This window comes from Lepeophtheirus salmonis, chromosome 11 (assembly GCF_016086655.4).
Source record: "Lepeophtheirus salmonis chromosome 11, UVic_Lsal_1.4, whole genome shotgun sequence".
Lineage (NCBI taxonomy): Eukaryota > Metazoa > Arthropoda > Copepoda > Siphonostomatoida > Caligidae > Lepeophtheirus > Lepeophtheirus salmonis.
Window position 1 is genome coordinate 7270849 of NC_052141.2, and position 72089 is coordinate 7342937.

Here is a 72089-nt window from a genome sequence, read left to right on the forward strand (position 1 = left end):
GGCTACAACCCCTCTAACCCCTCCCTGCGGACACTCCTGGTTATTAATACGCTATTTATAAAATACATTCGCCAGAAAATACCTGATAAAAGAGAGCAAAGTAACGAGGAAGAGAAAAAAGTTACACTCCAGGATCATACTGAGTTGAGTAGTATTAACTAGGACGAGGCAAAAAAAAAAATTCAGAGCAAAAACTTAAGTCTTACATCGGTAAAAAGTGTAAAGGAAGTCAAAATGAAAAAATATGGTATATTGTACTAAGTTGTTGAACTTCTAGCAGATCAACGAAATAAATTAATCTACTCATATAATATAAATAAATTAAAAAATCTACAAAAGATCAAAGAACGACATCTCAATGGAGTCCAATATCTTAAATATTGATACCGATATAGCGACACCTAATACCCCGCTAATGGAAGAGTGAGGTGAATTCAAATAAATATGAGGTAAAGGACTACTTGCGCTCCTGAATTAAATCAAAGACAACTGTGTAGGGATAGCTGTTTGATAATTGCAACTGAACAACCGTTAATCAGGGGTATCAATTATAATCAATTTTGTTAATTTTACAAGACTATCTGCTATTATAAATCATAAGCCTAAGCCAAGGGAGGTAATTTCGATCTCACCAGACTTGGAATATTCTGCATCTGATCATAGGTATTGCACCTTTGAAATAAATGCTGTTTGAATTAAATGCAGCGATATGAATATAAAAAATACACATTGGAACAACTTTTAGAATCAACTCGAATCTTTTCAACCGACCACGAAATATAATCTTCTAGATATCGCTGGTATTGATTTAGAAGCCCAAAGTATTCCTACTATTCTTCTGGAATCCTTAAAAAAATCCAGCAGTATAAGATCTGGGATCCTGGGAAAAGCGAATCCATGGTGGAGAGTGGGTTAGCACATTTGAAGGTCCTAAAGACATATCCAGACTAATGAAGGCACGAGGAATCCATAGAAACGTTCGTGTTGGCATTTTGGTCAATCTTGAGAGCAAAAACGAGAGACTGAAACTGCTTCTCAGGACGTATTTCCCCGATTCGATAGATTGTGATGCAGGCAGCTGTCAAGAACAAGTTTGTGAACAAGGGCCAGAACGTTCTGATGATTAGTTCAATGTTGGACTTATGAAAAGGGGTATAAATAGTTTAAAACCAAATAAAAAGCCTGGACTTGATCAAATTCCTGAACAAGCTTACAAAAATATTCCTGATTGTATTGTGGAGCACTTGACAGGTCTTTAAAATGTAGGCTACACTCCAAAATTTGGAAAGAAGCCAAAATTCATCACCAACAGGGGAAAAAGGACTACTACGACCCAAAAGACTTCCAACCAATCACGTTAACAAATGTCGGTCTGAAAATTCTTGAACATATGGTACAATGGAGAATCTATGAGAAATGTAACATGGCTTGGAAAAACAATATGCCTTTACAAAAGGAAAATCTAATGAAACTGCAATTATCAGTTTGATAGACTGCTGTGAAAGCAGTTTCTATCGTAAGGAAGAAGCCTTAGTGCCCTTTCTTTAATATAGACGGCGTTTTTGACATATTCCAATTTAATCATATTACTGGTGCCATGCAAAAGCATGAAGTTGACGAAACAACAACTTGCTGGTATAGTAATCTTCTAAAAAATAGAACTATTTTAGCTCTCGATAACCTCCCATAATTGGGCTGAAGGCAGAGAAACTATTTTCCACGGTAACAAAACCAAGTGTATGTAATTTACCATAAGAAGAAAAAGCTATAATTTTACCTTTGACATGAACGGGACTGAGATACAAAGGGTTAAAACCTTCAAGTATTTTAGACTCGTCATAGATGATGGGTTAAAGTAGAATGAACATCTAAAATATGTCATGTAAAAAGGGGACGAGAAGCCTCTTTGCCTTGAAGGAATTCATGACCCTAGACTGGGGACTCCGCCCACTCAATTCTAGACTTATTTTATATGGGTAGTTAGTGATGGAACGATCCCTTTCTCAGCAAAACTACAATCTAGCTCGTTAATGAAAACTGAGCTTCGCAAAAATCAAAGATTAGGTCTTTTAGGAATCACTGGGCTATGCATTCAACGCCAACACCAACCATAGAAGTTGTATGTGGAATAATTACTTTACATCGTTATGTAATGGAATATGCCAGCCTAACATAACTACGAACAAAAATAGACAACCCATTTCAATGGCTCGATCATTCACGTAAAGGACATATACAACACCTTTATGGATACCTAGCGAAGTATAAAGTCCCAACCCCAACTAATGTACACGTCTCGGGTCGTATAGATGACGTTACAAAATGATTAAGAATAAATGTTCACACAGGTGCTGGATGGGCCTTAACACAACATGATATCGTTATTCGTGAATGTTCATTAAGAGTTGATGATACAAACACAGTATTCCAAGCTGAAGTTGAAGCTATAAGAAATCTAGCTAGCAAAAAGAGGATATTAATATTATCTGATAACCTGTCTGCTATAGATAGTTTATATAAGCCCGGGGCATATTAAGAGAAGAAATTTCTTGCTGTAAAAATGCTCTTGAGAATTCCAAGAGTAATATCACATTTGGATAGATCAACGGTCATAATTATAGCACAGGGAACGAGTTTGCAGATGCTTTAGCTAAGGAGGGTCCAGAAAGGGGTACACCAGTCTCTGTCTCCAATTATGTGTGTCGGGCCACACTTTGAATGAGTGGCAATCAATCTGGCAACAGTTAGATATGATGCCCCCATTCTAAGCAGTTTATTGTCGAGCCATGCATCGGAACAAATGTTTACAAATACAAGAGACATGAAGTATTAAGTATAGTCGCTATGATTAATAGGCACATACAACTGAATAGACATCTTTTCAAAATGGGTAAAACCCTGTTCCCGATCTCTGGACTCTGTGGAGAAGATGAGGAAACAGCCTTTCATCTTATCTATGACTGTGGCTGTATAATGCAGAAAATGACTGAACTTGCTATGGAGTCTGTGGAAAAGAAAATATCAATGGAGGAGCCACTTTTGAGGATTTTTAATATGTTTTACAGTTATGATTTATTTTATAATAATAACTTTAGAAACTCATAGATGAACCTATACCGGCTGATAACAAATTGAGTTCCGGTGGGGTGGGGTATATCTAGGAGCTAAACAAACAAACATGTTTATGATATACATCATAGAACCCTATAGACAGTAAATTTTCCAGAGAAACGATCATTCAAGGCTTCTTCGTATGATCAAGTTTTCTAAAAGAACCGTATAGTGTCCTACAATACCGAAAAATCAGATGCAAAAAAGCCCTAGTCTGGGATGGTAAAGTTGGAGAAATTTTTACACTTTTCCCCAAGGAAGGTGCACCTCTTGTCTTGCACATTGGTAAATCTATGGAAAAGCTTGTTAAAATGCAAAAACCTTTAACTAATGGAAGAATAGTCATCAGTCCTAAAAAAGGTAACGAAACTTATTTTAAGAACTGAAGACCAATAACGATTCTTAATGAAACGTATAGAATTTTATCTGGCATTTTGGCAGAACAAATACAGCCTATCTTGAATTTAAAAATCGGAATGTTACAGAAAGGGTTTTTAAAGCACAGGAGAATTTAAGTTATTTCCTACAATATCCAAGCTATAATTAATTATGTTAAAGCAAGGAACAAGTTTGGTGCTATCCTTGGGATCGACTTCAAAAAAGCTTTTGATTCTATTTCTCATACTTGTATTTTCGATGCAGTGAAGAGGTTACACCATCAAAAGTTTTTTTTATCCGGTACGTGTACTTTTGTTCATCATCAATGTCGTTTGATGAGGTGATTGAGAAAGATCTGTAGACAAGGCTGCCTATCTGCTCCTCTCTTGTTTATAGGCGATATTAAAAGACTAATGCGGCTTATAATAAGAAATATAGTTGATTTCTAATCAAATTCCTATAATCCGGTAATATCTTGGATCTATATGCAGACGATGTGACATTAACTATAGAAGTTAACTTGGGATCAATCAAGAGGATAGAAGTGCTGTCAAAATTATTTACCAAGCTTAAGATAGATTTGCCCTGGAGCTGAACAAAGAGAAGACATTGATCCTCCCAATACGATCATCCATCCCCAATCGAGAGCTCGGTATTAATATCTGCGTGTTAAAAACTAGTATCAATATTCTAGGGCAAGAGTGTAATAGGGATGGATTTCATATACGTAAATTGGATCGGGTTTATTTCTTTATTAATCAAAGGTGGATTAAGTGGAGTGGGCGTAATCTTCAGAAGAGAATTAACCTTTATAATATCGAAGTTATACCTTCGATACTTTATACCGCTACTGCATCTTAAAGGATGGCTGAAAAACACCATAATAGAAGAAAAAAATGATTAGCAAGAATGTTTTATAAAAAAGTTATTTGGAAGCTATTGAAATCCTCAGAACACAACTAGGTGGAGGGATTTCTCTTCTGTCAAAAATAATCCTTAAAATTTACATGAAGAACATTATAAATATGGCAAAATACCCGATCTTGGGTATATACAAATATATATTCCAGAATAATAATATGAAAAGATCTTACGAATTCAACCCTCATTTAGGGAGAAATTCGCCATATTTTACATTTTTACTATCATGAAGGGAAAAACGCGTAGAAAGCAACCAAGAAAAATTTATGTATCGAGAACTATTATTCTTTCGGTTCATATTGCACAAACGTGATTCGAGCAAAAAAAAATTATTCTCTCTTGTTCAATCCTGCCCTCTCCTATGAACAATTCATCCTTTGGAAGGGAAGATCTGTAGGGCCATTACCAAGGCCCTGAAAGGCCTCAATGTGTCCAAGTCATCGGTCTACTACATGATCAAGTGTCACAAGGAGATCGGGAGTGTCGATAAATGGCCCAGGAGTGTTCGCCTGGTGTCAATGGCGACACCTTGGTTGATTGAAACAACGAAGTCGAAGATCAACCGCTAAAAGATGCACTCTATGAGAAATATGTTTCCTGAGGCTGGTATGTCTTGAGAAGCCATACGTTGGGGGTAAGGCAGAACCTGAGGATGAAGCCAGGCTTCATCCTCAGGTTCTGCCTTAAAAAGCGACAGCTTCTCACCCAAGAGGCTCATCCGGGTGAAGCTGTTTCTGAAATTCCTCAATTATTGTACGCACGTTTCAATCATTTGACCTGACGAGAATATTGTGACCGTGGAGCCGACTTATAACAGCCACAACGATCAGGTGCTGCATCGAAGTATCGAGTGCATTCCCCGGAACGAGGGAAGCGTGTTCATGGGCCAAAATCTGGCCTCAATGATAATGTGGGTTGGTGTCATCTCCTGTGGGATGAAGACCCCCTTGATCTTCATTACTAAAAAGGATGAAGGTCAATCAACGTATCTATTTGGACATGTTACAACCCCAAGTACTTCCCTGGATCCATGAACAGCAGTGGGAAGGGTCTTAGTGCTTCCTGGAGGATGGAGCGCTTTTAAATAGAGCAAAGTATTTGTAAGAGTGGTGCCAAACCACTTTCGAGCACTTTTGGAGCAAGGACTTTTTGCCCCCCGCCAGACCTCACCGTCATTGACTTCTCCATGTAGTACGCTGTGGAATGGGAAGTTAGAGTTACTTCCTACGCCAGTGTCGACGATTTGAAGCACGCCATATTGTATGCATAGGACAGCTTGTCGAAGTACAGATTGGAAAGCAGTTCCAGAGCATCTGAGAGCTATACATGGTGCCCACGATAAATTGGAACTATCTTAAAATTCAACCTGCTTGATAAAAATGGAATCTGGAGTGTATTTGTTAATATTAAAAAGTTAGACATGATATTAAACAATAAATTTATTCAACATGTCGTCCCTCGACAGCATTCCTCTCCCTCGTAATGGAGCCCTTCAGGGCCGCGATGCTCTTGTGGTTGACCTTGCACCTCCCTCTCCAACTTCCCCTACTAGTAGTAATCACACGGATTAAGGTGGGGTGAGTTGGAGGGCCAGGTGTTGCGATCCCAGAAAGTGATGTCGTGGGAGTTGAAGAGGTTAGTGGTCCTCATGGTGATGTGTGCAGGCGCTGAGTCTCGTTGGAATATGAACTCCCTCCCAGCGGCCGTATCCTTCACTCAGGGGATGACGAACTCCTCCATGACTTCGCAGTACCTTATAGCGTTAACCCTTTCCTTGGGATTGAAGAAGAAAGGAGGCATCACCTCACCGGTGCTACAGATGACACCCATGGTCATCATGGAGGCCGGAAACTTTGTGGTGTAGACCGAAGGGACCTCTTCTCTCTCCTTGGCAAGCCACACGCCATTCTGGACGTTGTAGCTTCTGTCGACAGTCCAGTTCTTCTCGTCGGAGAAGAAGATGATTCTTCCTCCATGGCTATTCAGGTCATTGAGGAGACGCTTACTGTTGGTGAGCCTGGTGGCCTTCATGGATGCCGTGAGGATATGTTGTTTGGCCATTTGGTATGACCTGTACCCGAGGTCCTCATTCACAGCCTTAGAGACCAGTTGTTTGCTCACTCCACGGTTCTTGGCCAACCTGGACAAGGAAGTCCCCGGCGAAGCCTTGATGGACTTCCGGGGCCTTCAAGGAAGCAGGGAGTGCGGATTCGGTCACTTCTCATATTGCGGGCCTTGCGGCAGACCTTCCCCTCAACCTCCCAGGCATTGAAAACCCGGTACACTGTGGTCTTGGGGTAGTTAAGAAGTTTGTAGATAGCAGAGGGCTTGTGTCCCGCGCGAGCCAATTTTTGAGTTTGGTGTCTCTCCTTGCTTGTTCCATGATGACTATTGTTTGTTGTCAAAACAATTGTGGTGAAAGTTATAGTGTATTGTTCAAGCAACCTTTTATATTATTATGATTTAACCCCGAATATCCACATTATGGATCTGGATGAAGTTTAAAGTAGTTCCAATTTATCGTGGACACTCTGTAGTTGCCGCAAATGGTTGCCTTGTGGAATGAACTGGAACTTATTTTGAAGGAAATTTCACGCTGATTGTAATGGGGTAAAAGGTATTTCAAGAAATACATTTTGTGTACTTTCTTGCCTGTTGAAGTTGTCCAACGACTTATGGGTCACCCTGTATGTGGTTGAACGGGAGTAAAAAAAACTGTTTATCACGTTATTAAATACCTTTTATTTTTGGTGTTTCTTTTTCACCCAGTTCACTTAGTGAGTGGTAGGGCTTTCGCCGCCACCTGAAAGCATAACTCAGATACACATCTATTTATAGTATTTATTTTGTTGAAATTAAATTGTTAATTAATAAATTATAGCTTGTTGAAGTTAAAAATTCAAAGTATTCACATTTTAATGGACCACCCGGTATAAGAGAAAACTAAATTAAACAAATATCATGTGAAGACATTAACGTGCTATAAACTCGTTGCAATATGCATAACTTCATCAAGTTTGTGGGTGGAATATATTTTTAATTATTGATACAATTTTAAAAGTAGTAATGAATACAAAGACAAAAGTAGGTCAAGGAATAAATAAATAACTTTTTGAGTCACAAAATTTTGGGAATTGAATTTAAAAAAACATCGTGCATCAAATTTGTAGCAAACAACGTTAGCTCCAAAAGAAACGAGAACTTTTTTATTAAACCCATTTTTCCTTTGAAAAAAAAGAAGAACATTGTATTTTTGAACTAGTTTTTTGTATTTTTCACACTTTCAAATTAACTAATGAGTCTCTGATCGTTCTGTAATTATAAATTACTTGTGGTAGTACCCTGCATTTCGGAGTAGTTATAAGTCGGCTAAAACGACAAATTTTTATTTAATAATATAGAACAGTGCTTCTCAAATGGAAGTAAGCGTACCCCTTGGGGTACTTAGAGGGTATTTGGGATTTTAAAAGAATATTTTACAATTTTTACATAACTCAGGAGCGTCTGGAAGAGGTGGAGTGGAGGGTCTGTACCCCAAATAAAAAAATAAGGAGTTTTTGTTTCTCACTAAAAAGTTTAATGTTTCAATTTTTTTTTACTGTTTAATTTTCTGTGACCTGCTATGAATTTGTAAATTTTTATCCAAAAAATTCAATATTTAAAATATTTATCTAAAAAATTTAACATTTGAAATTTTTCTCGAAAAAATTTAATATTCCAATTTTTTTTTTCTAAAAAATTTTAAACTTGAAATTGTCTTTCAAAAAATTTTATTTTTTTGTGTCAACAATTATTGATTTTTAATTTTTTTTCAAACAAAATTTATTTATTGAGAATAAATCAGAATTTTGGAAATTTTTTCTAATTAATTCAAAATAGTTTTATATTTCCCAAAAAAAAAATTTTAATTTTAATTCTTGGATTTGGAAACCAATATCCCTCCTCAAGAATGTAATCTTGCGAACACCCCTGCCTTTTAAGATAAAAATGTTTTTTTCTGGTAAGAGGGTACTTTGGTAAAATAAATATTTTACAAGCAGTATATAACTAAAAAAAGGTTGATAATCCCTGATATACCAGTAGATGCATAAATACGCGGAATAATCTTTAAACGATTATATATCGAGGTTCTGTGACCAAAAATAAAAAATTCTAGCACAAGTAACTCGGTCAATCTTTTGGCTTTGTTTTTGTTTTTCTTACTCGCATCAAACAAAGTCGTTTACGATGATTAACGAGGCCAAACGTCATATGGTTGCCACTCTCCTCCGCGCCGGTACGTCTGTCAAGGAGATAATCAAGGACACTGGACTATCCAGGACTACTGTGTTCAAGGTCCAGAAGCTTGTCAAGGAGGGAAAAGATCTGAAGGAGGGTGTTCGGACCGGCATACCACAGAAAATCAATGTGGATGAGGTGAAGGAGGCCTTCACATCACATTTGGCCAACTCCATCACCTGATTTGAATCCCCTTGACTACAGTGTGTGGTGGAAAATTGAAAAGAAGGCCTGATATACCCGCCACCCGAACTTGGACTCATTGAAGGCCAGTGTCAATGATCAATGGGCAGCCATGGAAGACCATTACTTCATCAATGTGTGCAAGACCGTCTGTGGGCGCTTGGAGGGTGGCATAGCGGCTGATGGGGGTTATATTCAGTAATTATATTAAATTTTATACCAGAATAAATTATCTATTATATAATTCTCAAAGAAAAAATACGTCATACGAATTTTTTTACACATTTAATTATTTGCCACAAATAGTTCGATCACATCCTTCTTGGATATAGTGCAGTACGGGGTGTCCGGAAAGTCCTGACTGATTTCTAACTTCCAACTTCATTAAGATCTACAAGGACTAAAAGTAGAGATACAGAAAAAAAAACTTCGCTTGGTTATAATCTATAATATGTTTTTAACAATTTGGCTTTTAGCTTCCATAACAGCCACAAAACGGGGACGGAAGGAGGAACAGCTGTTCTTGATGTAGGTGGGGTCCATCTTGGCCCAGGCCTTGGTGATACTGGCCTTGAGAGCTTTGGTACTGCTGTGGCGTTTTTTGCAAGCCTGCCTCTCAATGTGCGCCCAGATGCTGAAATCCAAGGGGTTCAGGTTGGGGGAGGAGGGGCCAGAAGTCCTTAGGCCAGAATTCCACATTCTCCTTCAACCACTTCTGGGTGTTCTTGGCTGTGTATGTGGGTGTCCCATCCTGCTGGAAACATACCCTCTTGCCAGGATACTCCTTCCTGATCCATGGGACGACCTTGGTCTTGAGCACCTTGATGTAGTACTCCGAGGTGAGCCTGTAGCCCTCTCGGAAGAAGACTGGAGGTATGACTTTACCATCTGAGCCAACAACTCCAAGCATCATGATGCTGTCTGTGTTCTTGGTCATGGACACATATTTCTCAGATCCCACATAACCATTAAGGCTACTGTAGCGATCATTTTTGCGGTTGAAGACTGGATCCACTGTAAAAGTTTTCTCATCGGAAAAAATGAGAATTCTGTCCCCATTGCTTTTCATGTTGTTCAAAATCTTCTTGCATCGGATGTATCTGGCCTCCATATTGACCATGAACAACATGGGACGGGTGGTGCGGACCAAGGACTTGCCCCAATGTCCTTGACAATGTTGGCAGCAGTAGTCTTACCCATGTTGTTCTTCTTGGCAATTGTTCTGATGCCCAGAAGAGGGTTTATCTTAATCTGGCCCTGATCTTCTTCTTAGTGGCCTTGGTTTTCTTTAAGACAGGTATCCTACTTCGAGGCTTGTCTTCAAGGCATTCCCCCCTTGTCCAACCTCCTCTGGATTGACATGCTGGTGGCCTCAAAGATCTCCTTGTGGCTGATTCCTGCACGAATCAGACCAGCTACTTCATTTCTTTTAGCCTCCATGTCAAAAACAATTATGAATTTGAAAATGTTATTGGAACAAAACTTGTTAATCGGTAAACGGTCTTTAACTTTTATTTGTGCAACATTTACGTAAAAAGTCTCTGAAACCTCGAGAAAAGCCATTGAAGGTACCGTTCAAGACTTTTGGGACACCCGGTATTTTCATAAAGTACCGATAAAATATTCTAATGTTCTTATAAATCACGTCAGTTCGGAAAACTCTTGTCATGTTTTCCTCGTTGTCATTTTTTCTTCTGTACCTTCCATTTTTTTCCTGACATCCAGAGAAAATTACCTCATATGGATGTTAAACATTAGAAAAGGAAAAACATTTGTTGCGTGTCCTCTTTTTTTTCTTTTTTCTTTATTATTTAGTATGTCCTCGTGGTGTTAACTTCTCCCTCTAAATTCAGCAACTTCCCCTATCTCTGTCGTAAATTGTTAATTTAAAAATAATAAATTAAATATATATAGATTTGAGAGTTAAATTGTACGGTGTTGAAAAAATTCCCCTGGTTTTAGATACGGCACATTCTTTGCCTCTTTTAGCTGAAAATAATAGTACAATGAAAGAAGATTTGCTACACAAATATATGTTTGTTTGTTTTTGCTCTCTTTAGTCAGATGTTTATCTCATATAATATTATAAAATACAAATTATTAAATAGATAAAATTAAGGAAATTTGTGTTACATAGAAACATTTAGTTTAAAATTAATTTCCCTTTGTAGAAAGATTTCCCAACAGTATCTCAAGGAAAGGTGGTTGTTCAGTAGGTGAATATCCAGATGTTTAGAAATTCATGCTTTATCCATCTTACGCACACTTATACAAGCTTGTTTTTAACAAAACCTTTGTACTTATTAATGTATTTTTTTTTTTTAAACTTCATGTACAACAAAAAACACAGCAAAACAACTCCAGAAAAAGACAACTTTATTTTACTTCTTATATCTTTGAATAATTATCCTCAGAATATTTTCATACCGAAGTGATATCGATGATAAATATTTAATTAATTTGGGTGGATAATACCACTGAGTCTTGCAGTTTGGGAATCCTCAGGTGTACCGAGTGGTCCATTAAAATCCGAGCGCTTTGAATTTTAAACTTGAACAAGATATAATTTATTAATTAAAAAAATACTGGAAATAGATGTGTGACTAAGCTTATGATTACGAGAGCTTAGACACACATCTATTTATAGTATTAATTTTGTTGAAAATCTATTTTTAATTAACAAATTATATCTTGTTGAAATTTAAAATTCAAATTGTTCAAATTTTTATGGACCCCTCTGTAGAGATATAGAGTGTTTTTACTTTGTATTTTTTTACGTAAAAAACAATGGCTTGGTACTGTAAGGAATATTAAGTCTATTCTTTCTTCTTCTTTTTTTTTTTCGCAATATTAGTAAACCATTTTTTTTAAAAACATGACTACAGAGAGCCTATCACATATTGCGTGTGTGAGCAAAATCCTATTCCATCTTTGGTGGAAAGAAAAAAAATTTGAATCTGTTTAAAATGAAATTTCCATCACGAAGAGGATATACAAAGTTTTTGCTGTCGTATCTTTTGATTGCTTTATTCGTTGACTCAGGTCAGGTATGTGCAGTTTTAACCTATATTTAAATAAAACTTTTTGACAAATAAGTATATATGCTATTTTAAGAGGTTATCATTTTTCATAACTTGTAAATAATATCCTTACTTATTGAGAAGCTGACATATTGATTTTCATGACTTTTCCTCATTGCTTGAACAAGGAAACTGTTCTTCCTGAATGATCTACATACATCAGTAAACAGTTTTTGGATTTTTATTGTTTTTTAGAATCCTTAGATTATTCACAGAAAAGGATCTTACATCTATTTAACATTATAAAATTGTATTCCTGAAAAAATAAATCTCTAGAATGTAAAGCCAGTTTTAAACTTTCTGATTAATTTGTGAAACGTAACTGAATTTTTACTAACCATTAGAGTAAAAATAGGAAATATCTATATTTTCTTAGATCCTGGTCGGCTCGCATCTTGAGACATAAATATTCGAGTAAACTTTGCGTACCTGAACTTTCGGATACAAATCCAAAACCAAAATTAAACGGAGACTCGTCTCAAATTTTATGAGCATTTTACCCAAAGTTGGGATCTTAATAAAATAAGGTCGAAAATACGGTTACATTTTTAATGATCATTGATTCCGAAACAATGAATACCCCAATGTTATTAATATTAGAAGATAATTATTCGTTATTATTAGATTTATTGTTGTAATAACGTGGTCCTATACTGGATCTTGCAACCTAGAAAGAGAAAAAGGCCCAAAATCAGTTGGTAGTGGCCTTTTATTCAATAATAGATGCTAATTGTTCACATCTTAATAATAGCTAATTCGAATCCAACCAATTAATATTCAGAACACTGATTAGAGCAAATGAATAATAATCATCGACAGCTGACTAACAAAAATACAGTCTAAATTTTGGTATTAGTGAGGTAACGTCGTATGGAATACTCACGGGCATCGCATTACCTTGTTAACACAAGAATAGAAAGGTATATGTCTAATTGTCAGATGTTCTAATGTTATTTTAAATGTAGAGGGTTATCCTCTTTATATTAGTAATTCATTTTGTCCCCATCCCCCCAAATATACAACAGGACGCCTGATATTAACAAGGGTCTTAATTTAGTAGTATTATACGAGGGTCATTTGAAAAGTCCTTTCAAAGTTCGAGAGATAGACTACTGGCGCGTATTGAGCTTTTGTTTAGTTAGTAGTATCTCTTGGAAGAACACACAGCAACTTTCAGCCAGATTGGTCTATTTCTTTCTATTAATTTTTTTCTAATGTGAATTACAAAATCTAACACTCACTCTACGAATAAATACAGGGTATTCTCTTATCTAGTGGTACAATTAATTTAAATTTAAATAAATCAGAAATTTATAGGTCGATTGTCTTCAAACTCGGTGAAAGATAGGTTTGGTGACTCAAGATTCCTTATGTAAAGTTTCGACTCAACTAAAAACAAAACAAACGAGAACGAGTAAAATGTAGCAACAAAGGAGTGAAATTTTGAAGCTTCTCTCACTCGACATGTCCCAATAGACATATCCAAGGAGATTGGGTGCAGTCGTACACCTATTTATCATGTCAGAGACATATTTACCACCCCCATGGTCTTGGGAATTGTGGCCAGAACTGGCAAACATTTTCAGCGTTGATGCCACTGTGAATAAGCAGAACAGCTGCTACATCACAACTCAAAAATCCAGACAATGTCTCAGATTAAGTGAAACATGCCTTCAGAAAAAAAAATCCAGCCCGCCAGCACAGGGGAAGTCTACTCCCAACCTATTTTGTGGAAAGGATGGAGCAGCTCAATGCAGATGCTTAGATTGAACTTTTGGATAAAGAAGTGCTACCTCGGGCCCGAAAAAAGTTTGGGAGAACTTTATTTTCAACCAAGACGGAGCTTTGTGTCATCGTGCCGCTAAGATTCATGCCTTCCTGAGAGACAACTTTACAGACATGTAGTCGCTCTCCTCTCCAGACACAAACATCTTGGACTAATCTATCTAGGTGAGTCTGGAGAAGAGGGTGTATCCTTATAGGAGTGTCTAGTCACTAGAGGCTTCCATCAAGAAGAAGTGGACCCATCTCGAGTCTTACTAAACAGTCAAGCTCTGCAGCAGATTTAGGCTTGGTATTGAGGGAATTATTAGAGGTGAGAGCTCACATGTTGAATAAAAGTTTGCCGAGCACTATTTCTACATAATTATGTGAAATAAATGTCCTCACAAAACCTTTTGTTTAAATTTTATTCTTGAAAAATGGAAATTATAAAATGTGTACGACTAGATATGATCAACCTTGTATAAACAAATTAAATTTGAGATATTTTTTAAAACTTTTATTTTTAATAGGATATAAATATCGACGACTTAGAATTCATGGACACCCCTGCCAAGACATCATTTTGTACATTATTACGATTATTCTCCTCCTAATCATTACCACTATTCCAATTCGCATCCAAAATTATTTTTGGATTCCTTTGATTCTTATAGAAAAATCTTGAATCAGTCCATGCTCAAAAATCCACAATTTCGCTATATAGTATCGACGCCAAACACAACAATGAGACCTATTTCTACAAATTTTATCATTTTACGTGAGAATGATCCAGAGCTAAAAAGTAGACCATTGCGAGCAAATAGAAAAATTCCATGGAGTTCAATACAATCCCTAAAAAGTTTAAAATATTTCCTACCGTTCCAAAAGTTAATATATAGGTATGAAAAGTGACACGATTTTCACAGGGGAGGCCATATTTAATTAACTTTTTTTTTTACCCCACCGCTACAAATTTGCAAAAGCCTATTTCAAACAATATTTAGTTCTTTTTTGTAGGGCAATTTCGGACCTTCTTTCGATTTGTGATACTCATAATATTTTTTGACATAAATTTCTTTCTTTTTTTAATTAGATTTTTTTGGAAGTAAATAAATAAAAAACAAGTCATTAAAATCACTATAATATAAATTTGTAATATTAAGAGCAAAGTTGTATTTAGGCTAACAACTTTCTAAAAAGTTTTAGTATGTTCTGCAATGTCTAAATTAGTTTAATGGATAGTTATTAGTTATTTAAATCCTGCGTACAATGGATATGTTTTAAAAAAACTGAAAATCAACCTAGACAATTTGAAGAAGAGAAAGAATAACACACATGATGGTTCATTAGATCAGCAACAATCAACTTTGACAAGGGAGGAAGGCGAAAAGAATATAAACAAGGGAATTTGCTAGAATTACTCTGATGCCTATGCCCAATTCTACTCAGAGTCAATCAAGGACTTACAATTATAACTCCGCAACATATCTTCAGGATTTTATGAGCTCACACGAATGTTCATTCAGGTTTTGAATATAAATAAATTTATTAAAGGAAAGGATGTTTTACTACTCAGAAATTCAATAATAATGACAACTGCTATGGAAAAGAAAATTTCTTCTTTATATTACCAATTACAAAATACCGGGCCAGCTAAAAAACACACCTGATTTACATCCTTCATTTTATACTTATGATCCATTTCCCAAAGCACAGGATCAAAATTTCTTGTTGATCCCACGTCGTATATATATTAATCATCAAATTTTTTATATGAATAAATTTTAATTATCATATACAAATGTATAGAGACGTATTTCTAATAATATTATAATATTGTATCGAATAAAATGCTATGTAAAATTATAATAATATTAAAATTTATATATGCTTTTAATTTTAAAAATTGTGAATAAATAAAAGGGCAATGATATTCTGCGAGAACTTAAGAGATTAATAGCAGATGGTATGCTTGACTTATTTGGCTAACTACCAGTTGATTTCAAGCCTTATTTCTGTTAATTTTTGGGTGAAAGGTTGCGTGATACAACAAAGGTAACAACACGCAGTGTAATCTATCTATGTATTTTATCTTAGAGGGAGTGACAAATTGTATTAGGACCAGATACAGTTTGACTCCAGTCTATTTATATTTTTTAGGCTGATCCAACACTAAACATTGGTAGTTAGTTACTACGTTGCTTCAGCTGCTGTAGTTACCATAAAATATACCAATAATGACCGGTTCTAGAACTGACAAATTGTATTACAACTGGACTGATGGAACTGCAGTCTTTTTAATTAAATTAGACCGATCCAGTACTACATTTTGATCATTTTAGAAAACATACAAACTGTATTTTTCAAACGGACTCTTTGAAATAAATTGGTATTCATTAGTGTTGGAACGGTTTGAAAAAACTGTACAGAATGCAGCTCTATCAGTTCGGTCCTAATACAATTTGTCAGTCCTAGGAACGGTCTTTTATGGAAACTAAAGCACACTTTAAATAACGTAGTAACTAGTAACTACATCATTTGAGACCCTAAAATTTCATTGTAATGCATAAATAGCTAAGATTGAAGAAAATAAAAAGATACTTAGGACTGAAGGACCAAATAATCGATCGTTAGAACCGTTGAAGTTTTTAAAATATCCAACTGATAAATAAAAAAAGTTAAAAAGGAGGGGAAGACTGATTATGAAATCAGTCCCAGGACCGATCCAAACTATCACTAAGTTTTTTTAAAGCCAATGATACGTTCTGGCTATCATTAATTATCTTCTCTGTTTTTATATTTTTCAATCCTAGCTAGGAGGGAAGAAAATAAAAAAATAGATAGGACTGTAGGACCGAATAAACCGATACATGATAAAAAAGATCAAACTGCTAAAAAGAAAGACTGAAATTGAGGGAGGGAGACTGATTAGGAAATCAGTCCAAGGACCGATCCAACACCAGTATGCATATTTCATTGAATGAATTGTTTTTTATAGAAAAAAATATGTATTTCCTTATTGGAAATGACCTTTTTTAGAATTGAAGAATTTCCATTCTTCTAAACTTACCTTTCTGAATCAAAATTTTTGCACTTACTTTAATTTTGTAGCTTATTTTACACCCCACGAACTTGTATAAAATATTCCTTGCTCGGAGAGAATGAGGTCCGTGCCCTCCCCCCCCCTGCCACTCCACCACTGTACTTATAGGACCAATGATGTAAATCCTCTGTATTTTTAGCTTGCCCGTTAATTTGTAATATAAACAAAGAATTTTCTTTTCCTTAGCAGTTGTTATTTAATTATGAGTAGTGAAGATCCTTCCCTAAATAGATTGAATTATATTCAAAGCCTGTTAGAACGTTCGTGTGTGCTCAAAAAGACGGAGCGGAACTGTGAGGGTTTGTTGCAGAGTTATAATTTTAAGTCCTTGTTGGGCTCAGAACAGAATTGGGGATCGACATCCAGGTAATTCGAACTAATGTCCTTGTTTATATCCTTTTCTTCTTCCTCTCCTGTCACAACGGATTGAAGCTGGCCGAATGAAACGTCATGAGCCTAATTATTTCTCTCCTCCAAAACATTCTTCAAAATGTCAGGGTTACCATGTTGATTTTCGGTTTCTTTTTCTTTTACCATTTCCATTCGAAACTGGATTTTTATCATTGTATAGGACCTTAATATAATTTGAAAGAAAGCAAAAGGAGATACGGTACGGGGTATTCATAATACCATAAGATATGCATAAGAATACCATATTCTTATGTTTTTACTTTATTGATAGGTATATTATTGTTGCAGTAAACTTAAGGATTCATTTAATATTAATAATAATATTGTACAATAAAATTAGACAAGCAAAATTTTTATAGAGATTGAAGAGCGTTATCAATATTCCTAATGAAATAAATCCTCATTATTACATCCACCATTCAATTTTGAATGTTTTTTTTAGATTTTACCTTTCATTTTAATAAAGGTATTATTATATATATTTTCTTTTAAATATCATCATTTACTTCAAAAACTAATTGTTCTGCGTACACTTGAAAATTTGACCAAATGTTAAACGATCAAAATGATGTTCTTCATCCCATTCAACGTCAAAAAATTCTAGGAAGTATAGATAATCTGGTGTGTCCATAGGGTTATTTTTTAGGGGAGGGTTGGTTTTTTGGAATTTTTTGGAAAAAAAGAATCCAAAAACAAAATTTTTAATTTAAAAAGAAATTCAAACAATTAATTTTTTAGAAAAAAAATTTCAAAATACAATTGGATATTTCAAATTTCATCAAAAATACACAACAATTCAAAACACAAAAAATTATTTTATTTTTTTAATTTTAAAAATCCTCAGCTGTTCTCAGAAAAATATTTTTTTTTGAAAAAAATCAAAAATATAATGTCTAATATGAAATTTTTTAAATAAAATTTCAAAAATACATATTTATTCACAGAAAATTAAATTTTTTTGAAAAAAATTGGAAAGTTAAATTTCAAATATAAAATTGTGAAAAAGAAAAATTAAATGTTAATTTTTTTAGAGATAATTTTTATAAGACTTAGTTATTGACAAGTGATATAGGAATTCAGAAAATGACTTCCGACTCACTAACTTTCGAAATATGTTAAACGAAATTTATATTTTCCATTAGACTACTAAAAGTTATTAGATAAATGATAATTGATTTATTAACATATTTATCACATAAGAGTTTCTATGAACTATTTATGGATATATGTAATTATTAGTAGAGTTGAACACATATGTTTTGTGGTTTCACTGATGAAAATGTCTAGAAAAGAGGGCCAAATTAATTCATAATCCAAAATATAGTGAGATATCTTATTCTCTCTTCCTGCATAAATCAATAATATCTAAGCAAGAGGAAATAAAACGCCACGAAACTTCCTACATACAAACTACTTCATCGCGAGAAGGAGGAATAAATAAATGATTAATACTTTATTTAAAAATAGTTCTTGTGATACATTTTAGTTCGAATAGATATATAAATATATATTATGAATGTACAGAGAGAAACAAAGAGGTTCATCATCCTTCATCTGCATCTCTTCCATTGAAACTCTTTCCAAAGTCTACTCTCTTATAATATTTTTAGAAAACTCTTTCATTGATTTGAGTATTACCGTGTCATTGATGTACATAACCGCAATTCATATCTATGACACAGAATCCTTTTATAAGGCTTTATTATTTTCGTAATTCTAGACACTTCATCCTCTCTTCCAATTCCATTATTACTTGTGAGTCTCTTCTGCCATTGGAAAAAAGTAGAAGACAATCTTGGACCATGAAGTTAATGTGGTCCTCTTTTCTAGATATCTTTATCAGTAAAACAGCAAAATATATTCATCTTTCCTATTACCTACATATATGCATAAATAGTTTTTTTGCATGATAGATATATTATTTTATTATTGGGGATCTTATAACTTCAGCAGAGTTATATTGGAAAATATGAATTTTGTTTAACATATTTCAAAAGTTAGTGAGTCGGAAGTCATTTTCTGAATTACTAAATATCTTTTCATTATATTTAAATATAATTCGATTGTGAGGATTTAGGATCTCCACATCAATTTTCAATAAATAAATTACCAATATAAATAAATTCACCAATTATAATATTTAAAAACTAATAGGGGAAGACTTATATTAGCTATAAATTCTATATCTTGACTTTGATGAAAAGCCTCAATTTGATCGTTTTATATTTCATCAAACTTTCAAGTGCATGACAAAACAATTAGTTTTGGAATTAAATGATAATATTCAAAAAGATATAAAGATAACTTATATGAAAATTAAAAAGGATTTAAAAATGGAATATTGGGAATTATAAGGATGATTTATTTCATTAATAATATTGATAATGTTCTTCAACCTTTATAAAAATTTGCTTTTATTGGACAATATTCAAATTGAATCACTTGGTTGAATACTACAATCAACTCCTATTTACAATAATAAACGATAATATAAATATCCATGAAGTAAACATAAGAATGCCTCATACGGTATTTCCTATCGCATGATTACTCTTACTTTAAGTTAAGTATTCATTGATTTATGGAAACCATACTTTAGAAATAATATAAACGGAAGTCTCAATGTAAATATTTTCACTAAACCTTTTCATTATATCTTATCTTAAATATTAATAAATATATATTATATTTTACACCTATATAACTTATTATTATTTTAATTTACTTCAGGTATCAACAAATAAAATAAAAAATTTTATTATTCAGGCTTATAACTTGTTATAACGAGTGCGTAACTGAAAAGTATACACCTTGAATAGGAAATTTTATCAAGTTCTATTTTGGAAACAAGGGAAGCTATATAAACCAAATTAATTACCAATGATGGCATATGTGTTACCGTTTCTAATGTTCAATTTGTCCTCCATCAGCTTTGAGTATGGAGACAATGAGGTACTGGAAGCTCTGACAGGTGGTTATAATGGGTTTGGGGCAGATAGATTTCTAATGCAGAGGAGTCTGCATGATTATATTTGAGGAGTGGGGGAAGGCGGCTTAGTTTTTAGAATCTTTTTTTTAAAAAAAAATGAAAATTTACAATTATTTTTAAAAAAATGAAAAATTTCAAAAATTTAGAACTGTTGGCAGAAAAAAAGAAATCTTTTGGAAAAATATTTCTAAAATTAAATTTCATATATAAATTTTTTTGGAAAAAAGAATCAATTATTAAATTTTTCATATCCATAGCTATTCTCATTTAATTAGTTTTTTTGATAAAAAATTTCAAAAATCCAGGATGTTCAGAAAAAAAAAAAAAATTTGGAAAACAATTTCTAAAATCAAATTTTAAATATGCAATTTTTCGGAAATAATTTCCAAAAATCCACAAAATTTATTTTTTGAAAAAAGTTCAAAATTTTATAAAAGAAATTTAAAAAAAAATGTTTGGAAAAAATAAAATAAAATTTGAAAAAAAAAAATTTTTGGAAAAAAATTTTAAAATCAAATTTAAAAATAAAAAAATTTGGGGAAAAAATTCTAATATAAAAATTTCAAATATGAAATTTTTTGGGAAAAAAAATTTTTAAATTTTAGGAGAAAATTTCATTAATTCATAGCTATTGACAAAAAATTATTTTTTTTGTAAAAAAAATAAATTCAAAATACATAACTATTACAGACAGTTAAATTTTTTGGAAAAAAATTAGACAAGTTTAATTAAATATCAAATATTAAATTTTTTGAAAAAAAAAATCTAATATTACATTTTCTTTAAGGATAAAAAATTTATTAATCTTTGGGGTGGCTACAGTCCCTCCAGCCCTCCCCCTGTGGATTAATGCTTAATAAAAGAAGCCTTGAGACCTTCGATATTCGGTGCCATTGTTCGGCAGGCACTGTCCTTCACAAGCAACAAGAAGGAAAAGTCAAGCGGGGTGGCATCTTGCAAGTATGAAGGCCTCATAGTTTCCAGCCAGAACAGAATGTTGCTCTATAAAAGGACATTGTAGCATAGGCTGTGTTTGCCGGTATACCATCTCGTTGAAGTACTACATTTCCGCTATCCACTAGTCCCTGATCCTTTGAATCAACTTAGTACTCAACATGTCGACATAGTCAGTAGCGTTGAGCGTGTCCCCTGTATTGAACCAGAAGATTGGCATCCCCAATCCATTAGATGCAATCAATCCCAGACTCATTACCAATGCTGGGTACTTCATAGTCATCAGGGTGCAAGGTTCCTTTGGATGCCAATAGGGGCTATAATGGCATTCTGGACGTTGTAAATATTCTGCCTCCTCCTTGCGTTTGGTAACTTTCGGATCTCTATGGTTGTGTGTTCCGTGCAATGTAGAGAGGCAATTAGCAATTCATCTCATGTGTTATTCTCGTTCTCACTTTTAGAAGTGTCCAAATTTCAACGACGCGCCCAGTATGTACTCTCTAATAGCAAAACAGGAAAAAAAAATACCGCAACAAGTAATTTAATATGTAGTTATTTTAGAAATCGATAAGCCAATTGCGTGTACTATCAATTTCCATTGTGAAACTTAGTCCTTCTGATAATAAACTGAAGGAAAGATAAATCCTCATAGACATGTGATGAAAATAAAGATATTTTGAGAATTAAACAGGTGTTTCAATCTCAAGAATATTACATTTTAAGCCCCAATTAATACTTAGTAACAGATTATGTGAGGAATTTGCAAACATAACAACGTTAAAGTTATAACAAACAACTGTGTTTTCTTTTTAAGAATGAGTGAATGTTAAATATGAAATATTAAATATAAAAACAATCTTGAACAAAAATCAAGAAAAAGAAAAAACCCCTATGTACCTTTTTACTTCGTATACATAAAACTGTGAGCGGTAATGTCATTCACAGTAGATCAGTTACTGTATTTTCATTCCTAGCAAGGTTACCAACTACACAGATTTTGAGGAAACACGCAACCACTGATATAGTATGACGTCAATATTAAAAAGAGTGGTAGAAGTCAAACATCAGTCGTACACGCGTTATGGTACCACCTTGTATTTCTATTAACCTTGATTCTTAGTAAGTTTATTCCCTGTAAAGTTAATCCCCAAACATTTTATTGCCACAATGAAGAGGTATATTTAGTGACGTCATACGGTCAACACTAGTTAGTGGCAGGGTTGTACAGGGAAGCCTGCATATTTTTAATTTTTTTTGACAATAAAATTTTTTGGAAAAAAATTGGAAAAGTTAAATTAAATTGAAAATATTTGTATCTTCTAGTAAAAGCAAAGATTCCTTAATGAGAGGATCCAATCCTGATTCTGATTCCAAAAAAATACCCGATTCTTCGATTTCGTTTAATCGTCCCACCACTAGTTGTAACTCAAAAAGGACAAATATAAGTGTTATTGTCGATATGTCATCCTAGAAATCTAATGTTTAATGCTAAAATTTAAAAACAAAGGAATTCAGACTGTTGAAATAAATTCCTCAGATCCATTTTATTATAAGAGTTTGTAACATTTGTGTAAAAACACAAGGAGAATGCGGGGGTTAGGCATACGGTATTACTGAATTAAGGCATAGTTAACTTCAGCTGCATGTAATATTAGCTATCATATGTATGTATATATATTAAACCTATTTATATAAGTAACTATATAACGCTCTTGTTAATTTTCGGGGATAAGCCCTCACCCCCAAAGATGAAAGCTAGCAAACCCCCTCGGCATATATTCAAATAATATGAAATGCCATAATGTTAAAAAAGAAACATGGTAACCCTGACAAGTTGAAGAATGTTTCGGAGGAGAGAAGTTTAGCTGTCATGACGTTTAATTAAATTAGATGTGAGTAGCTATGAAACGAAGGAAATATATACATAAAACTTACTCCGTATCTAGGAAGGGACGCCCGCAGGGCGTACCCCTCCCCTACTCAAGACGCTCCTGCTAGCAATGATATAGACAGGAATTACAACGATGTGGATCCTCAATTATACTACGATTCCAACAATGAATTAAACTTATACTCCAGAACAAATCCTCAGAATGACTCTTTCAAGCACTAGTGATTACTTCATACTAATTGTTCTCTCTTTAAGAATAAAAGAATAATTATAACAGCCTTTCAAAATAAAAAGTCATCTTCAGTTGGTAATTACAGAAAGAGTGCGATCTCCAAATTTCATATTTTTTAACCTATAACCTGTTTGATGTACAAGAATTACCACTAGGGCGTCCTCTATACGATCTAACTCTGACAAGATCTCAAATTATAAACAATCAAATGAAGCGTTTATTTTTGTGAAAATATTCAAACTACTCCGTGGCATCAAAAAATGAGGTTTTAACGTTCCGTTCCAATATCGTAGCAACACCTCATAGGATTTGAAAAAATAAATATGACTGAATGCATAATTAATGTGGGAGGAGCTATTCAAGATTGATAATTTTCAAAGTATTGAATGATCTAGACTCCTCCATGATCAAAAAAGGAGATCAAATTATTGTAAATGTAAATTATATTCCTCGCCTTATAAAAGGAAAAAGTGAAAGTGACTACGAAATTAATTAAACAAACTTTGCATATACTTATATATATTTAATTATTTTTCTGTATTTCTGTAGTCTGTAATGAAAGATTTGTAATTAGTCCTGGAATAATTAGAGTGAAGTAAATCGATTCCAATTTCTTCTATACAGTCTTAACATACTGCTCATCAAATTGAAAAATAAATTGTTGTGAAATCACAAGCAGTAGACATAAAAATGTGCAGTTTTTGTACTACAAACAAGCATAGTTAATACTTTATTAGATTTGTGTGAAATAAGGATTTCTCTTTTAAAGGAGATTATTTTCAATGTAAAACAAATCAATCTCAAAGGAAAATTATTACACATTGAGAAAATCGTTAACTGCAATGAGTCTTTCATTTTTGTTGAAGATCTCGGGCAAGTTATGGCAGATAATCTACCAAAAATCACTGTCATTTTTATACAGGGTCGTTCAGGTAAATCCGGACCATCGTTTACTACATCCTAAACAATAAGGAAATCTCGATTATTTCAATTTCAAAGTGAGAGGTTGAAATAGTGTGAAGTTAGTTGCCCAACTTTTAATTCAAAACAAGTGTTTACGATGGAGGAGACCCGAAAAAAACCCATCCTCGAAATGGCTTGTGCAGGACACAGTCCACCGTATATCAAGAAGATGCTCGGGTATCCAAAGACCACAGTCTACGACGTCTACAATTATTGGAAGGAGGAGGGGGCATATAAGAGAAAAGCTCACAAGTCCTATGGCGATAAAAACGCACTCCGAGATTCCTCGTAGCCCTGAAATCGGTCCGTGAAGGCATCTCCTGTGATGTAGGCTGCACAACAGTGTCCACGGCCATAAACACTGAGCTCAGATTGAAATCATACCCCCTCTACAAGAGACATATCCTTACAGAGAAAATGAAGGCCACCCGAGCTATCCAAGGAAGCAAATAGCTAAACGATTTGAAGTCTCATGGTAACCGAGTCATCTTTTATTCGGATGAGAAACAACGGACTGTCAACAGATCACACAACATTAAGAACAACAGAAGGTTGAAATGCTCCCAACGTCTTTAAAACCAAGCTTCCATCCAGCATCATGACCTTTGGGGTCATTGGGAGTAACGGCATTGTCATGCCCTCCATCTTCTTTGAGCCGAAAGAGAGGGTGGGTGTCGACAGGTACTGTGAACTCCGGTCTGACCAAGTGATACCTTGGATGAAAGATGAAGCCGATGGAGCTGTGTTCTTGTTTCAGCAAGACCTTTTCCCCTCACACGAAGCCTGCAAGACCAAAAACTTGTTGAAAGAAGAGAAGGGGCTATTTTGGGACACCTAGACCTGGGCCTCTAACTCTCCCAATAGGAATTCTATGGATTAGTTCTTTTAGGGGGAGTTAAAAAGGAAGGTTTCTCCCAATTCATACAACATCATCGACTCCATGAGGCCTTCATCATCGAGTACTGGGGCAAAGTCTCCCTGGTGGACGTGGTCAAGGCCTGAAAATTCTTTAGGTCCAGTATCGAGCAAATGATTGGGGATGATGGTGGGCACATTGAATGGTTTTTTTATATATATCATTAGAACTCGTGAATAAAAATTCAAACCTCTACTTGATTCCTTGATTGATCAAGATGCAGGAAAAGGCGGTCTGGATTTACCAATCCTTTAATTTGGCACTGTTTATTATTATGTTAACAATTCCAAAGAAACAAATAGATTTGAAGTCAAAAGTCAGAACTTTATTTGATGTAAATTTCTCTTCTGATTTCAGCTATGCCCATATCTCTTTTATTAACTCGACAGTGACGGGGTAAGTTTAATTTTTAGGTAGAATTGTTGATTTCCTCTTTATATTTCAAATTTGAGATCTTATTTTAAAAGTTTTCCACATCGATTGGATAGAGGGCGCTCAAGTGGCCATTTCTGTATATCGTACAGGCCTATTAGTGTTGGATCAGTCCTAAGACTGCTTTCCTAGTCCGTTCCCCCCCATTTACGTCTTCTTCTTTTTTTGCCGGTACGATCTTTTTTTACATTATCAGTAGCAAGGACCGTTACCTTGGACCTTCATTCCTATGGTCCTAGCTATCTTTATAGCTATTCTTCACTTATAGCTAATATTGAATAATATAAATATACAAAGAAAAGGTTACATATATCTAAGACCCCTGGGGGGGGTTACCGACTTAAAGATTTTTTAGGATGAGGAGGAGGGAGGGGGTAGGAGGGGAGAAAATTAGAGACAAATATATTATTCTTTCCATTATAACGTTCTAATTACATATTTTTAATATAGTTAAGGGTTTGATATACAGGGTAGGGCAGTGGACTCAAGCGATGGACTCAGAAATACATCAATAACTTCATATTTTCAATAATAAGCAAAAAAAAATAATGCTAAGAAAACATATGGACAAGGAAAACTTTTTTCACTCAATATGACTACATTCATTATTAATTACAGCCTTTACACGTCGCTTGAAGGCCATGCATGAGTTGATGACAAACTCATCTGACAAGTTTTCCCATGCAGCCAATATGGGGGGCTTTGGTGAGTCCACAATTGGGTGTGAGTTCCTGTTGGTTTCCTCTCCAATGTGCCCCATATAGAAAAGTCAGTGGGTTCAAATCTGGTGAGGAAGGGGGCCATATCTCTTTGGACCAGAAACGAGCCATGTTGTCTGTGCATAACTATTGGCAATTGGTGGACGTGCAAGAGGGGGGCGCCGTCAAGAGTCTACACGTAGTTACCCTCCGTGTAGTTGGTCTTCAGTCATGACAAGATGGTGTACCTAAACACCTTATACAAAGCATCCTGGCAAATTTTCTCTCCAGCCTTGAAAAAGAAAAGAGGCATTTTCTTTCCATAAGAGATTAAAACGCCTAGGACGATTTTTTTGGGGTCGGATATTTGGTGTGGTAAGCCCTTTGGACCTCTTCTTTTGTTTTCGCAAGTCAGCGATCATTCCGGCAGGTGTGGAATTGATCAACAATGAAAACCTTCTTGTCTGAGAAAATTTTCAAAATTGACCCATTTGCTTTGATTCATGTGATGTTGTTTTTTTCACCTCTGGAGCCTCTTGGCTTCCATGCCCTCAATCAGAAGTTGGAATGGGGTCCTTGGGAAAGGAACTAATCCCAAATTGTGCTTTATAGCCCTGCTGATGGTCTTATGAGCCACAGATAAGTCGTTGGCGTGGCGATTAATCGACTTTAAATTATTCTCCAAACTTAACAAGAACTTCGAATCCCTCTTTAAATTATATCCGCCACTTTCTGACATCCAGGTGAAGACTTCTCCATTTTTTATTTTTTTTTCATCTTGGCCAACTTAAAAACCAGGCTCCTAGAACACTTAACAATTTCCATAATCTTCATCAACTCAACTCCAGTATCTAAGATATATGAGATGAGCTGCCTTTTTGCACGTTGCTCGCTCATGATGATGAAATGACTAAATGAATAGAATAGTTTGTTAATGTAAAAAGGACGGCGGAAACAGAATATCAAAAAATAATCACTAAACTTTTTCATAGTAATGAGAAAATAAATATTAATTAAAATTACACGTTTTGCTGTTTAATAAAATTAGGTAATAGAGGGATATTTTTTTATAGGCAATAATTACAACATTTTGACATTTAATAGTTCGATATTTTCCTTAAAATTAATAAAAAATTGTTTTCATTCTTATAAAACTTGAATGTTTAGCCCCTCTAAATGGACAACATCAAAGTTTGACTTCATATGACAAGGCTCTATATATCGTAGAACTAAATCAGTAGAAGCTGTCTATAACAGGATGGGATTTTTAATTAATCACAACCTTTTCAATGGGAGGTGGGGGGAGGAATTGTCCAAATGTAGGAAAAATCGATTCTTGATGAGACATAATGAATATTTTTGTATCATCTACATTCTACAACATAATAATTCTACAAGATCAGGGGCATTAACAGAGGGTGGGCTGGAGGGACTGTATTCCCCCATCTCTAAAAAAAAAATTATAAATTGTTTGTGAATAACTGGATTTTTGAAATTTTTTACAAAAAATTTAATTTTTTGTGGATAGCTGTGGGTTTTAGAAAAATATTTGAGATTTTATTGCCTAAAAAATTAATTTTCTCTGAATTTTTGAAATTTTTTGTGAACAGCTGTGATACATTTAATTTTATTATGAATAGCTATGAAATTTTTGAACTTTTTTTTCGAAAAAATTTATATTTAAATTTTTTCCAAGAAAATTAATTTGTTTTGTAAATAGCTTTGGATTTTTAATTTTTTTTTCAAAATAAACAAGCTCCCCCCCCCTCCAAAAAAAATATATCCTAAACATACGCCCCCTGAACATACTTATTTGACTATATAATCTTAAATTATTACAAAACATTCCTTTTATGGATTTATTTATACTGAAGGTCATTAAATTGTGATTATAAAATTCCTTAAATCTGATATTTTGCTGAAAAGTCAAGGACTTATTTAACAAAAAAATAAGTCGTGTTTTGTTGTTCCTTGATCTTTTTTTTTTTTTTTAAATATGTACAAAAGATCACTTGATTTATTTTAAAAAATCATATATATTGTATATATATATATTTGGTTCAGATAGCTAAGCTTATTAAATCTTTTGTTATAAATTATAATACATTTTTATATATTTGATTAGTTTGGAGTAATCTTGATACAATTGCACTGAGTCTCAAAGTATTAATAAGGATACATTGAATGAAAATTACGAAGATCGTTTGAAAAGTCCTTACAAAGCCTGAGAGATGGTACTACTGGCTCGTATGGAAGTTATGTTTAGTTAATAGCATCTCTTGTAAGAACACATCCCAATTTTTAGGCAAATCAGTCTATTTCCTTCTGTTTGGCATTCGTTTGAATCGAGAAATCGGATGGAAAGATTATGGTGACTATCTTTTGGATTCGCAAGGAATGATCCTCATCAACTATCTGGAAAAGGGTACAATTGTTACAGGTGCAAATTATTCATTGTTATTGTACCGTTTGAAAACCAAGCTGCAAGAAAAACGCCCAGGATTGGCCCACAAAAAAGTAATTTTCCATCACGACAATGCACCACCTCACACTTCAGTAGTTGTAGTCACAAAATTAACGGAAATAGGGTTCCAACTCGAGATACCCCTTCATTCTTCTATTATCCATCACCATATCATGGATTTTATCAAGGATTTTTGGAGTAGTAACCTCAACATGGCGTCCAAAACTTTTAGCGTCACTTGTGCCCATATGGGCGCTCCAAAAAAAATTAAAATAGCTTATAAACTATTCCAATCGAAAGTGCAGAGTCCCCTTAATTTTTATCAAGCTTTTTTTAAGCCTCTTGAGGCGTTTTTCCTTTGATAAAGTAATGTTTAATCAACACACGAAATTATTTTTCGTCCATTCTTTGAAAATAACTTCACTTCCTCGATTCAAAGGAATTACAACCAGAAAGAACTAAACCCATCTGCCTGAAAGTTGGTGTGTGTTCTTCTAAGAGATGCTACTAACTAAACATAACCTCGATACGCGCAAGTAGTGCCGTTCCTCTGACTTTGCACGGACTTTTCAAACGACCCTCGTACCTTGGTTGGTTCTTGTAGTATATTTTGCAACTTGGGTTCCAAACTGTTGGTTAAATGATAAAAATTAGTTACTTAGATTTGATCATGTTGAATAATGTGATCAACTCTCCCAAAGATCGATCTTTTTTCTAATATTATTAAACCCAAAATTTTGGGACCGACATAATTAGGGCAATACAGTTTAAATCTAGACCATCTATTAGAATCCCTTGATTTGAACCTTATTCAAGTTGTTTAAACTACATCGTTCAATTTAAGCTTTATTTAGAAAGACAGTTGGTTTCGTTTACATACAATGGAGAAAATCAATATTTGATCCCTTGTCGATTTTGTAAGTTTCCCCTTTGACAAAGAAACCCACGGTCTATTATTATAATCTTAGGTTTATTTTAATAGTGTCAATACATTAAATGAACAAAGAAAATAAATTGTTGTGAAATCACTTGCAGTAGACATAAAAATGTGCAGTTTTTGTACTACAAACAAGCATAGTTAATACTTTATTATTCTCCGGGATATCTTGGGCGACAACTTCCTTCTCTCAAGGAAGGGCACTGAAAATGTCCCTTCTTACACAACAATGACCCAAAACATAAGTTATGGCAACAAAGGAGTAGCTCAAGAAAAAGCACGTTAAGGTCATAGAGTGTCCTAACCACTCCATCACCTTTATCAGCGGGAAAATTGACCAAATCGGCAAGGGATCCAACAATTATTTCCTGCACTGTTTATTACTACGAGTAATATGGATTCCTTATTTTATATTGAATTAATAACATTATTTGATTTTGTTTTTTTCATTTTATATATTGCTGTAGTGTAAATGCTAACATAAACATATTTTGAAATCATAAAGATTGAATATTGGCCCAGGCCAATATGAATTTGAAAATAAGTATATTTTTAAGGCTATAATCATAAGATTTCTAACAAACTGAAGAAGATAAAAGCATTCAATTATTTGTAAAATTGATAATAATTTATTATTAATTGATTCATATATTTATAGAAAATTGAAAAATGAGCATGATAAAAACAGGGGACAATTTATAAGTGGGGGAAGTTGTGTCAAAATGGCGTCCACATATTGATGACACCATAATCACGCAACTTTTCATTGATTTTATTTTACAAAAGTGGGGAAGACTGAATGGGAGGCCACTTGCCTCCCATTCAGATGCCTATGGATAAAAATTAAGTAGAGAAAAAATAAGTAAATGAACCTTCAACAACGGCAGTAACATAAGGAACTGTATTCTTCACAGATACGGAGGCAGGTATACACACTTCTTACTTATGTGAAGGAAGATGAACTAAAGTTAATATCTGAAATAGAACAAAGATGATTTCTTTGGTTGTGTCTTGTATGCGCTTAATCATTGATCAATTAAGTTTTTTCTTTCTCATATATGCTTTGTAGTAAAAATCCGAGAATAAAACCAGAAATGAGACCATGTAGACAACCATTGCATACTGCATCCATAATGGAAAAGCACATCCAATCCTTATGGCATTAATCCCCATGACCAAAGCAAAAACAAATTGAACCATTTGTATTGAAGTCAAATATTTCTTCCACCACAAGTAAGCCCGAACTTTGGGTCCACACGCGGTTAAAAAATAATAGGAATACATCAAAATATGCACAAATGAATTAAACATCGCACCCAGAAATGACGAGCCTCCCGCAACATATTTCACACCAATCCACCAGAGGCAAAACATAGTACTATGATGATATACGTGAAGAAATGTGAGCTGCGATTCTTTTTTACGTAGAATGAAAAACAATGAGTCAAAGAGCTCGAAACCCTTTGAAGCATAGTACCACCAGAGAGCAGATGCAATTCGAATTGCTTTTGGATCATTAGAGTAATCAACAGGCTCACATTCCCAATTATAGGTTAATTGTGTTGACGTTAAAAATAACTCGGCGCCAATGTAGACATTAAGTGTTGTAATAAGAAGGTTATACAAGAGAACGAAAGAATTAATGCTCCATGGTTTCTTATTAGACATCCATTTTGGCCCAAAGTAACAAATAGCCAGATACAAAAAGGCAATGATGAGTGTAATGCGAGGAGAAGACATAAGGGGCCAATCCTGGACTCGAGGATCTCCAATAGACATTAAGTATTCGTACTTTTCTTTGGCAAACATGATATTTTTGTAGTGATGATCCATGCGAGTAAAATTAACAACGACGGGAATTGCATTCTCGTACATGGTTGCCCAACTCATTTCTATATATTTTTTGTTCTGGTTAAGGTTCTAGAATATATGTAAAAAGGAAGAAAATTGGATTAGTTGCATTGATTATATTTTTAAAAATGGGTTATCATCAAGTTTCAGCAATGTTTTTGATAGTTCTATTCTCTGTATTCAGCAATTTAGAGGAGTCTTGTTTTTTGATACAAAATCATATTTGTATATTAATTAATATACACGGATATTGATATTTACATTAGTATATAATTTTCCCAATATGATAAAAACTTTATCAGTAACCCACAAAAATAGAATCTGGCACAAGAAGTTCGTTCATTGATTGAAAAGTAATAATTATAATAATATAACTTACAATATCAAATTAATAGTTCATGAGTTTTCCGCTAAAAAGCAAGAAGTACCTACTCATAAAAAACAAGTACAAATTGTTAAAGATAAAAATTACCAATCGCCAATAATATATTCAAGAGTATTCGTTCCCTTCAGATTCACTCTATCCTTGCATTTTACAATTTACTATACAAATATCATTTGATTATGTATGTTGTATTATGTATATATAAAAGCGGCTTTCAAATATTAATCGATATTTATGACGTCACAGGGGTTCACTTAGTGTCTAGCTAGCTAGAGGATCGATAGACTTTAGCTGTCTATGATATAAAAAGGGAATACTATAATATATTACTTGGAGAATGACTTGTAATGAATAATGGACATAAGTAGTTATGTACATAAGGATATATTTTAATTATATACACCCTTTGGTCCTCTCATATTAAGCAGAATGCAGAAATATGTCATTCACCCCTCTCTGACGTCAGAGTGTTTCATCCGGCTATTAAATACACACTAAAGGGACTTCATAGATTTTGCTTATCATTGGCATTGAATTTACTCCTCCCTAAGTCATATCATAACTCCCCTAATATGACTCCATAACTTTTGAGGATTATATATATATATATATATATCATATCGACCTCCAACGTGGATCCATTGTAAATATAAAGTAAAAGCCACGTAAGACTCCAATGGACTGTGAACATGTGGTTCGCCACGCCTTAAAACTTAAATGTAAGATGACATCAGTAAATTTAATTTCTACAAAGGCCTACCAATAGATTTTATATAATATACTAATGCATAATAGGACAATCCTTAATTCATCTAGTTGTTCCTAAAATATAAGTACCTATAAGAACTTTCCGTTCTTATGCGTCGGTACTGCCTCAAAACAACTGCAATATCTGCTTGTTTAATATATAAATATCTCTAATTGAAGCCTGGAAGAAGTAAAGAGCCTGGAAGTAGTCAGTCATAAAAGATAATAGAACATAAATATAATATGCAGTTTTGATGAGGAGGGAATGAGTATGCGTATTTGAGAGGTAGAAGAGAGAGAGAGAGAGAGAAAGAAGTGAGGGCAGAGACAGTAAAGATTTAAAATAAAGTATGGAAACAAGGATCACATGATCCATATTTGTACAAAGTAGTGATCCTAGCGACAACTTTTTTTGTCCGCTAGGAGATTTGAATATTACTGCATAACTAAGGATAATGTATTCATGAATAATTTACCCTTAGAACTGGTTGTACAAGGTAAATTCTGCGAGGAAAAGAAAAAGTTGCATACGGCATAAGGGAATTGGATGAAGTGACGTCATCCGTGGTATAATAAAAGCGACATCTGCCGTGGGAAACAGATGTCTTCAAGACGATGTAAGGACTCAAGCTAGCAGGCGCGTTTCTGACTTGATTTTAAAGCTTTATGGAGGTGGCAGTAGAGGAGAGGAGAAAGCCCTAGGCTGGGAAGGCCTGGAAGTAGAGGTGGATAGGAAGAGAGGAGAAGTGTGTGTAAAAGACGAAAAGGGGAGAAGAAGAAGTGGCAAGTGGATTTCGTCTTTTTTCCTCGTCTCATCTCATCTCTGAGTCAGTCCCTCCCGTGGAAGAAATTGGTAGTAGTTGTTGTTGAGATTCTGGTCATTGTCTCGTCTGTTGGGATATTTGAGATCCTATTGTATCAATCATCGTGATCCTTGTGGAGTGTTGGACTTGTAGGCGTGGTCGTGAAGTGTTGAAGTAATAAAAGGTAAGGTGAGAGAGAGAGAGAGAGACTCTTAACTTGGACTTGATGCTTGATTTCTTTTGTATTTGATAGCAGCATCATGGATGAGGAATATGACTGCATTGTTCTTGGGACTGGATTGACGGAATGTGTTCTTTCTGGGATGTTGTCCGTCTCTGGGAAGAAAGTGCTCCATATGGACCGGAACAGATATTACGGAGGCGAATCCGCTTCCATCACTCCCTTAGAAGAGCTCTTTACCCGTTTCAACCTCCCCACCCCGGATGAGTCGTTTGGGCGCGGAAGAGACTGGAACGTGGATTTGATTCCCAAATTCATAATGGCGAATGGGCAATTAGTGAAACTGTTGATCCACACGGGAGTGACTCGTTACCTGGAGTTCAAGTCCATCGAGGGCTCTTATGTGATGGGCAAGTCCGGAAGGATCTCGAAGGTGCCTGCCGACGAGAAAGAGGCTCTTGCAACGGACCTCATGGGCATTTTTGAAAAGAGACGCTTCAAGAATTTCCTCATTTTTGTTCAAGACTTTGATGAAAACGAGCCCAAGACCTGGAAAGACATTGATCCTAAACGTATGATGATGGATGAAGTCTATAAAAAGTTTGGACTTGATGCCAATACATCGGACTTTGTGGGGCACGCCTTGGCCCTTTATAGAGATGATGAGTATCTCAAAAGACCCTGCATTGAGACAATCAAGAAAATTAAGCTATATTCGGACTCTTTGGCGCGGTATGGCAAGAGTCCCTACCTTTACCCTCTCTATGGTCTGGGGGAACTCCCTCAAGGTTTTGCCCGCTTGAGTGCTATTTACGGGGGTACTTACATGCTGGATAAACCCATCGATGAGTTGGTGTTTGAAGGCGGGAAAGTTGTTGGGGTACGCAGCGGTGATGAAACGGCCAAGTGCAAGCAAGTCTATTGCGATCCTTCTTATGCACCTAACTTGGTGAAGAAGGCAGGAAAGGTTGTTCGTGTTATTTGCTTACTGGATCATCCCATCCCTAACACAAAAGACGCTCTCTCTACTCAAATCATTATCCCACAGAAACAAGTCAATCGTCATTCGGATATTTATGTCACTATGGTCAGTTATACGCATCAGGTTGCTGCCAAACAATGGTTTGTCGCCATGGTTTCCACTAATGTGGAAACAGACAATCCGGAAAGAGAAGTAGCTCCTGGAATATCCCTCTTAGGAAATATTAAGCAGAAGTTTGTTGAAATATCGGATTCATACGAACCTGTGAATGACGGAAGGGATAATCATGTCTTAATTTCCAAGTCCTATGATGCTACATCCCACTTCGAGACCACATGCACGGATGTATTGGATATCTTTAAGAGAGGAACAGGGGAGGAATTTGATTTCTCCAAGGTCAAACATACCCTTGATGAAGAACAGGATGATAACTAAGTTACTTTAACTTTCCTCCATCTCTAAAATATATATTTTTTTTTTTGTCTCAAGTTTATTTTTCATTGTAACTATTGCTGGTTAATTATACTATTTTCTTTTCTTCCTGCGTTGATATAAATGGCCAAAAAACACGACAGATTGTTTTTAATTTATTTAATCATTCCAAAGCAAGCGGGAGGGATAATAATATTTTTGAATTTATATTAAAAAAATTGTTTACCCATGGAATTAATTTTTTTGTTTTTTTTTTCTGCTTAATGGTGTCATTGTTATTCGATTAAAACTTCTTTTTTTATGATCATCTTCTGGGAAAAGGGAATACTTTTTACCCAAATCATTGCACTTTACACAAGCCGCTCTAAATTATCTTAACGAAACAATGAAATATCATGTATTCAAAATGTATTTAAGATACTTATTTGTAATAATATAAATATGCACCCTTCTTAAAACCAGAGTTTAAGATTTATTTTTTTTCTTTTTTAAGTTTTCTGAAATACATAAATTATTTAAACCAATGATATTGCCAGGCTCTAAACTTCTCATTATTACGCACTCAAATAAGCGTTCAATTACTTCATATTTAAAATCCAATTAGATATACTCTGAGTAGAACGTTCGAATACGTAAGTGTTAAATTAGTGCATGACATTTAGAAGTGGTGAAGGGTGGTTAAACTTACAGGGTGATGAATAAGTTCCTGAAGATATGTTTTGATCTATAAATGTATTAGTTAGCCTATGACAATGATCAAATTTTAGTATAAATTTAGCAGAAAAACTTTTTTTTAGAATAGCCACCTTTGCCCGGATTACATGGCGGAGACGAAGAGGCAGGACAAACAGTGCAGATGTCTTTGGTGGGTGGCGTAAGGCCTGTGCTGAAGGATGGATCACACAGAAAAGTCTATGATGTTCAGGTCAGGTCTGCTATGAGGGCATATATTATTTCCCCAAAAGCCCTTAAAATTTGCTTGTCACCAGTCTTGCACACTTTTTGCAGTGGAAGAGTCGTAGCTGAAACTGTAAGGGGCATCACTAATGCTAGGGAAGTATCTTGTCAATGAACATGGTCTTGAAGACGTGTTGGTTGATGTCTACACATTCCTCAATGAAAAGGAGCGGCATTTTTATCCGGTTTTGAGTTAATACCGGCTCAGCCTACGATACAGGATGATTCTAACACCTAGTGATGCAGTGGTGCTCCTAAGGGATGCTCTTAATGGTCATGCTAAGAACATAGTCATTTTGCCATTGTGGATATCCTCAACGGAAAACAAATTCGTACGTGCTGCCTCTTCGTCTCTGCTTTGTAATCCGGGCAATGGGTGGTTATTTCGAAAAAAAAGTTGTAGTTTTTTTAAAATAATTGTATTACAATTTCATCATTTCACTAAACTTATTCTTCATCTTGTATACTATAATCCATCATGAAACCTTGACTTATCGTTTTTAGGAAGAATCACAACTCTATTGTAGGTGTTGAACTCGCCTTGAAAGGATTTATGACTCAATTATTTAATTTTATGTGATAACGTAAATATTTGGAGGTTTAAAAAAATACGATTGATAAAGTTTGAACCATTGCGCTATATACTTATAGTTAGTTAAATGAAAAAAAATAGTTTTAATATCGTTCGGGTAATATCACTCTTAACAGCTTTTAAATTAAATTAAATGACTACCATAAGTTTTTTTTTTTTTAATTTTTATTACCGTTAGACTGATATACAGTTTTATAAATCAGAAAAGTTTAATTTTTTTTTTTTTTTCATAATAAATATACATCTAAAGTTTTGTTTTGCACAGTTTTCAAAATCATATCATATAGGTAGTATATGTGACGTCCCTCATTGTCAATATACTTAATATACAGAACCTCTATTTTTTTTAACTGGTGATTTTGTCATTTTTTTATAATAGCTGTTCATTAAAAGCTTTTATATGGATAACTACGTTATACAAAGCGATGCATAATTTAATTGGTAACATATCTTATTTTATAATTGTGGATGATCAGTCAAATAAGTAATTAGTGAATCTCGATTTTGTCAAGGTCTTAAATATGTTGGATTTTCGAAAATGAATCCGATTTCAATTGATAGATTTGGACAGACTGCATCAATTTATAATTTTTGCCTGACACCGGATCTTATCTAATTTTTTCAAATTTCAAACTATGGAAATGAACGGAAAAAATCGTTTTTCGTACATTAGAAATTGAAGCAATGAACTAATATTTAAAAATCTTGGCAATAAAAATTCAAGAGCTAAATTACAATTAGTTTAATTTAATAAAATATCATGTCAAACCATTTTTTGGCAATATTTACTTTAGACGGCACACGCAAAATAATATATTGGCTTAATAACTAATTACGAATCATTACTGAAATTTCCTCTACAAGAGTTGAAGAACATTGGCGACTATTGTATACTAACTCAAAGAAGAAAACTTTAATAAAAATTCAAATATTTGTTAAATATCAAGAAATATGAAATCCTTGTGAAAAAAAAAAATTAACTGTTACAACTCTAAAATTAAATTTTAAGAATTACTAATGAATTCTTTCGTATTTATTATTTAATCATTAAATCTCAGATAATCTGCTACATTGGGATACTACTTATTAGTAGCAAAAATATATATTTGTATTTAAATCGCTGTTGCTCTAGTCTTCAAATGACCTCTGAGGTTTTTCTTTTATATAATTAACTCTTACTAAATATTCATTGCAATTTATTTTTATTTCACATAAATAACTTTTCATTTTATTTAATAAAATTTGTCTATATAGGTACAGCTAACCCTCCATCTAACGGACTCATAAAGGGAAAATGGTGTCTGTTAGAGCCAATAGTCCGTTACAGCGAGGCAGTGCGTAGCATTTGTAGTGATAAAAATCGTGTGTATTTTGGGGGTGTTAAAAAAAGAAACTGAAATCCACATGGTAACCCTGGAAATTTGAAAAATGTTTTGGAGGGAAGCAGCTTAGCCATCATGATGTTAAAATTAGATCAGCTAAAAATAACTGTGAGAAGGGAGGAGGGGGAGAAGGAAATAAACAAGGACATTGGCAAGAGCATATTCGATGTCGATCCTCAATTCAACTCAAAGCCCAGCAAGGAATTACAATTATAACTCTGCAACAAATCCTCAAGGTTTCTTTTATGAGCATACACGAATGTTCAATCCGGTTTTCTATATAATTGAATGTAGTTGAAAAGGAAGTTCAATAATAATGACAACAGCCGAGGAAAAGAAAATTCATTCTTCAGCTAGATTACCAATTCCTAAAAAGTGGGCCAGCTCAAATCTTGCATTTGGCCCCAATAATGCTGAGAATGTTTCCTTATGTTGTGTCTTGACGAAGGTGAGGAGACACAAACTATTTAAACCAAGGAATCCAGGATGACCGAGATAAATGGGGAGAGGAAAGACGTAGAGGAATAAAACAAAGGTGTTCTAATAGGAACAATTATATTCTTATTAATACAAAAACCTACTCTGATACATACATAAAATACACGATTATTTATACTTCAAACGAGGTAAGAGACTGTACTTTACTCATATATATACATACAAGAAAATAAGAGAACAAGGTGGAAGGAAATACGAATACATTACACCTTACATATTTCTTCTCGTACGTTTTTTCTTTGTTCCGAAAGGCTTGTGTATTCTTCCGAAGCGACCTCCAAAACAAAGCGAGTTTGTCAGTGTTATAAACTTGATTTAAATTCCAGTCTTTTATCTTAATTAATTCATTATATTTAAGGATATACTTGGGTGCTATCAACAAATCGCCCATGCGGCCAAGTAGATAATTTTTTTGTACCAGATGTTGTATATTGCATCCGAAATCCGTTGCATCGAGGTGCGTTAGATCAAGGTTTAACCGTATTTTCTCTCAAAAAAGTCATAAAAGAGATTATCAAGCTTAAAGTCATCAAAATTATCACTTATTTTATTTATGGAAGTAAATTTTGATATATATCAATCCAATCCTTTGGCTGTGATACGCTAACCCAACAGCCAGATCGGCAGAAAGTTTCATTTCTTTGGACGTTAATATCCTTCTTTTAGAATGCTAAATGAAATAGTTGACATCTTAATGCAGGGGTTCTCAATAGTTTCTGGTTGTTAGCCAAAATGAGATGAAGAGATCAATTTGCAGGCCACATTAATGAAACCTGGGATTTGATATTAATAAGACAGTAAATAATTAAACATAATAAAAGTAATTGACCTTTGAATATATTTATTTATACATACCATCATTCTAATTACTGTAATTTGAAAGATGCCAAACAGAAAGAAATAGACCGATCTGGTTGAGAGGTGTTGTGTGTTCTTCCAAGAGATACGAATAACCCATCTTTCAGACTTTGCACGGAATTTTCAAACGACCCTCGGTATGTATGAAAAACAGTCACAGGGTGCACCACATATAGTGTTCCTTGGATTATATCATAAACATATTTTGATCTAAGAAATAAACATTTTACAAATATGAAGGAGAACTGTTCCTGTTTGTTTTTGTTATGGCTCTATGATATATATCATGATTCATATGCAGTGTTGAAAATCCTGTGTACAATCGGCATGCTGCAAAAGAAACCGAAAATCTACCTGGTTACCATGACAATTTGAAAAAGGTTTAGGAGGAGAGAAATAATAATACTTATGACGTTTCATTAGATAAGCTACAATCAGCTTTGACAAGGGAGGAAGGAAAAAAAGGAAATAAACAAGTATATTTGCTAGAATTACTCCGATGTCGATCCCCATTTCTACTCTGAGTCCACCAAGAACTTACATTAAAATTATAACAACAAACCCTCATGTTACACTCCGTCCTTTAGAAGCACTCAAAAATGTTCAATTAGGTTTTAAATTTATTTGAAACTATTTAGGATAGGAAGTTCACTACTCAGGAATTAAATAATAATGATAACGGCTAAGGAAAAGAAAATTCATTCTTCAGATTACAAATTCCACAAAAAAAACGTACCAACTAAATAAATTACAGGATTTACATCACTAGGACTGATTGCCTTATCAGTATTGTTAGGTCGGCCTGGACTGAGTGAACGGTACCGACTATCCATAGGTCGTCTAAACTGAGTGAGTCAATGGACCGTGGTCTGGACCGATAAAAATTAGAAAAAGAAAACATATGACGTCACACACTTTTTTTGAAATAATATATATCAATTATGATAATTCATTTCGTTGCTATTTCCAAAAAAGGCATTCCTATGTCTCCGTAGGCTGTTTCTATAGTTTCAAAAGCTTTAGTCTACGTCTTTAGTCCACAAACTGATGTAGGACCAAGCAAGGACTCCTGTAAGAAGGACCGGGCACGCGCTAACATGAATTCGAATACGCGTGCAACATGGGTCTATTGAAAAAAACAACAACAATGCAACGTGTTTGGTAAGATAATAAGTAATAACTAATAACTACTAGTTACTTTGTGGGCAACATCTTTTTTGTGTTTTGTAATTCCAATCATGCCCCCTAAGTGTTGTGCTCCAGGGTGTAGAACGGGCTATAACAAGAGCCACAACAGTCTGGTGTGACGATCCACCTGAGGCTAAACAAAGAGAGAAACCCCGGATTTCATACCGCCTGGCTGAGAGCCATTCCAAGAGAAACAGATCTGAAGAAGACAGATTATGCACCATTCAAACGTACAAAGCTGTGCTCCCTGCATTTAAACGACTCTGATTTCATCTGTGAGTCAAAAAAGAAGTCAGACCCTTGGCAAGGCTCTAAAGAAGAGGTAAGACAGCTGCTCATTTTTGATGTGTTCTGTACGGATTGCATTGAACCCTACAAACCTGGGGAAGATCAATGTGAAATTGACTGATGATGTGTCTCACAAATCATCAATTGGAATACTTAAGTACTACTCCAAAGAAGACAACCGACCGGCGTTTAAAGACACATCCGAATTTTCAGAGTTTGTCAGAACTATGTGGAATATCCTAAACGTCAAGACACCTGGAGTTGGCTACGAAAAGAGAGATGAGCTTCGCGAACCAATCTCTGAGAAGAACAAACTTTGCCTATCTTTCTTGGGAAATTTTGTCGACTTTCTCATCGACTGGCAAAACAGTAAAGCACCTGGCCTCACAGCATAAACTTTCCTAGCAACAAAGCAGGCGTGCCTTGGTGCAGCAGATCTGGCTGATTATTGTCTCCTATGTACCATCGGCATGCTCCAGTCTGATCCCATTGAAAGAAGTTTGGGCTGGTACAGACAACTAAGTGAAGGTATCTACTACATCAACGTGAGACAGATCCTGGAAGCAGAGAAAAAGATTCGTATTCTGAGTCTTTTCAAATTCTCAGGTAAATAAGATATTTGTTAATAGTTCTTTATTTAGGTATTACTTATTTTTACAATATAATAATATCATTACAATATTTTACTATTTTAAATTTTCAGGTATGACTACTTCAGAAATTAAAGCTCTACTGGATGAAGACCTGGTAAAAGCTGAGCTCATTTTGACTATCTAGCAGCCAGATAACCTCCAGGAACTAGTTTCCAAGGGAGAGAGTAATGCTCTCTACTTTGTTGCCGGGTATATTGGTTTTTCGATGAAGAAGAAGTTCAGCTGTACATCATGCCAATAGTTAATGAGACACACCTCCGGACTCAATAACCTTATATAGCCTAACTAATCAGCATGTAGACCTAAAAGAATTCATCGACATAATGAGCAGAGGGGGGTTATCGACTCAATCCGACCATCTCTACCTCTCCTGTCTTTATGCTCAATCCATGTTCTCTTACATCAAAGCTACTCCTAAAGAGATAAACAGTTTACTTGGCACCCCAAATCCTAAAACTTCATTTGTTGCCACTTTCATTGACAGGATGCAGTACAGTTTAATCTCTGACATTATCGCCGTTGTGGGAGTGAAGTGCGAGGAAGGACACTCCTGGTCAGCTTTTCTTCAAAGAATTTCATTCGCTTTGTTTAATGTCATGGGTAAAAATTTAAGTGCTAAACTGAATGATGACATCCGATTTTTAACAAAAAAGTGAATGCAGCTAAGAATTCAGAAGCTAATAGAAAAAAAGCTAAATTTCAATCAAAATCTTCTGACTTGTAGACTTGGACCAACTTTGTACTTTTTGATTGTGCCTTTTCATTTTTATATGTTTGTAATGCTTATTTTGATTAAAATACTAATAAAATACCACTCTGAGCTACTAACATTTTGAACTCTTGCAGCATCATTACATTTTTTCAATAAGTCCAATTGCTTTCGAATCTCTTCTGTAGAGCAACCATGCATTTACTAAAGATACATCAATGAAGTGAAATATTAATTTATGGTAATATTTCTTTGATCTAGTGTGGATCCTGTACAGAGCAATAAGTGAATCCATCAAGTCCACCCCTCCCATAAATTTATTATACACTTTCACTATTGCAGGACATGGTATCATTGTGATTTCCCTCTTCTTTTTGTCAAATCTTTTACATTCTTCCAGTGGTAGAGCAGAAGAAAAGGTGGACAATAGATTGACACATTTGTTGTCTAGCCACTTTACAGCTCTTACTCCAACACCATCAACCAATGTACTGACCTCTTCATGAGTCCTTTCTTCATTAATCATTAGTTCTTTGTCAGTATGAAAAGGAACGCCAGACGTTATAGCCTATAGGGTTAAAGAGAGACATTCCATATAGAATTAATAAAGACCCATATTGGAAAGGCGTGAGCGCAGTGTCCTGTCCTGCTTACAGGGGGTCCTTGGACCAAGTAACGTGACTAGGCTTTTAATACTGATTCATTTTTTGGACCGACAGATTGAATCGATCACGTGATCCATCTGTTTTTCAGTCCTACGGTCCTAGCTATATTTTAATTTTCTTCACTCATATCTAGGATTGGAGAAAACAAGAAATAAGAAAATAATTAATGATATAGAAAGAAATACATAGAGGCAACTAGGTGCGCAAAAGAGTGAGAAATATATTCCAGCTGACAGTGAAGGTCAAAGAAATGACGTCACATTTTTTTTTGTATAATATATATCTTAGTATTATATAGCAGGGCTGCGGGGTCGGTGCCTTTTTGGGCTGAGTCGTAGTCCGAAATTGAGTCGGAAAATTTGTACCGACTCCGGCTACAAAAATTATTATAATTTTATGTAAATAAAAGCCACCAGTCATGCTAGCTCATTACTTAGTCTTGTGAATCCTCAATGTCATCAGAGTAAAAAGTAATGGTACAATGAGAGGTTGTTTTATTATTCTTGTTACTCAGTTACGATTAGTGATTACATATATTATGTTCAGAAAACTTATGCATGTATTAGCAATCGATAGATTGTGATCCATTTCATCCGTTGATTGTTGTTCATCTTGTTAAAATCTTCTATTCCAAATATCTTTTTTTTGATACCTGGGGCAATTATTTACTACATATAACTAATAAGTTATTGGTTATATATTCGTAATTAGTTATTATTAATAAATATAGTGACTAAAAAGGAAGGAAGAGACAAGATGGTTGAAATAAAAAGAAAAAACCTATGTATATGAATTATGTTCAGGATTCACGTAACCTCGATCAAAAAATATAGAGCTTCATAGGGGATTAAGGTTATTTATTTTTATTTTAAAATAACTTCTATAATTTTTTAGAGCATCATTATGAACTATGGCTTTAATTAATATATTTACATATAAACTTTGATTTATTATTATAGGTAAAAAAAAGAAATACTTACAATTTATTTATTCAGTTAATATAGAGAGGTAACTTTAGCTAAATCTAATGAAATTTTAATAACTTTTTCTATAAGAATAAAAATCTAGTTTTTATTTCCTTTTAGTAATAATTATAATAGTATACATTGGCACAACTTTCTTTTTAAAGTAGAGAAATATAGCTCCTAAAAGTATCATGACTATCATGATGTAATTTCATAATAACCATGGATTTTTGTAATTTTTCGTAAACATGTCTGGATTTTTGTAATTTTTTCCGAAAAATCTTATTTTTGATTTCTTTTTTCAACAAATTAAACATTTTAAATTTAATTTTGAAATTTTTTTTTACAAAATTTTAATTTTTGGATTTTTTGTCAAAAAATTCCAATGTGAAAACATTTATTTAAATACTCCCAAGCATTACAATTAAGTATTTTTGAATTATAACTAAGACATAGTTTGAGATTCGACCCTGGTTTCACTCCCAAAATTGGTAAAATATCAAGTATCTCATTCTTATTAGTAATACATGTTTTCTAAACCAAAGTTTTATATAGACTTCAAACTTGAAGTCAGAAATACAAAATATGCAATGGCTTTTTAGATATACTCATTTTTGTAAGGGTATGTCTAAGAAACAAAAATATCTCTTCAGCCTTTTCAAGTTCTAGAAATGAATCAATTAGTCAAATACTTGTGGTTTTGAGAGTGTGTAGTTGTTTTGTAACAAATAGGACCTTGATATAGTCAACATTTCTAATAAAATGATATGTAAATCAAGCCTGTAGTCCTTTTTTATCAGTAGATATGGCTACTACAAACCAGGAATTTATCTAAAAGTGTGAATTTTCAATTCTGCTTTGTCACTCGAGAGATATTTAGTAAACGCCCATTGAACAAAAGTTATGGAAGAAACAACGAAACAAATAGTTTTATTTTTAAGTCCTGTCCACCATCTATCATTTGAACATAAATAATAGTTTGTTTAATGTACATTGTAGATTCTATATGTCTACAAAATTGGAATTTAAAATTTTTGTCACGCAAATACCGTCATTTTTCGGGGAAAGTTGTCACAAATTCAAATTTCTTGACTAAACAACACAAAATACAGGATTGAAGCTTTAAAAAAATCATAATCTACAGACATTTTGACTCTAGAAGAGACTTATTAAGCAATCCCCAATGTGTTTTTTCTACCCTATATATTTTTTTCGCTCTTTTGGTAGTGACACCGGGGGGGTCAAATCTTCAACCATATCCTAGCTGAATCGTATAATAAACCTTCTAAGTTTCCCACTTCTGCATTATTGCACAAATAATGATCCTCAAAAACATATTTTTTTCCCAAGAAGAAAGGTTAGCAAAAATATGGATTTTTTAACAATAATCTTCATTACTTCATACAATTGTGGTGTGAATTTTATGGCTCCAACTTTTTCGATGTTGCAAGACAATAAGATAGTTTCAAGGGCCATTCTTAAATTAAACCAAATACACGTCATTCCCAAATTTCTTAAATAAAAAAATATATATTCCATATTGATAGATATATAGAAAACACGAAGAAATTTCATAGGGATAAATACAGTTTCTTTTCACACTACGGGGTTACAATAATGTTAATTCTATCACATAGTATAAAAATAGGTATTGTTATACATACGAACTAGAAAAAAAAAAGAATCTGAACATAAACTAGACAAAAATAGTGTGAAGATTTTTAGGAAAAAGTTTGATTCATTAAAGGCGTTAGGATACATATGAAGAAGAAGAAGTAGCGGCAGCGACATGACTTGGAGGCTTATACAGCTTTTGAAGATCTACCAAAGAACCTTCCAAAACGATTTTTCTTTTCTTTATGACTATGGGTGTCAGCTTCATCATCAAATGACGATTCCTCTTGCACAACTACTGCAGCGTTTGCATAGACTGGTTCGTCATCCGTTGAAGATGACGGAGGTTCAGCAGGTGGAGGTGGAAGGGACTTTGGGGACTTATCTCCTCCTTCACTATTACTATTAGCAGCTAACATTTTATCCAACCAAACTTTTATATCTTCCTCGGAATCTACTGCAAATAGATACTCTGATGCATCAGAGAGTGTTAGACGGATTACATGTTTCCTTTTGACATAATCAGTAGCTTGTGAAACGGTGGCTCGTCGAAGGAGTATTGGAGGGCTGGCAGGTGGTTTAGATTCAACAAAATCTAGATTATCCCTGTAAAACAATAGACAATTCTCTATTAACACTACATAAAAGTTCTTCCAGGATCGAACAGTTGCACGGCGTCCTCCGCTTTGGACCACTTGTTTTCGTTCAATATAACCTTCGTATGACGCAGGAGATGAATGAACTGATTCATTGTTGACATTGCTACTTTCAATAGGTTCCTTCTTCCGAACACTTTGTCGGAAACTTCGACGGGTATTGAAACTAGGAAGTGCGCTTCTACTCTTAGTGATAGAGGAAGTTTCAGAAGATGCAGTAGATGCTTGTTCACTTGATTTAACTGTAGATTCGTTTCCAGTTCTAAATTAATAATTAAGCAAATGTTAGACAGTGAATATATATAATAACGATATTGAAAGAGTACTCTACACTTTTTACGTTCCCTCCCCTCTACTTTCAAAAGCCCATTGAATAATATATGATAAGTATGATAAGAAAAATGAATAAATTCATGTATAAATAAAAACGCACCCATTAGAGGTAGAACTATTAGGATTAAATGTAAAAACGATCTCTTGAGTCCTTCGCCGTTCATCTTCACGTTTACGCTCTCTGGATATCCTAGCCATTTCTTTCTTTTTGATGGCTTGAATTCTTTCTGCTTCCCGACGATTTTCATCTTCTCTACGTGCAGCTTCTTCTTTTTCCTTGAGCTCGGCAAATTCCGTTTCAATCAGAGTTAATCTCTCAATATCAGAGATACGCTCATCTTTACTAGCTAATGACTTTTCTATTTCATTTTGCTTTGCGAGTAAGAATTCGACGTCTTGAATGGAATTTCCATATGATCCATCACTGACTTCTACTTCTCTAGCACCAAGCCAGCTTTCTAGATCATGAATTTGTTTCAGCCATTTAAAATAATCCAAATGCTGGGAGTAGATCCGACTTCTAAGAGACCAACATTGGTCCAATGTTTTCTTACGGGAACAAAGAACGGAAATGCGTTCTTGGATATCATCAGACATAAAATGATGATTGTCAATCAAAGCTAAACCAGTCTTTTCAAAGTTGTCAAATTCTTCGTTCCGACTCTGTATCTCAGATAAATACTGATTATGCTGAATTGTTAGAAATTCCGCATCTTGCAAATTTTTCCCTAGTTCGGGCCCAGTAACTTTAGACATTATTTCAGTGGTCCAAGACATCAATTCTCGGTAATCACTGTAATATTCAAGTAATTTTTCATTTTGTTTAAGCTGTTCATCCCTGTCTTTTGCTTTTCTTTCTAAACCGAGCATTCCTTCGTCTAACTCATCTCGTTTAACGTTGATGTGAGCTGCTGCATCTGGGTAGGATACACAAAGCTTTTCAGCATCATTCCCAATATCCTTGACCTATTTATAACATTCATATAATTATTTTAATAAATAATGAACTAGAAACATGGCATGCAAATACCTGATCTTTAATGGCAACTAAATCCCGATGCAGTCCCTCTTGTCTTTGTAATAAAGCGTGAGCCGTTTCAATATCCTGACATGTATCATCTACAGATAATATAGCCTCTTTTTCATTTATCCACTCCAAGGTTTCATCCACAGTTTTATCGAAAGCATGTACTAAAAAAAAGAATACATTCAATATTAAAAATACACCCAAGCTGTAAAACATTATGGGGATAGTTGGAACAGGGGGTATGACCCCATAATATTTTATGTAGCCTTAATTTACTACTTTTATTAAAACTACATATATATTACATATATGTGCCCGTCAACAAAAAAAACACAAGCTGAAATAAGTTTTCTTAAAATAGAGTGGATTGACGAATTATTAATGGAACGACGTAGCTCAATGGACAAAGCACTCACGAGAAGTTATTCTCTTGGACTCAATGTGCGTAGGTTTGATACCCGGTTATTCATAGTAAAGGAAATATAATTAATGTATATGGACTTCAAAGAAGATTCCAGGGTCAGATGGATTAATTGTAATACTGTAAAGTTTACCTATACTTAATCAGGTCAACCCCATCTCACCAATTAAAGGAACATTTAAAAAACTAATGATTTTTCTTAAAATTGAGTGTGGATTGTCATTCATTTCTATCTTCAAATTATTTTTTTTAATCCTTTGGAAGCGCCACAAAATTGCACTTTAAGTAGCCAAAATTGATTGCCACAATAAAAGAATGAAAAATCTTATTTGAAAGGCCATATCGTGGAAATTTAAGTCTCTTAAATAAAGTAAGATTTCAAACTATAGCAAAATTATTGGGTATCTTAACTCATCCCACAAATTTGAAAACAAACCCTAGAGTTGAATTAAATATGTCCTCGAAATATTGTGTTGTATATATATATATATATGAAGTTGTGATGAGACAATTAATCGGAATTGGCATCCGGAAAATTATGTTTAATTTGCAATTTCAATTTTTATTTATTACTGGTATTTAACTATTTATTACTTTTCTAAGTTATGAAATAAAAATATCACTCTCCCAAATTAAAGAATTTTTGTTTTTCCACTAGAGAATGTAATATATGAAATTTAATTTAATTTTTGTCCCAAAAAGTTTAACTTTCTGTGAATATGTATTTTTGAAATTTTTCCTTAAAAATATAGTATTTGAATTTTTTGTGTGAAAAAAAATTCTAGAATCCTTTTTCAAAAAAATTCTTTTTTTTTTGTGCACAACTGTATATTTTGGAAATTTTTTGAGAATAGCTGTGGATTTTTGAAAAAAAAAACAAAAAAAAAACATCAAATTGTATAGTAATTTTTTTTTCTTCAAAAAATTTAATATTTGAATTTTTTTTCAATAAACTTCGTTTTTGGATTAAAAAGAAAAAACAATCAAAAAACCAATCCCCCTGAAATATAATCCTGTGTACGCCATTGATAGAACAGGGTATATTTAAATATTATTTAAAATATGAAAAATTTGAAATCGAGATTTTTTTAAAATCGTCCAATCAAAAATAAATTCTTGATTGGAGTTCAAGATTGCTTTTATTTTGACGCACCACATATGCGTTGCCAGAATGGACCACTTTAAACTTTTAAAAAATTTATCTCCGTCACTCCGTGTAATTAAATCGTTTTACCTTTTTTGGCACCAAAAAGAGCCTCTTGTCGAGCAAGTGCTAGTTCATTCAAATCCTCCCATTGACTATGTACATCATTGATACGCCAAGTTATTTCTTTGTCGTTGATTCCCTCCTTCTTTAGGGCATCGGCAGATTGATCTAATTCCTTGACTTTCGTTTTATAACTATCAAGAAGTTTCAGGAAGTTACTGTCAAACTTTTGAATCAAAACTTCCACGTGGAATAAATCTTTTCCATATTCCACGGATGAAGCTATGGGTAGTAAACGATTGATACAATCAACAATTTCTTCGCTTTCACGAATAAAGGCCATAACTTTTTGCTTCGATAGAAATTCATCCTTACGAACTCTTACAGAGTCTTGAAGAGCTTTGAAGCCTTCTTCGATTTCCTTTATTTTCTTTGCAATAACCACAGAATCAAAATGTTTTCTCTTGATGAGTGTCTCTGCTTTTTCAGAAAGAACATTGACTTGGGAGGCATGAGCTTCCAGCTCTGATTCAAGGGCTGCAAATCTTTTGAGGTACGTATGGATTGCGTCTTCGTCAACAGTTTCTTTTGATTTTGACAAAAATAATTCTTTTTCAGCGATAAGGCCTGATATTTCAGCACACTGAATATAGAAATGTTGTGAATCCAGAGCATCTTCTAGTCTAAGTTTACGAATGGATGAATGGTCTTTTAAAGATGCCATTTTGGATTTCAAGTCCTCGATAATTTTTTGGATATGTTTGCTCGACCAATGCTGAGAACGAATCATTTGCTCACCTTTGTCGATTAAAGAGCGAATAATGTTTTCGTGGTTGAGAATATCAGTTTCAATGAGCTGATGTTTTTTCATCATTGACTCAACACTAACCAAACTATTACCATAATCTCGAGAAGCTGAGAGCTCAATTTTCTCTTCAAACCAAAGAAGCTCATCTTGAACGTCTCTCTGTAATTCGTGAAAAATAAGGGAATCTTCCAAGTTATCTCTGCGACGTTGGAGAGGATCATGAAGATTTTCAAACTTTGCTACTACAACCTCTGTTTGCTTCTTTAATTCAGGAAGCATGAAGTGATGGTTGTTCTCAAAATGAGTTTCACATTTCTCTTTCATATCAGATAACTGAGAATGATAGCGACCCAAGTCTGTCTCAATTTCCGTTTGTTTTTTGAGTAAAGCTTTAACAGAATTCAAGTCTTTACCGTAGTCCTCGGCTTGAAGAAGCTCTGAGGTTTCAAACTCAAACTGTTTCAATTCTTTGAGCACATTAATATATGTATTTGCGGTATTTGCTTGCTCCAAACGAATTTTTTTCATTTTAATCGTATCAATGAGATGTAACCATTCTGATGACAAATCCTTTATTTGTTGGGAAACTTCTTTACTCACAGGGATGTTCAAATGAGTCAGCCCTTCAGCCTCAGACTTCAAAGTATCAAGTCTTCCTTCATTCGCTAAAATTTCAGATTCAAAAGCAGAATGTCGTTGGATTTTTGATAGAATATTCGTTAAGTCGAGATATGTTTCATCCAAGGCTATTTGGAGTTTTTCTTTACTCCAACTTTTCATTTCAAATATTTTCCTTAGTAATAAATGACATCTCTTGGAATGTTCCAAGTCTTGAGCTCTTTTCAGTGAATTATTTTTCAACTTGTCAAGCCTTTCTTTCAAATCCTCCAAGTTATCTTGTATTTTTTCCTTTGCAAAATGATTATTCTCAATCAAACCCTGTCCTTCGGACTTTAATTTTGTGTAGCCCTCCTTTATTTGCTGAGATAAAGATTTCTCAAAACTATCATGCTTCCGAGTTAATATTTCTACATCACCAATGGAATCTCCAAGATCCTTTGAATCAAGTAATGCTTCTTTGTTGTCGATCCAAGAATTTAACTCAGAGAGTTTAGTATTGAATGCATTAAGCGCTTGGCATTGCTCAAGCTTTGTTCGAGTTTTTTCCCAACCATGATTGGCCTCGTCAAAATATGTTTGCAGAGATGATATTTGGGAATGAAGTATTTCCTTTTCTTCTGGTAGAACTGATTCAATTTCTTGGGACTTATTCTTAAGGTTTAGTATAGCCTCTTTTGGACTTAAGAGAACAGATTTCTTTTCTTCATGGAGTCTAAAAGCGTCATCTATTTCGTTTTGTGTCAAGGGAATGTGCTCAAGTTCCATTTGTTTATTGATATCTTCGATGCCAGACTTCTGATCTTTAATAGTATTCATAAATTCGTGGAAGCTTATTAGCTTATCAACACGAACGAGATGTTTTTCACAAGCTTTAACAGAAGAGTCCCACGAATTCTGGACTTTATTTAGTTTTTCATATGCATCAATAGAAAGTTGACTACCCTCGCTCTTAAATGTATTCCCTTTGGAAGCTAGGTCCTTAATTCTGGGATCAAGACTCTTAAAGAAATCTAAAATAGTATTCGATTTCTTGGCATTACGTTTAGCATCTTCGAGTGTCTTTATGTTTTCTTCAGTATCAAGTTGTTTTCTTTTCTCAGAGATCATCTCATCCACGTCATCCAAGTCCCTGTGAAACTTGTGGACACCAAGTGCAAAATTCAGCTTTGTTCTATATTTCATGAGAGAGCTTTGAACTGAGTCCCACTTCTGAATAAGATTATCGAATCGATTGCTAATTTCTTGAGAATTTACGAGATTCGAAGATGAAATTCTTTTAGCAAGAGATTTCATCTTTTTCATTTTATCATCATCAACTTTCATATCACTGTCTGCATCATTTAACTTCCTTTCCAATTCTTTACAGTGTTCAAAGTCTTTTCCAAGTTCAGATGCATTTATCATGAGCTCTTTGTCCCTAATCCAAGCCTCAATTTTTTCGGCTTGCATATTAAAGTTATGCATATCTAAGGCATCTTCCAAATCCTTGCGAATTTCTTCTGATAATTGATTCAAACTCCTCCACTCACGGTCAATTTTAGAGAGATTTTCTTGTATAATAGTAGAATGAGCATGTTTTTTCTTAATCAAGGATTCTCCATTATCCATCACTCGTTCCAAAAGTTTTTTATTTTGTGTGATTTCATTCTCAAATACTTGATAGCGTTTCAAAAACTTTATTTTCTGATGTAATGTAGCACTCTCATAATTTTTAGAATCATCCGTGAACTTGTTTCTCTTTTCTTCAATCCAATCTTCCATCTCTGAGATATCACGGTTGAACACTTGATACATTTTTTGAAGAGCTAAATTGTCAATTTTATCTTTTGACAAGGAATGGATCTTCTCAATAAACCCTTCAACTTCCTCCATTTTAGATTTAATTGTTTTAGAATCAAAATGATTTTGACCAGTTAGCTTATTGCAATGGCTTTTAAGATTTTTCGTTTTTTCATCATAGCTATTCAATAGATTCTTAAAGGTTTCATGTTGCTTTATTTCATTTTCTGTTTCGACTAGAGTTGATAAGTTGGATACATCCTTTGTAAGAGAATGCTCATGGGCGGTTAAAAATGCAAGGATATTTCTAGCATCCCTTAGGAAAAATTGAAGATCACATAATTGATCCAAATAAACTTTCTTTTGTTGCCAACCCATATGAAGATTCTGACGTTCATTAAGAACTTGACTAAGTGTTTTACCTATTTCCTCTGAATTGGGATGATTCTGACCAATCATCGCTTCACCAGCTTGTACTATCTCATGGAAAGAGGCTTCCCTAGATTCTATTTCTGCTTTCAAGTTTTCATGCTCTGTTTTGAATACTTGAGCCGCACCAACGTCATGAACACGCTCTTCTGTAAGATGTAGAGTCTCGAGATGTGAAGCCCATGTTAACAAGTCCTTACTCATTCTTAAAAAGCTGTGATAATCATAGTTGACTTGAAGCATAAACTTTCGATCCTTAGCTTTTTCTTGGAGTGCTTCCCAATTTTTAATGACTGTGGCTTGTTGTCCGTCAATATGTTCCGCATTTGGACCAGGATACTTTGCACGAAGATTACTTGCATCATCAATTAATACTTGTAATTGGGCTTCCAGTGCAACTAAATCATTCTCAAATACTTCGTGACTTCTGATCATACCTTGAACAGATTTAACATCCTTTCCATAATCATCTCCTAATGCGGAAAACTTCTCTTGGATTCTATTAAGAGCTTCTGCAGCGTCACGATTGTACCTATGGATTTCACCAGCTGCTTCTAATTTTTTGTCCCTCACTTCAATAGCAGCCAGTAAAGTCTCCCAATCCTCTGTCAATTGATCTTGAATATCCTGAACGTTATCATCATTATCTCCAAGTCTTTTAGCAAGAGCCGTAAGCGACTTAAATTTCTCATTACCAGTCAAAACATTCCTTTTGAAATTATCATATTTCGCGGTTAAGAGTTCCAAATGCTCATAATCTTGACCTAAATCTTGAGAAGTAGCAGTTACCATTTTTTCTTTGATCCACTGTTCTAATTCTTTAGATTCTCTCATATATTCATGATATTTGAGACGGTTCATTAAATCATTTCTTCTAGCTTTAGACCTACGATGAAGGGCTTTAATTTCTTGGGATAAAAGATCATCTTTGTTCTTAACCAATCTAGCTTGTGGATCGTTAATTGACCCAAGCATTGATGCCTCATTTTTAAGTTCATTTATGATACCCGTGTATGAATCGATTTCTAATTCGATAGCTTTTTGTTTCGTAAGTAACTTAACTGTAGAATCTTCATCCTTCCCAGTATCCTCAGATTTGATAATTGAATTCTTTAGTTCAATCCAATTTTCAATCTCATTTACTTCAAAGAAATAACTCTGATATCGTTGGGCTATATCTAAACCACTTGACTTATCCTTTATTATACTCTCTAATTCACTCCATTTACTTTTGACTTCCTTACAATCATCCCCAAAGGTTTTACCAGTATCATAAAGTTTTTCAACGGCTGGGAGATGTGAAAGTACCTCCTCTTCCAAATTTTTGTGTCTTTTACATAATGCCCTTACTTGTTGCAGACTGTTACCAGAGGCTTTGCTAGAAGCCAAAGTTTTCTTCTCATTAATCCACTGCAACTCGGAATTAAATTCGAATTTAAATTCTTGATATTTGAGTGCATCTTGAAGTTCCTTTTTGCGCTGAGCAATGGCTGGTCTTAGTGAGTCCATTTTCGAATTACAATCATCAACTGCAGCCAGAATTTTTTCTGATTCAAAGTGACCATCAGCCAGATGCTTAGCATGCTCCTCAAGCATTACAATTTTTTGTAGTATGACTTTAAAATCATTCTCCAAATTTTGATGTTTTGTCATTAGTTGTCTACAATGACGACGATCCTCAACTTCTTCCTTGGAGGATTCTTCTAATTCTTTAGCAATTGCATTTTGTCTATTCAGTATATCGACAACCATTTTTCCATAGTCTCCAGAAGCAATAGCTTGCTTTAAGAATTTGTTCTTATTCTTTGTTTCATCAAGTAATGCATCCCAATTAGAATTCAACTTTTTCAATGAGTGATCAATATCTATTGACCTAGGATGGTTTTGATCCCTCAACTTATGACCCATCATGTTAAGTAATTTTACTTGACTTACATTGGCTTTTAATTCACCCTCAAATACTTCATGATGTTTAATTTTAACTTTGAGATTTGAAGTATCACGGAAGGATCTATCCCTGGCTACCTTGGACTTATCTGCAATAAATTTGTTCATATTTTCAACAGCAAGATTAAATTCCAAGTATTCTTTAGTGTTTTCCAAATCCTTTTTAGCAACAGCTCTCGAAGACGCCAAGTCCTTCCACTTATCTTGTAATTTTTGATTCTTTTTAACAATATCTGGATCATTTAATTCATCAGCCATATCTTGAAAGGCAGCAAGACGATTATTGTGCACGTCAATAGAGTTGACAAATTCTGATTCTCTCTTTATTGCAGACTCAAGCTCTTCTTCTCCATCAATGGGTTTTAACCCAATTTGTTGCCTTAATTGGGAAGTGATATATGAATCAATAATGTCACCTTCCTTGTGTAACTGCTGAAGCTCTTTTGCTCTCTTGAGTCGAATTTTCTTGTCGTCCCATAACTTACAAACTTCAGAATGCTTGTTCTCAAGGTCTTTAACCGGCTCATTTAATTCATTACCCAAAATTAAAAGTTCTTTAAAGCCATCCTCTTTAGAGTCTATGTCGTCTTTGAGCTCCTTATGTGATCTCATTAAATCAGCAGCCATTTTAGAATCGCTAATTTTTTCATCTGTTTCCAAGACTTGAATAGCATCATTAGCCCATTTCATATATGCTTTTACTTCAGTTCTATATTTATCAGCAGATACTCTATTATTGAGCAATTCCCCTCTTTTGGTAGCTCGTTGGCTCAAATCTGCGAAACTAATTGATAAATAATTCACCTTTTTACTGATATTTTTGGACTCTTGAGGAAATTCTTTTTTTAACTTGGTCAGCACTATTGTTAACAATATATTGAACCTTGTCTTGTATGGGAATTAATTCTCTTTCAAAGGCCCTATGTCGTCTTTGAAGTATATCGAGTTGTTTTGGATCTGTAATATCTGTTTTTTCAAGCGTAGAAAGTGTATCCGACTTTTCAGTAACCCATTCAAGAGCTTCGTCAACACTTTTATAGAATGAGTCGACCTGCATAGTTCCCTCCAAGGATTTTTGCTTAGCATCCTTGCTTTTTTTTCAAGTCTTCCCACTGACTTAAAACTTCATTAAGTTTCCGCTTAAAGAATGTCTTTTCGGATGGAAGAGTTTTAGTGAGTTCCTCATACAAATGAACAATAGCAGAAATACGATCTTGAAACCTTGCTATACTATGAAGAATATCTCTCATTCCATCAGGGGTTTCTTTTGTTTGTATAGCCTTTTGCTTTTCCTTGATCCAAACTAAGGCATCGTCGCACTTAGTAGAGAAATTGAACTGTTTAATAGCTTTCACTAGATTATCCTTCCGTTGGTTTGTTTGATCTACGACCTGTGTATACTCTCTTTCAATGAAAAGAACCCTTTCATTCAGAGCTTCTTGGCTTATTTCATTATCAATATTTGATTTTTCAGTAGTTTTAACGACTTCTACCTGAACTTTCTTGGGATCCACTTCTGAGACATAGTTTCTTGGAACAAATCCATCATGGCCATTCTCCTTACGAATATTCCACCAATCATGATTAGACTTATTAATAAGAAATAAAATCTCTCCTTTTATCACAGATACCCCATGCCCTTCGTAGGGATACAAAGTTTTGACTTGAGGAACTAATCTTTCTTCATACACTACAATCTTCTCTGGTTTTTTGTCAACACGTTTGGGAGCTGTTTCTATAACTTTTCTACCAGTAGATACGATTTTTTTAGTATCTGTTTCAAAGCCTTCAACTTGTTGAGCAATTTCCTTGTGACGATTCAAAAGTGCCATTGAAGTAAATTCATCAGAGCCATAGTCAGAGGATGAAACTAGGGACATCATTTCCTTAAGCCACGAATCAATATCATTACAATCCGACAAAAATGTCAAAATCTCGAATAGATTGGCTAGTTTAGCATCTCTCATTGCAACAAGACTTCTAAGTTCTTCCCACCTCAAATTCAATGCATGGATCTTTTTATCAGCGTCAAAATTTTTAAACTTGTTTGAAGATAAATCTTCAGTGACGGCAACACTTGATTCATACTTGATAAACCATCTGCTTAGCTCATTTTGAAACATTTTATTTTTTTCTTGAAGAAGTTGGAGAGCTCTCAAATCTTTGGCAATCACGGGTGAAGAATTAAGAGCAATTTTATCATTCAGCCATTGTCTAACCTCTTCCAAGTCGTTATTCATTTGATATAATACTTGGTAATCCTCAAGTTCTTTGCGCTTATTTTTAGACTCTTCAAGTAATGCATCGTAGTCCAGAATAAGAGGATCTAAACTCTTGGCAAGCGTTTTCGAGAGCTCATTGTCATCTCCAAGATATTGTTTGGATGTACTTCTAATCTTTTTAACAGAGTCAGAGAGCACATTTAATTCCGATTCCAGGAGATGTAGCTTCTGTATCACTTCTGGGACATACACATCAGATTGTTCCAATTCTATTAGTTGGAAGGATGCCTTTAGTTTTTTTATGGCTGTATGCATAGTGTTCACTTCACGAATATACGCCACAATTGCATTATAACGAACTAATTTTATACGATGCTTCTCGAGAAGATCCGTGAGAGTTTTCCATTTGTCCATGATAAACTGTGCGCGCTCTGAGACTCTATCTTTATGGCAATAATTTTCTCTATTCAATTCTTGGGACATGTCCTTGAGATTATGAAATCTGTCCTCTCGGGACATGATGTCGGCAGATATAGCTTCATGCTTTTTAAGTGATGCCTCCACTTGTTGAAGATTGGATCCATATCTTGGATCAATAAGAACTTGTATCATTTCTTCCAAGTACCCATCTCGAAGCTTACTTTTCCTTTCAAACTTGGATTCAAGTTGTTTAAGTTTCTCTTGGCGAATAATTTCTTTTTTTATTGCAACCTCTTTTAAGTGCTCTTCTCGCTCTAAATTATTCCAAGCAAGTTCTTGCTCAGCCAATCTTAGGCTGGCATATGGATTTTGATTCAGCTGTTTCAATTTCGTTTGAATTTCAAAGTAAGTAGCCTCAATATCTACTTTTTCTTTACACTTTGGAGGTTTTTCCACCGTCAAATAACTCTTGAATTTCTTTAGATCTCCTCTTATGCCTTTCAGAGAATTTTCAAAAGTTCTATTTTTCATTTCTTGGGTTTTAATGAGGATCCAAGCAAGGAGTGAGGATGAAAGGGTTTCAAATTGTTCTTGTTGATTCTCTACATCTCGGATTTTAGACACAATATTGCCAATTCTTTTACCGCCTCTATGACCCTCTTTTAGTCGCGAAAAGGTATGATAGAAGCTTGCAACGTAGGTAAGTACAGATTTTTCATCTGGTTTCGCAATATCGACATCTTCCGGATCAAGAAGCTTTGAAATGCCAAAGTTTCGTTCAGCTACTTCAAACGCAAGTTCTAAGTTTCCAATATGATCTGCAGGATCAAGTCGATTATAATCCACTAATTCCGGCCTTTGACTATGAATTAGAGCATTAAATCCGAGGCCATCTCGCCATGAACTAGTAAAGTCCTAGAATAGAAAATAATATAAATCATGAGCTTCATTCTGTGGATGTTGAATGTAAATGAATCCTACTCGAATATTAACGTTGTGATAGTCCTGTGTCCTCCGTTGGCACCAGAGCAGGAGTGCGTCCTTGGCAGACTTCTTCTCTCCGTTCTCCTCTTGGTCATCCACATTGATTTCGATTTCTTGGATTTGAAACCTCAAAATAATAGTCCAAATGAGGCCCAATATAAGGCGAGGATTCCCATCCACGATGTCTTCAGCACCAATGGACTCCAGCCGCACTTTGGTATGCAGAAATGCAAGACAGCGATTCACATTTTCAATTTTATGCACACGCATTTTCCCATGGTTCGGCTTCCCCAACTTCTCCCCGGATATGATTTCCAGTAACTTGAGTAAATTCCTTCCATCCGAGAGATCCGTAAAGAGATCCTCGATCTGAAAGGGAAACAAGACGTGAGAGCCTCTTTATGGATATCAAGGCCATACCTCAAGCCTGGCTTTTTGGAGGAATGAGTTGACCCATTTCGTGAAGGTCTTCTTTTGGATATGGAGCCGCTCCTCTTGAAGTGCACGGATTCTTTCTCTCTCAAAGTTTTGAGGATCTTCGGAAGAGGAAAAATTCTGCGAGGCGAGAGCCCCATACTGCCGATAGCTATCCATCAGGCCAATACGATTACCTCACACTCTGGAAACACATCACATACATCAAAACTCCCAACAAATCTCCATTTATATCCTTACCTTCATTCTACAGCACGATCACTGTATAGCACCAAATAACAAATAGTACAACAATTCAAATTATAATTCAGCAACTTGTAACCGCCATCCGCCTCTTTTCAATTTAGTAGAAATAAATAGAAGAACTTATGTTCTTTTCCTTTTTCTTTTCTTTTGAGTCTTCACTCTTCACTTTTCACCCAGGAAACCGATCACTTTTTCCTCAACTAACCTCGGTATGTTTCCAATTTTTTGTATTCTTCTTCTTATTTTTATTATTTTATGATAGAGGAGTAACAAGTAGAAAGAGAGAGAGGAAGGGGGGGGGAAGACGAAGACGCAGACCCTCTTCCACTCGCTCACACTCAACCCAATTGCCAATGAATCCCCCGCCTCTTTTTCTCTCTTCTAGCTCTACCTTCCTTCCAGTTTCCTTCTTCCCTTCTTAGCAGGAGTACAAATAACTTGTAGCTACTCGTTCTTCCATGCTTGCACAGGAAGCTCGCCCGGCATTTAACGATTTTTTAGATTATATATGTATATCTAAGGTTTTCATCACCGTAATCATCATTTTTGGGCCTCCTCGAGGAGTAGGAAGAGAGGAAGACCCACCCAGTAAACTTTAGGGGGGGGGGAGTACTGAGAAACCCCTTTTATTATTTTTCTAGTCTCATCCATAGGCAATGCCTTCATATGGTGGGTCATGTGTTCATCCAGGCCCATGACATATTTATTTATTAATATACTCTCTACTAATAATGATTTCAAAATGAAGAGCTTTTGATCGAGTAGCATATCAATGCTGAAAGAAAAATATGAGGTCATCTTTTAGCAGAATTTATAATCATAAATTATTATCTACGGGGATGTCTTAGTCTTAGCAACGAAATGACTCAAGAGGATGAACACACTAGGCGGTCTTGTTTATCATAATATTTTATGGACGGTACAAGAACGTAGGAAGCCTTTATAATATTATTTATGTTATTATTGGAGGGAAAAGGTAAAGGCGGGAAAATTTGAAATAAAGGAAATAATTCAACAGCTGTAATAACGTAATATTAATAAAACTATAAGGAAAAGTAACATAACCGTTTTAACTGACGTCATAAAATGGATCATAATTGAAGGAAACACCATCTTGGGTCCTCATAGTTGATATTTTACAACATGAAATAGACAAATGTCCAATATATCTTGATGAAACTTCATCAAATGGTCTTAAGAAAAAAAAAAAGACTTAATTCCTACCAGGGGCGTTGCTAGTGCCAAAAATTATCAGCAGCGTGATATAATTATTTATATAAATAGTTGTATCAAGTAGCGGTTTTGTACAAGTTCCAAACAAAAATGGGATTAATAATTTCAAACGAAGGATTTTAAGTACTTGGGATGAAGATAAAGCAATCATTGAATATTCTAAGGATGATCGATATATTAAGGTTGATTTTTTTGACCATTTGAATACCAATTACTAAAATATTGATATTCTGGGGCACATTATAAAGTTCAAATGTCCCCAGAGTTATATTACTTATAAATATGTAATAAGCATGTGATTGTAATCGATCAAAATGGAATGATAGATTCAATGAATAGTTGGTTAGTAGAATGATGAATATTACTTAAATAATGCATTTTAAGACAAAGAAATTGCAACTTGTACAATGTGCTTATACATGTTGCATCTTGTACCCAACACAATATATATATATATATATATATATATATATGATATAATTTTTGGAAGGGCTTTATAAGTTTTTGGGAAGGGTTAAGCTACTTGATATCAATGATAAATAGTGATATTTAAATTAAATCAAGGAAATATGCGCTAAAAAGTACTTGATTTCTACAATTAATTATCTCTCATATTTGATCAATTAGGGTAGATAAATGTAGGATCATAATTAGAGGAACATATCTTATTCAATCCATTGAAATAGTTAATTTATATATATATATATTTTCTGTACGAGTTACAACTTGTACAAATTGTAATTTCTTCCTTTTAAAATGCATTATTGAATAACAACATTGGTCGTTCTAAATTACCAACTATTAATTGAATCTATCATTTCATTTGGATCTATTAAAATGTCATAGTTATAATGTATTTATGGGTAATATAACTGTGGCGGGATTTGAACTTTAATATGTGCTACAGTCATAGAAAACTTGAGGGATATATTTTTGGTAGAAGGTAAAGGCATAAGTCTTTTTACTCGTTCGTTCCACTTTGACATCCAATAATTCACAACTTTCCTTAATATTAATGAAAAAAAGAGTTTTTATCGGTATATAACTTGGTTGTAAAGGCTCCAAAAATGGCGGACATCAACAATTCTGACGTCACATGACAACGCTCTATAATAGCTAAAAAGAATAATCATACTAGTATAATGTAAACGGTAGATCCCAGGATTAGGGATTTTATTGGAGGACCTCCACTGTTTAGAACATGCTAGGTTTTTTTTTCCTCCTGCAATAATAAAAAAAAGCAGGCCTCCCTCATCACCTCCATGGTAAATATCTGTATATATCTTATTATACTACGCAAACGGTTGCAAAAATTCTAAATATAACTAACTCCTGTATGAAATGTGATTACTTTGGCTTTTCTCCCTTTGGTTTATGACGAAATAGAAAGAGAAAAAAAAATGTTTTAATTTTTCCCTGAGGCCAAATACAATAAAATAACTACTAGGAATCGTTATAATAAATTTGATTCATTAAATATTAGTACGCCCTGACTCAGATAGTATTCCTCGTACGAAGCATTATATTATGTATACGTAGGAGTTAACATTAAAACAATCTTGAACAAAAATCAAGAAAATCCCTAATTTTTTTGTTACATCACATAAGCCCAATATTTCATAGACATATTTGAGTCCATTATAGGGGTTTTATTCATATTTATGGGGCGAATTAAGATACCTAATAATATTAGCTGTAATTTACAACATTTGATTAAGATATTAATCCTAATGAGACCCCGATATGGCCTTTCAAATATTATGTATCAATTCCTATTTTTTCGTTGTGACGATGCATATTTGAGGCTTTAATCAGAATTTGTGACACCTCTGAAGAATTAATTAGAGTAATTTGGGCATAGAAATTATAACTTTTTGTCAACGATACGTAACATTTTCGTTTGATTTTGTGTTGAGGAGCCACATATTTTCTTTGCAGGTGTACCGGATGGTCCATTAAAATCTGAACACTTACTAATTCAATAATTAATGAAGGTTGAGTTATCGATATTTCGATATATTCAAACATAAACAATTAGTTACAAGGCAAAACAGCCTTCACCTCTCTAGCTTACGTACAAGCCGAGAAAAAGACACTTGAACGTGATTGACAAATTTCCATTCGCGTCTCATGGACCACCGTCTACGCGTAAGCAAGTCCAAAACGTTGGAGAGGAAGGAGGGCTCTATCAAAAATGTCAAACTCGACCCGGAGAAGTGAAAGAAAATAGCCCATGAAAAGCCCATGCAAGAGATTCCGGGGTTTTACGCCAAACTTTCTAGAGAGCTATCAAAAAGTTGGGTGGAAAGAGCCTTTTGAGGGTACAGATGCCATTTTTGACACCAGCAATGGGACGCCGTGACATACGACTAGATCCGCAGAGGGTACCAGGCCTTCCGCTGCCACTTGGAAACCATCATTGCCACTGAGGGTGTCTACACACTTCTATTTATTTTATTAATTTTGTATACATTCTATTGTTAATTAATTAATTATGTTTTCTTGAAGATTAAAATTCAAAGTTTCAGATTTTAAGGACCACTCGGTACAAATTCATTCTGTATAATTTGTACAACTAGATAGAATTTAAGGTAGAGTTTCAAACAAGCCTATGCCTGGGCTTGGCTTATAAAGGACTTGTTCAACATCTTCAATGGCTTGGTGTGGTAACTTCAAAATATAGGTTTAACAAGAATTACTTTGAGTATTTAATAGTAGGATACCCAGATGTTCCCGTTTTTGAAGTTGTATCCCTAGCTGTATGTGCTGGTTAATAATGACGTCATGCATTTATTTTCTTAATAGTGTTTATTTATCCTAGCTAGTTCCGCTCTGTCACAGTGTTTTTTGTTGCAAGCTGTCGTTGTTTCTGCTTCTATTCCTCTTATCTTTGCTCTGAACGTTCATTGGTTGAATTATAATTAGTTACTTTTAAGTTGGGAACACTTCTCAAAAGTTATTAAATAAATATTTCCTAGTTGGGAAGAATTGCCCCGTAATTGTCTAACCAACAAGGGATTTGGGGGCTTTTTTATATATTTTTTTTATCGTATGAAAGGTTGAATAATACAATTAAGGTAACGACGTACAATGTATCTTGTTTCCGATCTGACCAAAGGGAGGGATTGTAGTATATTTCCTTGTCAAATAAGAGTTTTCATAAGGAGGAAGATTTGGCATCCTTTTTGGCGCATCGGTCTTTATTTCTTCCTACTCATCCTAATTAAAAGATGGAATAAATGAATTTGCAAAGCATTCGGAGTGGTTAAAATCTTGTGCATTTGGGAATGTTTAAAAAAACGAAAATCAACATGGTAACTCATAGAATTTGAAGAATATTTTAGAGGAGATCAGCTTAGCTGTCATGATGTTTCTTAAGATTAGCTATAACCAACTGTGGCGAGGGGAAAAGAAAATAGACAACAGCAAGAATTACTCTGATGCCCATCATCAATTCTACTCTGAATCCAACAAGGACTTACAATTATAACTCAACAACAAATCCTCAGGGTTACTCGCCGTTGTGTTTTATGAGTACACAAAAATGTTCAATCAGGTTTTGAATATAATTGAATTTTGAAGAAATGAAAATTGACGCCACAGGAGTTAAATAATAATAATGACAACAGCCGAGTAAAATAAAATTCATTCCTCAGATTACCAATTCCAAAAAGTGTACTGGATTTTCATCAATAAGCATTCGGGTCAACGAACGTGTAACCTTTTCCAATATGTTTGAGCAGGAACAAATTACCTTTCTGTATTCAAGTAATAGGGATTATAAATTATTATTGGCTTGGATTTGGGTCTTTTGAGCCTGGGAGTGAATATTCATGCCAAGCTGAAAGCTAGGACTTGGCAACCCTCAGCTTATTTACACCTCTAATTATTGCTATCTTTTCTGAGCCGTCCATGATTCAAAATATCAATACAATAAGTACCTTGTGTTTTGTTAGTCATTAATTATTAGGTCCAGTCTCGTCTTAGGGCAGGTACTATCAGTCCTACAGACTGATACTCCTTCGGACTGTCAGTACTAAAACAGATTATATAAAAAAAAGAACTAAAGTTTAATTACGTCATCAAGTACCAAACTTTATAAGTTTTAGTACAGATATGAAGGACTCAACTGGACCGAGACTGAAGGGGACAGGTCTGGAGTCTTCAATACTGAATCAGGATTGACAAAACATTGCTCATAATTAATAAACTTGTTTTTCTAATTCCCCTAGGGTCGTAGAATGGACTTCAATACTTTGTGTGTTAAAATAGGTAAATAATAACGGTTGGCCCGGTACATAGTAATTAGGAACGGCAACCTTTGGATCTTATTACTTATCTAGTATGAGACAAATTTCCATGATTGTAGTAGGGCGTTAAGTCATCATTATTCTCATGCATATGTAAGTAGATAATTAAGACTTGATAGTCACATAATGATTAACGAATTCCAGAGCTCTGTTTACACAATGATAAAGGTTATAAAATTGTCATGTTAAATTTTCTTTGTGAGGGCATTTGATAAGTATCAAATAACTATTAGAGTGTGCTTGAATGTTGTACATATGTATGTCATCTACTACAAGTTGAATAGTCAGTCAATCCATGTTTTACAAATCCTTCATGCATCAAACATGTAATAGTTTAATTACATGATGTACACTTATTCATAACTCATAAGTGGGGTGCTGTTAGGATTTTTAGATTGGGGATGGAAAGGATTCAAGGGTGTAACACCATTATGAATTATGTAAATCTGGGAAAAACATGTCCCTCCTCCGTTCTCCCAATGGCTCCTATTGCTTATCATTAGAGTTGACATGCTTGTAATTAAAATAAGAGTGCAAGGGAAAGGCTGGAGCGATATATATGGAATTACTGAGTTTAGACTAATGATACAAATAGTGTGTATTTTGAATATGTCAAAAAAAGAAACCGAAAATCAACATTGACGAAAGTTTTGAAGGAGAGCAGCTTAGCTCTCATGACGTTTCATCAGATCAGCTACAACCATCTGTGACGAGGGAGGGGGAATGAGAAAATAAATTAGGACATAAGCAAGAATTACTCTGGTGTCGATCCTCAATTCTACTCTCAGTCCAACAGGGACTAATACTCATAACTCCGCAATATGTAATCAAGGTTATTGACATCCGGACTGTATGGTGGCCACATTCTCTTGACCCAAAAAGCAACGTCGTTAGCTCTGAAGTTCTAAGTAATTTTTGCAGTGTTTTGTTGTAAGACGACGTTGCCGTTAGGGAAATTTATCTAGACCCAGGGGAGTAGGTAGGTCTTGAAAACGTTAATCTGCATGGCTGCTGTAAGCCGTGTACCTTCCAAGAACCAGATCAGTGATGTCCTTAAGGGCATCTACATTAATGATGGACTTTTTTCAGATCCTTTCTTCCTCTCTATGTTCTCATTGTGGTCTAGCCTCTTTTTAACATTGTAGATGGTTCTCACGTCAGCCTGGCTACCTCTGTTGGAGTGGGGGCCGCAAGAGTTAATGCCCTGAGCCATGAATTTCGCTGCGATGACATTTCTCATACGATTTAAAAAAATCAAAAAAGAACATGACTTGATATCAAGACCTTATTTTTTGTTTGGTTCGATTTAGACCAACAACTCGGTCCAGAAGGTGATCTCAGACTGTAGACCGAAATTTATTCGTTTACAAATTGTGAACCAATTTTTTCGGTCTTAATTTATAGACCGATTTTTTCCCCCATCCACCTAATTTATGAGTTACATATTTTTCTTCATATGACTTCATTATTGGTCAATGTCCACAATTTTGAAACGCAACTGACTATTCATTTTCAGAATCTTTCTCACTTCGTAACCTTTATTGTGTCACGCAATCCTTCCTCTGGAAAAGAAACAGAAAAAAGGCCCAAAATCATCTAGTAGTTAGCCGAATAAGTCAATCATACCAACTGCTATTTATCTCTTAAGTAACCTCAGACTATTATTGTCATATTATTTCTCCACAATTTTTAAAATAAGTTTCATCATGTTATAGTCCTACATATTATTCTACACAGTATTATAGTTTTTTATTAAATGTATAGCTTTACTTTTTACTTATATATATTATAGCCAAAATGTCTTCATATAAATAATAAGATGGCCAATACGACTTCGTTTGTTTATCAAAAATTATAAGTTATGAAATGGCCATGACGTATCAAGTTAGACGAAGGAAACGACAGCTGACAACAAAATGCGAGGTAACACCGTGACCTATACCGAATTGGTCTTTAAAGACGAATCTAGACCGTATTTGGCTTCAAGAACTGCCCGGATCCAACTATTATAATGGACCGAATTAGTTCGGTCAGGAGCGTCCGCAGGATTAAATATTTTAGAAGAAGTTTTAGAGATTAAAATTTGATTAAATTTTTTGTTTAATCCCTATTTCCGAAGAAACGCTTTCTAGTACAAAACAAAAAAAATCTTGATTTGGGGGGGTCTGAAGGGGCAGTAGCCCCCTCCAAATCAAGTTTGGACGCCCTGTTGGTCCGCTAAAAATTATAACAGTCTCAGACAGGCCTAGAATCTTCTGTCCGAAAACCAACACTAATTACAACATGTCCATTAAATCTTTTATTTATTTATTTTTATAATATTTTAATTACAGACTAGAATTAAGCTTGATTTGGGTAATAAATTCCATTAATTCCCTGTGATACTTATTCTGCTCCGTGCTAGTCATACATATTCCCAATTAAGGCTTGAAATTTTTATTTTTTTTGCCTGGGGAACAAGTGAGGTTGATTTTTTTATAGATTATAATTAGTGTTGGATCCGTTTAAAAAACTGAAGTCCTATCAGGTCCTGATTAACTTTGTCAGTTATAGGAGCTGTCCTTATCGTCCTTTTATGGTAATTACAACAGCTGGAATGACGTAATTACTAACTAGATCATTTCAACTGTTGAAGGGTTATTCTTATCCTCTTTTAAAGATACGAGAGATCAGGATTTTAACGTAGAAGGCGTGAGGTTAAAAAATATGTATTATATTACTCAAGTCATTTAACACATAAGCTAAAAAGTCCGGGCCTTAACTAAGAAACTACGTTTGGTTTGTTTTTTTGTTCAAAATTATTAAAAAAATAAATATATTATTATTACTATTTTATTTATTTTTTATTCTTCAAGCCATTGCTTAGTTTGAACAGTATTTTTTCCCCCATCAAAAAGATCTGTAAAATTAAGACACGTAACTTTTTTTGATCCATTGTTTCGGAAATCCCACTTAGTACAATAAATCACAAACTAAAGAACAGATTGGTATGAAATTTTGACAGCTGATTTTTGAAGGTTGAAGGTTTAAAAATATAATAATGCCATTTATGCGCAAAGCTCGGGATTTTTCTGCCCATCTTTTACGTTCTAGCTATCATCCATTTTTCTCCAATCCTAGCTAGGAATGAAGAAAATGAAAAGATAGCCAGGACTCCAGGACTGTCCTTAGGACTGATGAATGATGAAAAAGACTGTACGGGTTAGAAAAGAGATTGAAAGTGGGAGAACCATATCTAAAATAAGAAAATATAGAGATGACAAAGTATGCAAAATCCTGTTCCATTGCCTTTAAATCCTATGTTTCGTATCATTCAGAGATAGTATTTAGCTAAAATAGCCATAAATTTAATGAACTAATTATTTTACTCCTGATTCTGATATAATATCTACTAGAAGACCACACACAACAGCTGAATTAAACTTCTCAAGATTTATAATCTGTATGACTGATTAAGACAATCTGCCGAATAAAAATCCTAGTCACCTCTATATTTTTGTTTCTCTGTAGGGAGAAACTAAAGATGGATTAGGAATGCAGTCCTTGGACCGATCCAACACTAATTATAATTCGATGCATGTGTTGGGTTTCCGTCTGGATTAATTCAGTCCTTAAAAGATGTCTGGATAGATATTAAAGAAAAATTCACTCTATACCGATTCTATAAATACGCTGCTAAATTGTTGATAAAAGAAGGGTTCTTTGATGCTTAGGGAAGCGGCCGAGGAGAATTTTAGCCTGCCTCAGTGCTTAGCAGTTTACCATCACAATCTCTGAGCTGGGATGCATTATAGCTATGGGTGATAATTTTGGTAAGAATAGAAAAGCGTGCGAGGAGAAGAGAAGAAATACTTATGGCATCATTGATTAAATAATATATATCTTCTTCTATCAATCAAGAACGTTATCATTCCCGCTTTTATTATTCAATATTAATATATTATTAGATGGTGATAGTCGATAGAGAACTGAATAAAATGCCTAAAATAACGTCGCCTTCTGTCTGGATTTCTGAAAATGGAGGCCCAGAAATTTGGAAAATACTTACCAGATAAGAAACAGAGGGTTTGTCGGATTTTTCGAAATAAATGTGCTTTTAGTCTGCTATCTAGAATTACACACAACTCATTATCCTCATCTCATATCAAGAGCATGGATATTCATCTAAAAAATCAAGTTAATGATGAATACATCAAGTCAGACTTTAACTCTGATCTCACAAAGATGCTTATTGCATGCAATATAACCTTATCCATTGCTAATCATCTATGTTCAAAACATTTATGGAGAAATACTCGGGTAAATTCTTCCCTTCCCGAGGAACCATCATTAAATTAATGGAGGATGTTGGTACTCATGTCATTTATAGAAATACATATAAAAATGTTTTGAGTTGTCCACACCAAATGATGATCAAGTTATCAGTAAAAAGTCTAAAATATTTACTAATTTCGAAATGAAACTCTGAATTTTGTACTATCTAACAGTAAGTATTCAATCTTTTTTTAAATCTAACCCTAAAATATGATTCTATTTTAGCTAAGCATATCAAGAATTATGATACACAACGCATTAAATAGTAAAAACAACTGCTTAAATGGTCACAACAACGGGGGTAGTAGCTTTGAATGGTTCGCATCTAGTTTGTCTGACACTAGTTTCTTCACTTAAAGACTTGGTTATTATAATTAGGTTTTCCAATATTACATAGTCAATAAATATTACTTTTTTATCACTTAAGGCTTAGCTATGGTTGATAGGCTCCAAGAAATGGTGTTCAGAAAACTCATAAAAGGCAAAAACAACTACTTAAATGGTCACAACAACGAGGGTAGTTACATTGGGTGTATCATTATAATTAGCAATTGTGTAAATCCTTCATGATAATAGTATGTTGTTATATAAGCATAAATAACGGGGAAAATATTTTTTTTGATGCTCTTAATAAGGAGTAATATCGCCGGACATTACTACATAATTAGCTTTGCCTCTAAATCTTTAAGATGGATTTATTTCTAACATTTTTGTATTAGTATATTTATTGTCTAATTTTATGATTTTGACATTTACTTTATTATTAATAATTAGTTAGATCTCATCGATATAAATATATCTATCCTGTGCACAATTGTATATAGCAACTTCCACATGAAGAAGAGGGGTAATTATCTTTTTGATTAAACTCCACGTCTCGCTTGTGTTTTGCAACCTAAAGTTATGACATATTTAACTGGATTCCGGTGTCAGAACAAGAAAATATTATTTGGATCAATCTATAATTTCAATATTCTATATATATAATTTATTGTTATTAGTTATATGATTCCAATTGTTTAATTTTGTATATTTAACATAAATGTATGATGGTATATTTCTTATTATGTAGATTATATTTGATTAAAGCCTTCTTTTTTAAATCTGGAACTTCAAATATATTTCGAAATACTCTACTTTGTCGTTTCATTAGCTATTATTCTTAGAATAAGGTTCATAATGAATTACAATTTTATGGAGTGTGACGCTTTCAAATTTACTGTAACGGATAAAAAATGTTTAAATCAATTATAATTAGTATATCTTCATTAAACATTTTGCTAATAAATATTTTCGTAATACCCTCAAAAATCATAATAAAGTAGGCAGATGATGATCACATCGGTATTTTAAACAATGATACCATATGTATTTTTTCCCCCCTTCTCCTTGCACGCGTTTTTCTCTACAATATTATCAACTATAATTATAGCATATTAAAATAAGTCCTTAATGCTTAAGAAGAGTTTAAACTGCCTTGAGGCCATTAATTCACCTGTACAACCTGTGGGTTGTGTTGTATTTTTGGAGATTAGAAGGGTTCCATGATGGATAATCCGGGAATCAGCTACTATGGACTTTTTTTATATTATCCAATAGATTGATTGGCCGAATATAATATAATTCCAATCTATTAAATTCCACGCCATAATATTGTCTTGCAATGAAATAACTCACATTCATATTTCTTACGGTCATGTTGCTTCACAGATATATTAGCCACAACAGTGTTTGTCTCTCTTTGTTAATGTTCACCACCTCGTAATGATATTACCTCAACGATTTTGTGGCAAAAATTTTACCACAATCATTTTACCGGTCAAAAAAGGCTTGCTTAATTAATATAGCTTACAGCTAGAAGAAATGAGATGGATGTTACTTATAACAGTTGTCAACAACTGCCCCCCTTCTCCCCCCAAAGAAAAATCCCCTAACACTACTTTATTTCTATTCCATTGGATATGAGTATGACTAATTAAGACAATAGACAAATATGAATGTTTTAGTCCATTTCTTAAGAAATGAGTAGATAATTATTATTTTATTAGAAAGACTACACAAACATGGCTATGGAAGTGTGTGGGCATGAGTCAGAGGGAAAAAAAGAAGTCAATTTTCACATGACGTCATCACTGTTGATGTCAATCATCGTAAGGATATAAAAAACCGTTTTTTATGAGAGTAAATCCCATTTTTTCTTTAAGATTAAGGAAAAGGATAAGGTGCTCCTGTATATTTTTCGGACTGACAATTTTTAAAAGGAATTGAATCCTTACTTTGCATCAAAATATAAAATGTTTAATATTCCAAAAGACATCAATCGGGGGAAGTTGTGGATCAATGCCATCAAACCTGCGAATGGGACTCCCACCAAAGACTCAAGAGTTGATCAACTAATATAATCCACTATTTTTTACTATCTGAAAATTAAATTAATGGGTTGTTTTATAAGGATGTCACTGAGGTCCAATATCTAAGTATTCATACTTAAATTATTCTCTTTAGGCTCACCTTGAAGAATCAATGCTTCTGCGGAAGTCTCCAGAAGGAAGGTGGCGTTTGGTACATAATGCAATTCTTATTTTATTTGAACATTCTAAAATAAAATAAAAACAACGAAAGCTCCTGTTTAACCCGGGAAAAAGGTGAAAGTATGCATGAAATATTGCAACACATATCTTGATTATTGGCCATATTTAATTATAATTAATTATTTCCTAAACATATTATATAAGTTTATTTTATAAAATTCATTTACGTATTTGATATTTAAAAAGTAATTTCGGTTCCTTTTTAACTTTGTATTTTGTAATAAATATATAATAAAACAAAGTATTAACAATTATTTTATCAAAAAATGAACATTTTTAATCATGAAGCATGAAAAATTAACAGCGGTGCAATAGCTGTAGATTTAGACCTGATTTCTTTCCTTTATATTTTTGTCTGTCCGCTCTTTCCATTGAGTCCTTTAGTAACCAGTATTATTAGGCGTCGATGAACAGATAAAATGACATGTATATTGTATATACTATAAGGCTTTAAAGCCACAGCATTTTCGTTGTGTAAAAAAAATAAAAAAAAATAATACAAACATTGGAAGATTGTTAGAGGGGAAAAAAGCTTAGCTGTCGTAACGTTTGATTAAATTAGCTACAATCAGCTCCGAGACAAAATAAATTAAAGGCTTACACTTATATTTTTCCAAAAAATAACAACAAAACAACTGTCTGTTTATGATG

General features: G+C 34.1%; 3 protein-coding genes and 2 long non-coding RNA genes across 11 annotated transcripts; 2 read left to right on the forward strand and 3 right to left on the reverse strand.

The window, feature by feature from the left end:
• Positions 1 to 30311: 30311 nt before the first annotated feature.
• LOC121125779 (very long chain fatty acid elongase 4) lies at positions 30312 to 32413 on the reverse strand. 4 transcript variants are annotated; one of them, XM_040720994.2, is made up of 2 exons: positions 32272 to 32413; positions 30312 to 31625 (listed from the first exon to the last, which is right to left on the reverse strand). In XM_040720994.2, the coding sequence occupies exons 1-2, from the start codon at positions 32317 to 32319 to the stop codon at positions 30738 to 30740; spliced, it is 936 nt and encodes a 311-aa protein (XP_040576928.1). In that variant the 5' UTR covers positions 32320 to 32413; the 3' UTR covers positions 30312 to 30737. The 4 variants fall into 4 exon arrangements, with proteins under 4 accessions (XP_040576928.1, XP_040576930.1, XP_040576929.1 ...); XM_040720996.2 differs by lacking the exon at positions 32272 to 32413 and adding an exon at positions 32029 to 32197; XM_040720995.2 differs by lacking the exon at positions 32272 to 32413 and adding an exon at positions 31936 to 32197.
• A 109-nt stretch (positions 32414 to 32522) lies between these two features.
• On the forward strand, positions 32523 to 35610 carry Gdi (GDP dissociation inhibitor). Of its 4 annotated transcripts, XM_040720990.2 has the most exons (3): positions 32523 to 32660; positions 33171 to 33675; positions 33745 to 35610. In XM_040720990.2, exon 3 carries the CDS (start codon positions 33752 to 33754, stop codon positions 35087 to 35089), a length of 1338 nt encoding a protein of 445 aa, XP_040576924.1. In that variant the 5' UTR covers positions 32523 to 32660; positions 33171 to 33675; positions 33745 to 33751; the 3' UTR covers positions 35090 to 35610. The 4 variants fall into 4 exon arrangements, with proteins under 4 accessions (XP_040576924.1, XP_040576926.1, XP_040576925.1 ...); XM_040720992.2 differs by lacking the exon at positions 32523 to 32660 and having other exon boundaries at positions 32899 to 33675; positions 33748 to 35610; XM_040720991.2 differs by lacking the exon at positions 32523 to 32660 and having other exon boundaries at positions 33409 to 33680.
• Positions 34167 to 36230, reverse strand: LOC139906564 (uncharacterized). Its single transcript, XR_011782188.1, has 2 exons — positions 35893 to 36230; positions 34167 to 35830 (listed from the first exon to the last, which is right to left on the reverse strand). It is a non-coding gene; the product is annotated as an uncharacterized lncRNA (long non-coding RNA).
• A 4289-nt stretch (positions 36231 to 40519) lies between these two features.
• Positions 40520 to 42339, forward strand: LOC139906562 (uncharacterized). Its single transcript, XR_011782182.1, has 2 exons — positions 40520 to 41455; positions 41553 to 42339. It is a non-coding gene; the product is annotated as an uncharacterized lncRNA (long non-coding RNA).
• A 3012-nt stretch (positions 42340 to 45351) lies between these two features.
• Positions 45352 to 59413, reverse strand: kst (spectrin beta chain, non-erythrocytic 5 kst). Its single transcript, XM_071891679.1, is given in 9 exon segments — positions 45352 to 46373; positions 46545 to 47410; positions 47475 to 47635; positions 49127 to 55490; positions 55492 to 55770; positions 55772 to 58240; positions 58307 to 58678; positions 58730 to 58928; positions 58985 to 59413. Coding segments are annotated over 8 exon segments (11415 nt in total). The 5' UTR covers positions 58904 to 58928; positions 58985 to 59413; the 3' UTR covers positions 45352 to 45643.
• Positions 59414 to 72089: the final 12676 nt, after the last annotated feature.

Excerpts from the sequence above, each read along its gene's own strand:
- LOC121125779 (XM_040720994.2), bottom strand. The coding sequence starts at position 32,319 with ATGTACATAACTACTTATGTCCATTATTCATTACAAGTCATTCTCCAA. Across the intron at positions 31,626-32,271 it reads CATTACAAGTCATTCTCCAA|AACCTTAACCAGAACAAAAA; the intron begins GTAATATATTAT and ends CATATATTCTAG.
- Gdi (XM_040720990.2), top strand. The coding sequence starts at position 33,752 with ATGGATGAGGAATATGACTGCATTGTTCTTGGGACTGGATTGACGGAA.